Source organism: Chelonia mydas, chromosome 1 (assembly GCF_015237465.2).
Source record: "Chelonia mydas isolate rCheMyd1 chromosome 1, rCheMyd1.pri.v2, whole genome shotgun sequence".
Classification (NCBI taxonomy): domain Eukaryota; kingdom Metazoa; phylum Chordata; order Testudines; family Cheloniidae; genus Chelonia; species Chelonia mydas.
The window spans coordinates 159,792,209-159,863,980 of NC_057849.1; the positions used below are offsets into that span (position 1 = coordinate 159,792,209).

Genomic DNA, 71,772 nt, shown 5'->3' on the forward strand with positions numbered 1-71,772 from the left:
GCCCATCTTTTCATGTATTTATACCAGCTCTTGTATTTTCTACTCCATGCATCTGATGAAGTAGGTTCTAGTCCACGAAAGCTTATGCCCAAATAAATTTGTTAGTCTCCAAGGTGCCACAAGGACTCCTCTTTGTTTTTGCTGATACAGACTAACACGGCTACCACTCTGAAAAGTATTGCATGGTGGCTGAAAAGGACTTCTGGTATGGACCTAGGAAATGTTATTTTAATTGGCCTATGTGTTGTTTTACACCTAAATTTCCTGTGGTGATAAATGTAGAAAAAAAATCTATTTTGTACCAGTTTTTTTACAATTCAATTAAAGTAAAAGCAAAGTTAAAATTACAGAAGGCTTCTTTACAGGCATAGCAATCTTATAATGTGGGATTACATCCTGGTGGATTATTCCATAGGTTGTGATCCTACACCCCCTGGTTCGTACTTTGAGCCTAGTATTTATGGTGATTCAAATAATTCCACCTATTGGGAATGTGTTGCAAGGTAATAAACTTAAGAAGGCACAGAAGGACAGGAATATGATGCAAATGAAATGAATAATTATGGAGAAAAGAAAAGAAATAAAAAGAAGAAACAGTGGACTATAAAATGGCTTGACATAAGTAATTGAACATAGGGGAAGCCTCATTTTTTGGAAGACAGGATTAGGGAGGTAACTGGATCAGCAGACTGAAAATGGAATGTTTTTGCTAAAATAAGCAAATGGGTCAGTAAGCTAAAAAACAGAAAGTCTGAGCTTGCTAATATAAGCGGGGGAACACCCAGGGAACCATTTACTAAGAACAAGATACCAATGGACAAGAGAAATTGGGAGTGTAAAGATGAGGCAAAATGTAAAGTCAAACATGGATAGCACGTGGACAGAGCATGCTGTACAGAGATTGGTTCCTGCAAAGTAACCAAGCCAATCCCACATATGATGCAATGTATAGTGAATGAAATGTGAAGAGTAAATCTACATTAAGGAAGGAGGTTTGGATGTGTGGTATCCCTTGTACCCACTCCCATTCTTCATCCTGATCTACTCAAATATAGTTTGATTGTGTGCCAGTAAAGAAACCTCAGCTTCTTTAGAAAGGAATTTGCAAGTTAAGTGCCCAATCAAGAAACACTTAACGGACAATGGATCTTGGAAGGCTCCAATCCACATAAGAAGTCAACTTGAGGATGTACAAGGTAGCATGTGAACCATGGCTGCTACCTGTAAGTTCTGAGTCATGCTGGACATGTGTCTTGCCCATGTGACTCCAAAACTCCATCTTGTAGCTGGGATTCTACACAGGGAGAGGGAGGGGTGTCCAACCACAAGAGAAAGTCTATTTAAACGCCTGGGAGAGCCCTCCATTTTGTCTTCAGCTGGCTCAAGAGATAGCCTCTCCATCCCTAAAGGATACCTGAAGGAAACTGGAACAAAGGACAGTAACCACAGGGGGTGTGAGTGATTGCTGGGCCCAGACTAGAAGGAGACTAGTCTGTAAAAGGAAACTTACTGGAACACCTCTGAGGGTGAGGTTTTATCTGTATGCAGTCTTCTTATGTATTAGGCATAGGCTTGCATGTTTTATTTTATTTTGCTTGGTAATTCACTTTGTTCTGTCTGTTACTACTTGGAACCACTTAAATCCTACTTTTTGTATTTAATAAAATCACTTTTTACTTATTAATTAACCCAGAGTATGTATTAGTACCTGTGGGACAAACAGCTGTGCATATCTCTCTATCAGTGTTATAGAGGGCGAACAATTTATGAGTTTACCCTGCATAAGCTTTATACAGGGTAAAACAGATTTATTTGGGGTTTGGACCCCATTGGGAATTGGGCATCTGAGTGTTAGAGACAGGAACACTTCTTAAGCATCTTTCAGTTAAGCTTGCAGTTTGGGGGACGTGGTTCAGACTGGGGTCTGTGTTTGTGGCCGGCAAGCATGTTTGGCACAACCAGGCAGGGTTCTGGAGTCCCAAGCTGGCAGGAGAAGCAGGGGCAGAAGTAGTCTCGGCACATCAGTTGGCAGCCCCCAGGGGGTTTCTGTGATCCAACCCGTCACACAGAGTTCCTGGGAACCAAGCTGATGAGGTCTCAGGAACCACCCCAACATACTCCTGAGTGGATAAGAACATAAGAATGGCCATACTGGGTCAGACCAAAGGTCCATCCAGCCCAGTATTCTGTCTACTGACAGTGGCCAATGCCAGGTGCCCCAGAGGGAGTGAACCTAACAGGTAATGATCTAGTGATCTCTCTCCTGCCATCCATCTCCACCCTCTGACAAACAGAGGCTAGGGACACCATTCCTTACCCACCCTGGCTAATAGCCATTAATGGACTTAACCTCCATGAATTTATCCAGTTCTCTTTTAAACTCTGTTATAGACCGAGCCTTCACAACCTCCTTAGGCATTTGCCATTTTGTTGCCCATTCACTTAGTTTTGTGAGATCTTTTTGAAGTTCTTCACAGTCAGCTTTGGTCTTAACTATCCTGAGCAATTTAGTATCATCTGCAAACTTTGTCACCTCACTGTTTACCCCTTTCTCCATATCATTTATGAATAAGTTGACTAGGATTGGTCCTAGGACTGATCCTTGGGGAACACCACTAGTTACCCCTCTCCATTCTGAAAATGTACCATTTATTCCTACCCTTTGTTCCCTGTCTTTTAACTAGTTCTCAATCCATGAAAGGATCTTCTCTCTTATCCCATGACAACTTAATTTACGTAAGAGCCTTTGGTGAGGGACTTGTCAAAGGCTTTCTGGAAATCTGAGCACACTATGTCCACTGGATCCCCCTTGTCCACATGCTTCTTGCCTCCCCCAAAGAACTCTAATAGATTAGTAAGACATGATCTCCCTTTACAGAAACCATGTTGACTTTTGCTCAACAATTTATCTTCTCCTACGTGTCTGACAATTTTATTCTTTACTACTGTTTCAACTAATTTGTCCCGTACTGACATTAGACTTACCGGTCTGCAATTGCCAGGATCACCTCTAGAGCCCTTCTTAAATATTGGTGTTACATTAGCTATCTTCCAGTCATTGGGTACAGTAGCTGATTTAAAGGACAGGTTACAAACCATAGTTAATAGTTCCGCAATTTCACATTTGAGTTCTTTCAGAACTCTTGGGTGAATGCCATCTGGTCCCGGTGACTTGTTACTGTTAAGTTTCTCAATTAATTCCAAAATCTCCTCCAGTGACACTTCAACCTGTGACAATTCCTCAGGATTCGTCACCTACAAAAGACAGCTCAGGTTTGGGAATCTCCCTAACATCCTCAGCCGTGAAGACTGAAGCAAAGAATTCATTTAGTTTCTCTGCGATGACTTTATCATCTTTAAGTGCTCCTTTTGTATCTCAATCATCCAGTGGCCCCACTGGTTGTTTAGCAGGCTCCCTGCTTCTGATGTACTTAAAAAACATTTTGTTATTACCTTCTGAGTTTTTGGCTAGCTGTTCTTCAAACTCCTTTTTGGCTTTTCTTATTACATTTTTACATTTAATTTGGCAGTGTTTATGCTCCTTTCTATTTATCTCACTAGCATTTGACTTCCACTTTTTAAAAGATGCCTTTTTATCTCTCACTGCTTCCTTTACATGGTTGTTAAGCCACAGTGGCTCTTTTTTGTAGGATTCGTACAAGGTTTATGCGGTTGGCAACATTCAGGGCACACCCGGAGTGTTGTGCTGGACCTGTGCACACACAGCTCCTCTCAAGGGCATCAACCTTGGAATCTCGCCAAGATGACATGAACCGTGGGAAGCCTCTCAGGACTGGGCTCAAGGTCCGAGAGCAAGGAATGCGGTAGATAGAAATTGGTAAATAAGAATGTTAAACTAAGCCAGTGTATTCCTTTTATCTGTTGGAGAATGTAATGCGCGGGGGGAGAGAGGGAATAAAGGGGAAGGTGGAAAGCTGACAGGGAGAAGCCTGTTAGCAGAGACCAGCCGCTTGCTTGCTAAAAGCTGTGTCCTGTCTTTGTCATTGAACCGCCACACTTTTTTAGTTTTTTTACTGTGTTTTTAAATTTGGGGAATACATTTGAGCCTCTATTACGGTGTCTTTGAAAAGTGTCCATGCAGCTTGCAGAGATTTCACTCTAGTCACTGTAACTTTTAATTTCTGTTTAACTAACCTCCTCATTTTTGCAGAGTTCCCCTTTCTGAAATTAAATGCCACAGTGTTGGGCTGTTGAGGTGTTCTTCTCACCACAGGAATGTTAAATGTTATTCTAGTATGGTCACTATTTCCAAGAGGTCCTGTTATAGTTACGTCTCGGACCAGATCCTGCGCTCCATTCAGGACTGGATCGAAAGTTGCCTCTCCCCTTGTGGGTTCCTGTACCAGCTGCTCCAAGAAGCAGTCATTTAAAGTATCGAGAAATTTTGTCTCTGCATTTTGTCCTGAAGTGACATATACCCAGTCAATATGGAGATAATTGAAATCCCCCACTATTATTAAGTTCTTTATTTTGATAGCCTCTCTAATCTCCCTTAGCATTTCATCATCACTATTACTGTCCTGGTCAGGTGGTCAGTAATAGATCCCTACTGTTTTATTCTTATTAGAGCATGGAATTACTATCCATAGAGATTCTATGGAACATGTGGATTCATTTAAGATTTTTATTTCATTTGATTCTACATTTTCTCTCACATATAGTGCCACTCCCCCACCCCGCACGACCTGTTCTGTTCTTCCGATATATTTTGTACCTCGGAAAGATTGTGTCCCATTGATTGTCCTCACTCCATCGGGTTTCTGTGATGCCTATTATATCAATATCCTCCTTTAACACGAGGCACTTTAGTTCACCCATCTTATTATTTAGACTTCTAGCATTTGTGTACAAGCACTTTAAAAACTTGTCACTGTTTATTTGTCTGCCCTTTTCTTATGTTTCAGATTCTTTGTGGAAATGTTTCTCGTCTGATCTGGCCCATACTTTATCCTCTTCCATCCTCTCCTCCTGACTAAAACCTAGAGAATCTCTATCAACAGATTCTCCTCTAAGAGAAGTCTCTGTCCGATCCACGTGCTCCTCTGCAGCAATCGGCTTTCCCCCATCTTAGTTTAAAAACTGCTCTGCAACCTTTTTAATGTTAAGTGCCAGCAGTCTGGATCCACTTCGGTTTAGGTGGAACCCATCCTTCCTGTATAGGCTCCCCCATCCCAAAAGTTTCCCCAGTTCCGAATAAATCTAAACCCCTCCTCTCTATACCATCGTCTCATCCACGCATTGAGACTCTGAAGCTCTGCCTGCCTACCTGGCCCTGCGCGTGGAACTGGAAGCATTTCTGAGAATGCCACCATAGAGGTCCTGGATTTCAGTCTCTTTCCTAGCAGCCTAAATTTGGCCTCCAGGACGTCTCTCCTACCCTTCCCTACATCATTGATACCTTGGATATGGTCATTGGATAAGGTCTCAGAAGCTACCCCAACAACATAAAGCCACACTTATGGTCTTTCACTGTGCTGGAGCACTGTCCACGTGGGACACTATTGTGCAGCAAGCTGGTGCACTGTAGATTCACATCCTGGCTTGCTGCAACTTGCTGCATAGACAGGCCTTTATTAGTTTTACAATCAGTGTAGCAGTGAGCACTATCAAGTTGGTCTCATCAGGCCCTTGTGTTCAGGTTGCATTTTCCTTCATGACTATTTTTATTATTAAAATAGGTTGATTTCTTTGGGTGTAAATCAACAACTGACAGCTTGTATGCAAAGAGCATTCTGGATACTTTGACCAGTAAAAATACAAGTATTGCAGCTACACATCCTAAATATCAAGTACACACGGCATATCATAGTATCCTGACAATATTTATTTCATTTATGTTTATGGACCTGTATTCAGGATAACATGAAATTGTTACTGACTGTCTCGAATTGTGTTCTCACATTTTTTGGTGCCTGGTGAAATAGAAAGTGGCTATAATATGCAGAAATGTAGTAAAGCTCCAATAATAGGTTGCTTCCCTTCCACTATTTCATTTGGGAGCGCGCTTGTTTATGCTCAGATCGCAAACATTGGACAGGGCCAGATTGAGTGGTATTTCTGTGTTGCTGAGTATGCCTGGGAGGCAGTTTGAATTAGTTTTTCATTTGGTATTATTATTACATTATATTTATTACAGCAGCGATACTCAGATCTCAGTGGTTCAGGAGCCAAATTAGCGATCAACATTACCAAGAAGAGCCACAGTAGCGTGAATGACAGGGGAAATATTTAGTTTTATATATCTATAATATTCCCACAGCAAGTAAGTTGATAACTTAAGTGGCTGATAACATAGTAAAAGCCTCCTGATGGGCTAATGATTAAACCACACTGTGTGTTAATATCATGTGCTGCAGAGACCCGCAGGAGACACATTAAAGAGCCACTTGCGGCTCGTGAGCCCCAGTCAAAGTGTCACTGTGTTACATTTATGCCTAAGGCCCCATTGTACGAATGCATAGTAAAAGACAGTCCCTGTGCTAATGAAGTTACAATCTAAAATAATCCTGATAAATCAGGTTTACCCGCTATCCTTACATCTCAATCTGTGCATAGAAGCCTGGGGATGAAAGTTTGGAAGAAAGATTAGGGAGAAAGAATTATAAAAATACTTAAAAAAAACAAACAAAAAAAAATTTCATTGCCTCTCTTGGGCGTATTGGTCAGGGCATTCAACACAGAGCTGGAATAAATTAAAATAATTTGTTTACATGGCACTATCAAGCAGTTGAACTGTTCATGTTTTGTAGTATTAGAAGAGTGAGGTGAAAATCAGCAATAAAATGTTATCCTATTTTTTGTGTTACCAGAGGAACTAGGTTAATTTATTCTGAAGCTGTGGACAAAAGGCTAGGACTACCTGAATTTATTAATTCGCTGTGGGCATGAGAATAACACAGAATGTGAATTAATTTACAAAGGGTTAAAATTACTCTCAGGGTGAATCTGACTATAGATCTAATATCTCCAAGCTTTTACTTTGAATTATCAAACTACTCTTTAGCTTCAGAAGATTGAGTATCCCAGATGGATCCTACTCTCATTGAAGTCAATGGGATTTTGCTGCAGACTTCAGTGGGAGCAGAATGAGGCCCTATTTACTGAAGAGTTTGAGGAAGCATTCAACCAAACAGCATATACAGTTTCTTGGGGACTTCTGGGCTGAGAATATAATGGTTTGCAGGAACGGTTTAGCATTAATCTATGCCAAGTCATCCATCTTTCCCATCTCACTTAAAATGAAAGGACTTTCTATTCCAGAGGTGGGCAAAATACGGCCCACGGGCCACGTCCGGCCCGCGAGACTGTTCTGCCCGGCCCCTGAGCACCTGGCCCAGGAGGCTTGCCCCTGGCCCCTCCCTCACTATTTCCCCTCTCATGTAGTCATGCGGGCAGTGGGGCTGTGAGCTCCTCTCCTGCCGCTCTGAGTGGCATGCTAAGGGGGTGGCAGCAGCGCGGCAGTGGGGGGGTTGGGTAGAGGGTCCCGGGGGGCAGTCAGGGGACAGTTGGATGGGGCGGAGGTTCTGGGGCGGTCAGGGGCTGGGGAACAGGGGGGGTTGGATAGGGCGTGGGAGTCCTGGGAGGCCTGTCAGGGGGCGGGGATGTGGATAGGTCAGGGAAGTCAGGGGACAGGGAGCAGGGGGGTTGGATAGCAGGTGGGATCCCAGAGGGGGCGGTTTAGGGCAGGGGGTCCCAGGAGGGGGCAGTCAGGGGACAAGGAACAGGGGGAGGTTGGATGAGGTGGGGGTTCTGAGGGGGACAGGCTGTTTGGGGAGGCACAGCCTTCCCTACCTGGCCCTCCATACAGTTTCGCACCTTGATGTGGCCCTTGGGCCAAAAAGTTTGCCCACCCCTTTTCTATTCCAAACTGATATGGTTACTTTTAAGATCAAATAGTTAGACATTATAATCTCACCAGGAACAGTATGTGAAATCACTAAAAAGAAACACACCTCTTCCCCCCCCCACACTACCTGCTAAAAAGAATATAAATTTCAACAAATCCATTTTAGCTTATTAAACTACACTTTATTTAATAAGTTTTCATACTTTTAAGAACTAAATTAAGGCACAGTTTAATTCATGCATTATTCCAAACTGCAATTATTTTGTAATAGCAGAAACCTTGTGTGTATTCTATAAACCCTAATAAGATACTAGAAATGGCAAAGACATTTACAGATGCTTAATTATTATTGGTACCAACAATAAATCAGTAATATCTGATACTGTTTCTGGACTGCATCTCACATATACAGAACTCCTCGCTTAATGTCATAGTTATGCTCCTGAAAAATGCAACTTTAAGCGAAACAATGTTAAGCGAATCCAATTTCCCAAGAAGAATTAATGTAAATGGGGCGGGGGGGAGGAGGGGGGTTAGGTTCCAGGGAAATTTTTTTTCCACCAGACAAAAAACTATATTATAGTTTATTATTTTTTTATATAATTCCCCCCCCAATAAATTTGTTAGCCTAAGGTGCTACAAAGACTCCTCATTGTTGTTAATGTAGCCTCACACTCTACAAGGCAGCACGAATGGAGAGAGGGGAGAAAGCATGGCAGACAGAGACACACACACACCCTGTGTGTGTGAGAGAGATGAACATTGCCTTTAAAAAGGATCAGGAACTTGAGACAGCAGCTGTGGTCCTGTCCCCACCCTGCTCCATATGGAGAAGGGGTAAGGGGGGGCAGGAATAGGGGGGAGGGGGACACCCTGACATTAGCCTCCCTCTTCTCCCCCCTCCCCTGCACAGCAAGCAGGAGGCTCCCAGGAGCAGCTCCAAGGCAGAGGGAAGGAGCAGCACATGGCAGTGGGGGGAGGGACAACTGAACTGCTCGCAATTGGTAGCCTGCTGGGTGGCTTCTGTACAGGGAACTTATGGGAGTGGGGAGCTAATCGGGGGGCTACCAGTCCACCCTGGTTCCAAGCTCCCACCAGCTAGCTGCAACTGGCTGCTCTTCCTGCAAGTAATGGACAAAACAGGCAGCTGCCAAACAATGCTGTAAGGGAGCATTGCACAACTTTAAACAAGCATATTCCCTAATTGATCAATGTAACAATGAAACAACGTTATCCAGGACGACTTTTAATGAGGAGTTACTGTATAAATAAAAGGACCGTCAAGGCAAGTTTACCACTTTTGCACCTTCTTTTCACTAACAAACTGCCCATGAGGCCCATCAGCACCAGGGGCCAAAAGGGCTAAGTAAACTGGAGTCTCGGCTCCCTCATCCGGACTTTTAGTGGCATTGGGACCTGCCATGTCGGTTCTCACCCATCCAGGGCAACAGGCATTTAGAAGAATTTGATCAGCTTTCCTTTCTTCGTTCAACATCCGGGCCTGGATTCTGGACAAGACCGTGACTCCAATTTTGGACACACCGTAAGCAGTATTTGGCCAGCCCTCCTTCTCATGCACTCCGTTCTTGGTATCTTCCACAAACTTTGTCATGAGTTTCACTAGCTCCTCCTCAGTGATTGTGTCACTACGAAACTTCCGCTGCAGATCTTGGCTACATCTTGCCAGAGCTGATACGCTTACCATGCTAGATACATTCACTACTCTGCCTGTTAAAAGAAAATTATAAATAAATATATAAACCATGCCCATACACAATGTTAGGTCTTGATCCTGCAAAGTGCTCCACAAAGGTCTATGATTGCTTTGAAGAACCACAGTTTAAAAACCAAACCAACAGACACTGTTGGATGTAATGGAATTCCTAGCAAATATTTGACATGACCCACCGCTACAATTTTAAATAGGGATATTTCTGAATAAATAAACAAACCTGATCCTGCAAACACTCACTGCCAAACACTGTGCTTACTTCCGTGAATAATCCCATTAAAAAAAAAAAACACAACAAAAATGGGCGTATAATGTACATAAAGTGAAACTTCTCTGCAGGGAGACAGCAACAAGACTAGGGAGCTGGGTTTCTTCAGTGACTGTAGGTACAAGTCTGTACAGCACACTGAACTCAGCTTCAGTGCTCCATTTTTGTGAGCAAGTAGGACACAGAAATATCTCCATTTTCTCCTGTCTGAAGCAAGGACAGATGAGGCAGCTAGGCAGTGTGGAAAAAATATTGACAGGCCTTCATTTCTGCATAACGGCACAGATAAGCACTTCCGGAATAAACCATTAGTAAAGAAAAGGATTGGAATAGAAGCAACTTTAGATTTAAAAAGCAGAGACATTCTGTGTGTCAAGACGTGCATGCAAGCTATTCTTGTCTTTTTATCTTTGATGCAGCAGAAATGCACTGGTACTCCTGTGGGCAGCGAATTCGTAACAGAGGGTAGGGTTTGCCGCCTTGTGAGAAGCAAGAGTTGTTCTTAAATGATACTTTGATATTTCTTAGGTTATACTTACCATGAGGCTTTATGAGAGGTAGCAACTCCATGCAGACATCCCTTGTTGCAAAAAAGTTTGTCCTCATTGTAACCTCCGCTTGAGTAGCAAATGGAGTGGTATCAGCAACTGTTCATAGGGAGAAGAAAAAATATATAACACTGAAGTTTATGTTTACAGGTTAATGGGAAAAAACAGGTCTCTGAAAACTAGAGTTAATCCTAATTCCTTCTACAGTAGTCATTTCTGGTTAAATTAGGAAGCAGATGTTTAACAGAGAAAGTGCAGAAAAGTAACAGGTACATGGTGCTGCAAAGATTAACATTTTAAAATGCAAAGGCCCAAATATGCAATATTAGATTAGTAGAAGATTGAGAAGATTTTCCCCTGCTAAGAACTCTTAGTTTAGAGTTCTGTGCTCCCCCTCCACAAGAGCTGATGACATAACTGATGCCTCAAAACAGAGCAGGGAGCTGCATTCTTTATACAGATTTAGAGCTCAATCCTATGTATTAGGCAATGGCTGGGTTGTTGCTGGTTGTGTTGTCGAGTTGCAGCATGAGTTTGTGAGCCAGGATGATGAGTGCTGCACAGAGATAGGATTCCCATGCAGCAACATCAAGCTTTTGGAGAACTGCAGGAAATGGGGGCAACGAAGCCTGTTTCTTTGTGGCAGGGAAGGAAGCAACAGGGAGCAATGTCAATCTGTAGTAGGTACTCAGATTTAAAAATTTTATTAAGACGATTAAAAAAAAATTAATGGTACAGAGTTTAAGCATAGAAGTTTCTGGTTATCAGGGAACAACACAGAGATTATCAAGGGGTGCAAAGTTCGGTTTAAGATCGGGTGGCGTAAGGAATACATAATCTGCAATATCCCTGATTGGAGGCAGAAGGTTAATGGGTCAAAGTACAGACATCGAGATATGAGGGTATGTTGTTCATATAATGGCTATGTTCAGGTGTGGAGTATAATGAGTGGATATGATGATGAGGATGGATTGACCCTCATTTGGTGAGATTTAAGGTTCAGTGAGTTTATGGGTCTAGTTCCTATGGTCCAACAGAAGTACTACAAGGATGAGAGCTCTCCAAGTAGTGTAAATAGATACCAATTGTTGTAGTCCCCTTGCTAGATACAACATACCTGCAGGCAACTCTAAGGTGGAGCTGTAACTGAACACCTATTGCTTAAACTAATGGAGATATTCCTTAACGGCTTTGTTAATAACCACCTTAACTTTTCTCTTGAGCAATGTGCCAGGGCACCACTATTTGCAGAACACTGAGCAGTATATTAACACTGAGACATGAGGCCCAATTCACCACTGATTTCAATGGTTTCAGCATCAAACAGCAGTAAAGCAGTGGTGGGCCAAGATAACAGCTCCCAAATAAGAAATGTAAACTGTAACTAGGATGTAAGAGTTTTTGTTCTTTATCAACATTTGCAAGATTTACTACATTTTAAAATCTCTTTTAAGCAGATTTCCCCAGAGCTCAGGGCAGATGGCTGCGGTTTGTGAGTTGTCGCAAAAAAATATGTATTATCCACTCTGTGTGACAAATAACCTTTGCTAGAATCCTCAAGCACTATTAAAAGTTCTGTGCAGTCATTACATGGCAAGCACTTCCCACTATGCGTACACCTTACAAAGAGATGTTTCTGTTGAGACAGTGATTTATGGATGAATACGTTGAACAATAAATCAGTTTAATGCCAAATCAGGTATTTGAAGGGCAACAATATTCAGGCCACAGAGGAATTCTTTAAAATGGTACAAGAGGCAATCAGAGTAACAGGATTAAATTAAGGAAAGGACAATTTAGGCTAAACATCAAGAGAAGCCTCCCGACAAAAAGAGTCCTATAATATTTCAGTCTCCCAAAGTAAGTAGAGGAAACTACAATGGCAGGAATAGCTTCTAAGCAGTCTGTTTATTTATATAGTGCTCATCACCATGGTAATTGGCTCCCTAAGGGTATTTCTTTCCTGCAGAGTTAAATTGCATTATCTACACTCCCTGGCCTCTCATGCCTAGATAGAAAGAGAGCAGCCACTCTGCAAAGCAATCCTTCAGCTGCAGAGTGACTGGTTTAGTAACAGAGTAGCAGTATCCCCACTGCATTACTTCAGCAGCACTTGAGCATGAACCCATGATCCCAGATGGACCAGCTAGCTCAAGTTTAAAGAACCACTTCTCTCAAGCTAGAGATCTGTGTGTGGGGCCAGGAGTTGGGTTATATAATCTGAGTTATTTCTTGAGCTAACACAGCAGTGAAGACAAGATCAAAAATGTGATCTGATAAAACACCAGAAAAATGTCAGGTAGGGAACAGTTCTCTGCTGGCACGGGGATGAGCTGGGTATCATCATACTTGGTTGCCGCTCTAGCTAGCATGATACTGATGTAAGCAGTGTCAGGATGAGCTGCACCCTGACATCTGGTGGTGAGATGTGGCAAGTGTGGAAAAAAACTTCAGGGGCCGATCTCATTTGCATAGGCACACCCACCCCGCCTAGACTGAGGCCATAGCTGCCCTAATGGTCACTTTGGCTGCTGTGGGATCCCCAGTTTCTCTGTTATTGGGGTAGGAAGAATAAATTGTTATTACCCTGATTATGGGAACTGTGCTTGGAACTGTACTTGGCCTTTTGTTATGATGGAGGGACTCACCATCAACTACGTATCACTCGCTAGGCAAGGGTCATGGGTTCCAAAACTGTGTGAATACAGAGAGACTCAAGACAGGTATTAGTACCTGGTGATGTGGGCCCCTTTGTGAGGGCCTGAAGCACCAATTGCACCTCTGTCTCTCTCTACTGTGGAATGTCAGAGCTAATTTTGGGTCTATTAAGAGTCTTGCTATAGGTACTGTGCTGCATTCACTTTGGCCTTATGGTACACCAGCACTAAGGCTCCCACTACTATGAGCTGAAATCACTGAGAGCTGAAATCACTGAGCACTGTGTCAAGTAGTGGGGAGCCGGAAGATCTAGAGTGCAGTGGTGCTGTTTGTGGCTAGGCTGGCAGAGCGGTTCGTGAGACGGCGAGCTGTGCAGAGCGGAGCCGTTCGTGAGACAGCGAGCTGAGCAGAGCTGTTCGTGAGACAGCGAGCTGTGCAGAGCAGAGCCGGTTGTGGTGGAGCGGAGCCGTTCGTGAGACAGCGTAGCAGAGCAGAGCCCTGTGGGGCAGTCAGCTTCAGGACACGTAAGGTGCCCCGTACCCCTTTCCCCCACACACAGGCACATTTTAGCCAGACTGGGGAGTAACACTCTGCAGATGAACTTTTGAACTCTGGGGCTGGACTTTTTGGACTTTGGGTGATTTGTGGATTGCTGGACTCAAGAGACGTTTGGGTGCTGGGACTCAAGAACCCGAGGGAAAGGGGCATGCCCCAATTTGCTTGGGGTGGGTTTTTTTTGCTCATGGGTTGTGTTATGAATCCTGTTGGTGGTGTTTCCCCAACATAATGCCACATTGTTTCTCTCTGTTATTAAAAGGCTTTTTGCTACACTCAGACTATGTGCTTGCGAGAGGGGAAGTATTGCCTCTTGAAGGCGCCCAGCGGGGGTGGTATATATTTGTCCCAGGTCACTGGGTGGGGGCTCGAGCCGGTTTGCATTGTGTTATTGGAATGGATCCCCTAGATATTGAACCCGGCCCTTGTTGCTGCCAACTCTGATGGGCAGAAGGGTTACACTTGTAAAAACAAACAACACCTACTCATCATTCTTCATGTAATTTACAGCTCAAAGCCTTGCCAATAAGTCAGCATTGTACCTTTGAAAGCAATCCCTGCGTTGTTAACCAGCACATTCAGCCCACCATACTTCTCCTTCAGGAAGTCCCGCAGAGTCCGGATACTCTGCAGATTATCAACGTCCAGCTGGTGGAAAAGCGGGCTCAGTCCCTCCTCCTGCAGTTTTGTCACTGCAGTCTGACCCCGTCCTGGGTCCCGGGCTGTCAGGTACACATCCCCAGTGAACTGCTTACACAGAGCCCGCACAATAGCAAATCCAATCCCTTTGTTGCCCCCGGTCACCACAGCTACTGGGGTGCTGGACATCCTCCTGGACTAGTGGATGGCAAAATAAGCTCACTGCAACAGGCAAAAGAATATAGCTGTATATATTTGGTTATTGTCACTATGCACACCTTCCTGCTCACTCTCTATGCAATTTTCTGCCAAGGTACATTTCTCTCCAGTTGCCAAACCAAGAAATAATTGGGCAAAATGAGGTTGGTCTCCAGTTTTTCAAGAAAAAAGAAAAGGTGTACTTGTGGCACCTTAGAGACTAACAAATTTATTGGAGCATAAGCTTTCGTGCGCTACAGCTCACTTCATCCGTTAGTCTCTAAGGTGCCACAAGTACTCCTTTTCTTTTTGCAGATACAGACTAACACGGCTGCTATTCTGAAACCAGTTTTTCCAGGGCACTCATCCAGGAGCTTCCTTCTTCAAAGTGCTTTGCAAATGGATGCGAGGCAAAGAGCGGACTAGAGCAAGCAGGGACAGGGCTGGCCTTAGGGGTGAGCCACCCTACGATCGCCAAGGGGCACCATGGTTAAGGGGGCGCTGTGTGGCAGTGCAGAGGTATGCACTACTAGTGTTGAGTCAGAAGCTGCTCCCAGCTGGCAGGGGAGTGCCGCGTGGGAGGCACCCAGATTTCTCCCAGACCCTGCTTCGTCCTGCCAGAGGAACATGGGGGATATAAGTGACGCACAGATACTGCTCTACTCTGCCCCGTTCCTCCTTGTCCCCCTGGGAGGCTGGGCTACTGCTGTCCTGTCCTTCCCTTACGCAGTCCAGATAGGGAAAGTGCCCAGAGGTCACTCCTTGCTCCGCCCTCCCAGCCCCTTAGGGATGTGTGGAGGAGCAGCATTGGAGGGGGGAGAGTGAGTAGCAATGCCAATTGCTCCATACATCCAGCTTATTTCCCCATGTGGGCACAGGAGGGGGGTGGTGCATGGGTTAGGAGCAAAGAGGGCACAGTGCAGGGGTTAGGGGTGCAGGAGGGGGAACGGGGCAGGGATTAGGGGGAACGTGGTGTGGGGAGCCCACCGGGGCTATGAGCAATGGGGGGGGGGGGGCGGCACCACGCCCATGGGAACCAGGGGCACCAAAATACAAATTCACCCAGGGCACCATTTTCCCTAAGGCAGGACCTGCACAAGAAATGAGGTCTGATCTCCGTAACAAGTAAGGGCAGGCTGCAAGGAACGCTTTAGGCAAGCTGCCCCCCACCCCCGTAGGCGGGTGGGTGGGTGGGTTGGTTGGGGAAGGGACTGCTAGGGGGGACGAAAGCAATTTGCAAACTCACCTCTAGCAATGCGTAGCTCAGCCTCTTTAGCTGCTTCAGGCTCCTGCTCTAAGAGCCAATGGTGTTTATGCATCAGCCTGGAAGGGCTGATCGGAGAGGGCGGGGCGCTCTTTTCGCAGATAGGGACGCTGCGCCCGCCTGATTAGAGCACAGCGAGCCACGAGAGAGCTGGAGGCGGAGCGCGTGTTAGATGGATGGCTTTGCGGGCGGCCTGCAGCTCCGCGCTGGGAGGGTCACTGGGGGAGAGGCGGCAGGAAACACGTGGCTGCGCGGTGGCGGAGGGGTGGTGGGCGCAAGCAGTCTGGCCACCGGGGCCTGGCTTGGGTGTACGTGAGGCTTTTGCTTTACCATGTGCTCGCTGTGCGAGACCTGAAGCTGGAACCGGAAGGCCGTATTTTAAATAGCATTATTGACAGGCATTAGCGGGCAGGCTTTTTTTTTTTTTTAAAGCTCTTTGTCTGATTGCAGCTCGGGAACGAACCAGAAAACGTAGCCAGGGGTGCTCCAGCCAGCGATCGGAGCTGTGAACACGGTGGGTTGGTGCAGCTCTCTCCCGTGGTGCTAGAGACGTGTTCGTTATTTATTTAATCTCTTGCTCAGGGCTCTGAAAATCCAAGGTGCCGGAAGGAATACAGGGGCACAGTAGTATTTATTATGGCTACTCCATTCGGCATGCAGTTGATAATGCAACCGGGGCTCAGGGGCGGCTCTACCAATTTTGCCGCCCCCAGCAGGCGCCGCTGAATTCCCGCCGCCGCCGAATTGGCGCCGCGTTTCTTTCACTTCGAGTTAAGCTATGGTTCAGTTCCGATAATGACAGTAGGGTCACGTGGCACGGTCCACATTGCAGTAGCAACCACACGCTCACCTGTAAGATGTGCTTACAAGTAATTTAGTCAAATATATCAAAGGAATATGTGTAACTTGACTACTTGAAATTTATAAATTTGTTAGTCTCTAAGGTGCCACAAGTACTCCATAACTCTGTAGGTATATTAGGAAATATTTTATATGTTGTGGGTTAGAGTTAGGGTTGTTATTGGAATAACATGTTAATTTTTTCCATGCCAGTATTGTCATTCATTGAATAAATGGACTGCAAAGGTAGTGGAATATTTATGTAAATTATGTGTGTTATGTTCAGACTTTTAAATGCAGTGGTGGTGTAGCTGTGTCAGTCCCTGGATATTAAAGAGACCACGTGGGTGAGGTAATATTTTTTTTTATTGAACCAACTTCTGTTATAGCTTGAAGGCCTGGTTCACCCACAGAAGTTGGTCCAGTAAAAGGATACTTCCTCACTCACCTTATTTCTCTCGTACTTTTTAATTGAAGATAGTTATTTTAAGTGTTCTTGCTGTGAATTTTATCTATGGATTATATTATTCACTGTATCAACATAACTGTAAATTAATAATGTTTCTGAGTGGACACTGCCTTATTTTTAAATGTAGAAATGGGAGCACCTCTGTTTCCCATGGGTATTATGCCCAGTTCTTAGGTAAGGAGGACAGCATGGGATGGAAGCTTTTTGCTTCCCACTCCTCTCCTTGCATTGCTCATTCAAGTGCTTGTGTGTCCTGTGTTTTCTGAGATGAAAAGCTGAAGCATGTTGAATATAAAGAGCTTGAATTTCTTTTGCGTATATTTATAAAAGTTTGGAGTGAGTTATCTTCTGTATGTATGCAGGAACCGAAAGAAATATCAAAAAAGAACTTGGCTGTTTTCCCATTTTTCATTCAGGTTGTATACCTAAGGTGAAGTCTTTTCTTACCATGAGGAAAAATAAAGGTCGGACTGGTAGAAAGAGAAGAAGAAAACAATACAGCAGTTTGCCTTCAAATGGAGGTACTGTATGTTTTCATCTAGTCTTCACTTGCATTCAGGGAAGCAACAGAATAATTAGCTACTTGGCAAGGGATCTTTCTGCAGTCTGTGCATGTTAGAACTCCTACATGTCTTCATAGAATATCAGGGTTGGAAGGGACCTCAGGGAGATCATCTAGTCCAACCCCCTGCTCAAAGCAGGACCAATCCCCAGTTTTTGCCCCAGATCCCTAAATGGGCCCCCTCAAGGATTGAACTCCTAACCCTGCGTTTAGCAGGCTAATGCTCAAACCACTGAGCTTTTACAAGAGTAATCATGGATATCAGTCGTTATGTGTGAACAACCATTTTATTTTCTGGTTTTAATATGCTTTAACTTGCAGTCTTTCTTTGTCCATGTTTAGCTTTGAGAGTTCTGTTTTCTGGTTGAAGGATGATACAGTATTACTCTGAGTTTTATCTTGTAACATGCTGAGTGATTCCTGGTCATACTAAATACTCTCAATTTCCAGTGAAATCAGTGACATTAAGGGTATTCGGTACCTAACAGAACTGATGCCTCTTTTTCACTATCTTATGTTGTGTCATGTTATAAAATACCATTCTATGTATAAGGTAAAAGTCTACTACAGCAGTACTTCTCAACCAGGGGTACTCGGAAGTCTTCTGGGGGATACATCAACTAATCCTGATATTTGCCTAGTTTTACAACAGGCTATGTAAAAAGCACTAGTGAAGTCTGTACAAACTAAAATTTCCTACAGACAATGACTTGTTTGTACTGCTCTATATACTATCCCCTGAAATGTAAGTACAATATTTATAATCCAGTTGATTTATTTTAGAATTATATGGTAAAAATGAGAATGTAAGCAATTTACATTTACAATTTAGTGTGCTGTGCCACTTTTGTATTTTGATGTCTGATTTTGTAAGCAAGTAGTTTTTAAGTGAGGTGAAACTTGGGGATACGCTAGACAAATCAGACTCCTGAAAGGGGTACAGTAGTCTGGAAAGGTTGAGAGCCACTGTACTACGGTACAAGTGCACTGTGTTTTTAATTAAACTATATGCTATAAGTTAATCACTCTTCTCTTCATTTAGTAAACCAGAGTCACAAACTGGAATATATACAACTTAGGAAGTGGCTGAAAGAGAGGGGGTTTGATGACCGAAATTTAAGACCAGCACAGTTTTCAGGTAATACTTTAATTGCTTATTGATCCTAGGTTGTCCGGTTCTCACTCTGGTTTTATCCCCATCTGGCTGGTTTTCTTCAGGAATGAGTCTTCAGCGTACAGACATTACGGACCCAAATCCTTCAAACAAATGCATGCATGAGTAATTTCACGCACACAAGTAGACTCTGGCCCACATACTGTACGCTGTCCCTCATGAGGGGGTTCTTATGCTGTTGCAAATTGCTATGGAAGCCAAAGGGGCTGTGCGTGGGCAGCGGGGTACACTCACATAGTACTTCTTCTAGGATTGCTGTCATAGGCATTAAAGAAGCTAGTCACATTTGTAAAATACTGTTGCGTAAGTGTTTACCGGCTGAGGGGCTAAGCTTGTAACCATTTCCTCATTTGTTCTGGCAGACTGACTAACTAAACCTATCAGCATTTAGAGATGGAATGCAGATAGCAACGATAATAAACAGTTCAAATTTGAGTGGATTGTTTACTGTGTGTGTCTTTAATAATAATAATCTTTAAAAATCTTTAGAAAATTAAATTAGAAGGCAGCAGATAGTACGTAGTATAAATTGAGAAACAACTGCAGAGATATTGCAGGGTGACAACTAAAACACTAAAAGAAAAGGAGTACTTGTGGCACCTTAGAGATTGTTAGTCTCTAAGGTGCCACAAGTCCTCCTTTTCTTTTTGCGAATAAAGACTAGCACGGCTGCTACTCTGAAACTAAAACGCTGAGTGTAAAATAACTAGCAAGAAAAGCTAGAAGCAGGGGAGGAAAAAAAGTGGTTTTTAAGCCAAGATTTGGGAAAAAAATGAGTGAAGCTGAGGGATGCAGGAAGATTGTTCAGATGGCAGGAGTTGCAGAGCCGAAGACTTTCTTTCATAAGTGATAAGAATGTGGGAGACAGCAGAGAAGAGATTGAAGCTAGAGGAAGAAGGAGAGAGAGAGAAATAAGAGCCCATATCTTCAAAGGTAATTAGGTGCCTCTCTCTTATTTAAATCAGTAGATGTTAAGTGTCTAAATACCTTTGAGTATCTGGACCAAGATTCATACATAAGCTTCAACTAGTCCATGGGGGACTTTTAAAAATGGTTTTTATGTTATATAAGAAATATGTTCATTTTCATGACGTTTCCTTTTTCAGACCAGTTTTAATTCGTAGTGTTTTGTTGTAGTCTGATTGAGAAGTCTGAAGATTGTATACTGTATTGTAATCATTCTTTTTGTTCCTGCTATTTCAGATACGGGAAGAGGTCTAATGACCACAAAAGCCTTTCAGGTTAGTATTTTCTTTGTTATGGCTTTTATTACATGTACTGCAGGAGCAGCTGGAGATTTTCTGGGCCCTAATCAAAATTGCTTCTGGGAGAGCCTAAAAGTCTAGAGGGGAGTCTAAGATGATATAGTTTATAATCAGGAGCTGGAATCCCCCATGCTAATATAAGGCTACATGTACTCTGCACGACACTGTGGACTACGGGGGTGTGAATTGCAAAGGGCACCAAAATGTTGTGCTTTAACTGTCCTCTGTGGACACTGCAGGCATGAACTAAAAGGTACCTAGTTTGTGTTAATGTAGTCCTGTTTGAAAGGGACACAAAGGAGCCATAACCTGGGTGTAAATGCTCAGTAGAAAATTCCCCTATCAAAGGGGTCTTGCTCCAAGTATGGTGTATTCTGTTCAAGGGGAAAGGTGATGCTTCTCAGCCAGTCACCAGCCTACCCAGAGACTGTTTATCCTCTGTCAGGACATCCTACCACACACTGCACAAACTTCCTGCATTGCTGGACCACCAGAATTTTACAACTACCATGATCTCCGCTGAAGCTGTGGTCATATCTGTTTGCCTCCTGGCTCTGGTGTGCTCTGGGACATTTCTCTACACCGATGAATTGTGCGTCCATGGCTCATTTTCAATCTGACTTTTAGTCTGTTTGATTTTTCTCAAAGGCAGGGGAACTGATTATTTCGTTGCCGGAGAAATGCTTGCTCACCACTGGTACTGTCCTTAGTAGCTACCTTGGGGAAAACATTGCAAAGTAAGTGTGGAGGAGGGAAAGAAAATCTCTTAAGAAATTCCTCTGTTGGTGTTTATAGGGTGCTCACACACTGGTAGATTATTCATTTGAATTTGTGTTAGGGCCTCAATCTGTAAAGCCTAATTTACACATGTATGTGACCCAAGAAACTCTGGATGCCAAATGGCAACAGGTACAGGGATCCTCTGGGTTCACCAAATAGGGTGACCAGATAGCAAGTGTGAAAAATCGGGACGAGGGTGGGAGGTAATAGGAGCCATATTAAAAAAGCCCCAAATACAGGGACTGTCCCTATAAAATCGGGACATCTGGTCACCCTATCACCAAATAATGTCATGTAAGGTCTCTAATGGAAACTTGTGTCATAATAATTGCAAAATGGATGTATAGATACACTGAAAATTATGTCCTTAAGGTCTGTGACTAGGGACTGATAACCGGAAAGGTGAAAAGCAGGTTTTCTTTCTGGCAAGAAATGTTTGGTTCAAAATGGGCATCCATTTATAGTCTGAGCTGAGTGCTAATGAAGGATTGTGGAATCTTCAAAGACAGGAAATTTACAGGAAGAAGTATATGAGCAGAGGAGAGCTCTGTTTCCTAAGTAAGGACAATGAACTTTGGGGCAGCGTTCCCTCTAATTTTTCCCACCCATGTGCAGAATGAATTCTGTTATGTGCACCAATATGGAGGTAGTGTGTGACAGAGTGTGGGAGGGGGCTCAGGGCTGGGAAAGGAGGTTGGAGTGCGGGCCCTGAGGGGGGGCCGGGGATGAGGGGTTTGAGGTGCAGGCTGCCCTGGGGCTATGGTGGGGAGAGAGGACTCTGCCCAGCTCTCCCGCTCAGCCCAGGTGCTGCTGCGGGGAAGGAGGGGTGGCTTTCCCTGCCGGGGCTGGGACCAGGGGAGGGGCGCCTCTCCCTCTCCCACGGCTGCGGCAGGTCAGGCCTGGGCTGGGTTAGGGCCAGGGGAGGGGCGCCTCTCCCACGGCAAGTCTCGGACGGGCTGGGTTGGGGCCCGGGTGCCTCTCCTGCAGCCATGGCAGGTCCGTGGCTGGGTTGGGTCTGGGGAGAGGTATCTCTCCCCGCCAGAGCCCTGAGCTTAATGAGCTGCTGTGTGAGCATACAGCTTAGAAGGAGCTTAGTTTGGGTGTATAACTAAGGGGTTTGGAGGTACACCTTCATCCTTCATCTAGGAAGTAAATTGACAGAGGGTTTGCTTCATGAAAAAGGGATTTCTGCCAGGGTTGGTTGAAAACTCTTGAAATAAATTTGGGTAAGATGTCCTGCTTTAGACAGAAGGATTACTTGTTAAGTTAGGGTTTAGAATGCATGTTATGATTTTGTTTTATATGTAACCATTTATTCCCATTTCTCACACTGGTTTTTATTTGAATCTCCTCTTAAATAAATTTTCCTTTTGTTTATAATTGACCTCAAGTGCTGTGCATAATAGCGGGGAGCGATAGTCTAAGGTAAAACTGCTAAACCATGGTAAGAACATGAGAACAGCCATACTGGGTCAGACCAAAGGTCCATCTAGCTTGGTATCCCCTCTTCCGACAGTGGCCAATGCCAGGTGCTTCAGAAAGAATGAACAGAACAGGTAATCATCAAGTGGTCCATCCCTGTCGCCCATTCCCAGCTTCTGGCAAACAGAGGCTAGGGACACCATCCCTGTCCATCCAGGCTAATAGTAATTGATGGACCTATCCTCCATGAACTTATCTAGTTCTTTTTTGAACCCTGTTATAGTCTTGGCCTTCACAACGTCCTCTGGCAAAGAGTTCCACAGACTGACTGCGTTGTGTGAAAAAATATTTCCTTTGATTTGTTTTAAACCTGCTGCCTATTAATTTCATTTGGTGACCTCCGGCTCTTGTGTTTTGAGAAGGAGTAAATAACACTTCCTTCTTTACTTTCTCCACACCAGTCATGATTTTATAGACCTCTATCATATCCTCTCTGTCGTCTCTTTTCCAAGCTGAAAAGTCCCAGTCTTATTAATCTCTCTTCATACGGAAGCCGTTCCATACCCCTAATCAATTTTGTTGCCCTTTTCCAGTTCCAATTTATCTTTTTTGAGATGGGGCGACCACTCAAATACTGCACGCAGTACTCAAGATGTGGGCATACCATGGATTTATATAAAGGCAATATGGTATTTTCTGTCGTCTTATCTATCCCTTTCTTAATGATTCCCAGCATTCTGTTTGCTTTTTTCACTCCTGCTGCACATTGAGTGGATGTTTTCAGAGAACTATCTACAATGACTCCAAGGTGTTTCTTGAGTGGTAACAGCTAATTTAGACCCCATCGTTTTATATGTGTAGTTGGGATTATGTTTTCCAAAGTGCATTACTTTGCATTTATCAACATTGAATTTCATCTGCTATTTTGTTGCCCAGTCACCCAGTTTTGTGAGATCCTTTTGTTGCTCATCGCAGTCTGCCTGGGACTAAATTACCTTGAGTAGTTTTGTATCCTCAGCAATTTTTGCCGCCTCACTGTTTACCCCTTTTTCCAGATATTTATGAATACGTTGAAAAGGACTGGTCCCAGTACAGACCCCTCGGGGACACCACTATTTACCTTTCTCCATTCTGAAAACTAACCATTTATTCCTACCCTTTGTTTCCTATCTTTTTAACAGTTACCAGTCCATGAGAGGACCTTCCCTCTTATCCCATGATAGCTTACTTTGCTTAAGAGCCTTTGGTGAGTGACCTTGTCAAAGGCTTTCTGAAAATCTAAGTACACTATATCCACTGGATCCTCCTTGTCCACATGCTTGTTGACCCCCTCAAAGAATTCTGGTAGATTGATGAGGCATGATTTCCCTTTACAAAAACCATGTTGACTCTTCCCCAACAAATTATGTTCATCTATGTGTCAGACAATTTTGTTCTTTACTATAGTTTCATCCAGTTTGCCTGGTACTGAAGTCAGGCTTACGGGCTTGTAATTGCTGGGGTAACGTATGGAGCCCTTTTAAAAAAACATTGGCGTCACTTTAGCTATCCTCCAGTCATTTGGTACAAAAGCTGATTTAAATGATAGGTTACAGACTACAATTAGTAGTTCTGCAGTTTCATATTTGAGTTCCTGCAGAACTCTTGGGTGAATATCGTCTGGTCCTGGTGACGTATTACTGTTTAGAACACTGGTACGCTGTTTCTTTGGGAACAGAGGATCTGGTATTTCTGTGGGTGTCCAGTGATCAGGGGCTGGTTAGCACAGGGTGACACTTTGAAGGGACGCAAGGCCTGGGGTGCATCTATTGTCAACCTGCAGGGCAAAGGAAGGGCTAATATAGTCAGAGGAGAGTGCTATTATGATGGGCTGGTTGTGTTAGAAAGCTGACATCCAGTTGAGCACAGGCAGGACTCCTTCGTACTGGCGGCAGGTGATAACAAGGTGACTCATAGCTCTGGGTGACCCAGGAAGCGTCACAACATATTCCCATTGGTCTCAACAAGACTACTTGCATGCATGCGGATTGCTCAGTGAGTAAGATTTTGCAGGATGGGGCCCTTCTTAAATGGAATTGTAAATGATTTGTTTCAAATTATTAAATGTCCATGTCCTAAAAGAAAGGAATTCAAATATGAGACTACGAAGTGCTATATGAATGCACCCTTTCAGCAAATTCATAACAAAAGGTGATATAGAGTATAGAAGACTATTTTATATTTTTGTTTAAACAAAATCCAATGTTTTACTAGGTACAGTATTTTAATATCTTGTCAGTAAAATAAATTTAAAATCACTTCGAAATAACGAAAAAACATTTGCAGGTGAACTACAAAGAAGTTTAAAATATTTATTTAAAATCTCAAAGTATTAAAAGGATATGTGTGGTTGTATTTTTATCCATCTCACTTCTGTGTATCTGTTATGTTTTTGATAGGTGGAAGCCTCCCATATCTCCTTTGATAGCACTGTGCACATTTTTAATAGCAGAGAAATATGCTGGTGAGCAATCTGTGTGGAAGCCTTACCTTGATGTTTTACCAAAGACCTATATGTGCCCTGTTTGTCTGGAGCAAGAAGTAGTGAGACTTCTTCCTGAGCCCTTAAGAAGAAAGGCTGAGGAGCAAAGAACAGTGGTCCAGGAACTGTATACCTCTTCCAAGACTTTTTTCTTTTCTCTGCAGTCTTTGTTTACTGAGAATGTAGAAACTGTTTTTAACTACAATGCCCTGCAGTGGGCTTGGTGCACCATTAATACTAGAACAGTGTACATGAAGCATTCACAGAGGGAATGTTTCTCTAGAGAGCCAGATGTTTATGCACTAGCGCCTTATTTAGATCTGCTAAACCACAGTCCAAATGTTCAGGTAAGAAGCTGGAAAAACAGAACCATAGTTTTTATGATGTACAGTGCACTGACTCTGTGCAGAACCCACATTCTTGATGACTCTGATGAATTCGGAACACAGCATACCACTGAAGGGTCATGACTGGTGTGTATAGTGTATTGTTTGTAGAACAGCTATAGGCTCAGTAGATATACCACTAAAACGTATCATGTAACCCAGAGTGAATTCACAAATAGAATTGATTTTATGAATCAAGTTGCAAAATAAGGATGGGGAAAGGATTCCACACCTCTGCCGACCCCGAGTACCCTGGTGTGATGAGGTGTAGCAAACCCACACTCAACCTGAAGGGATTAATGAAAACCTGTGGGCACAATCAGCGTCACCCCACTACACTTGCATTATGTGTCAGACGTGAAGGAGAAGTTAAAAGGGCTGACCCTGGCTCAGTTAGGGGCTGACCAGGAAGGAGAGCAGATTTCTGGCTCTCAGTGAGAGAAGCCTGGCTGGAGTCAGGGAGCTGGGTAGGGTTGCTGGCAGACAAAGCCTCCCTGAAGGAAGGTACCTCTGCAGTGGAGACACTCAGGCAGTTGGGAAAGAAAGTGGCAGGAGGTGAATCCACCCAGGTTTCTCCCCAGTGGTGGAGGGTCCTGCAAGGAGCAGGAAGACTTCTGCCAAGTCAGGGATTGCCCTGCCAGGGGAGTGGAGAAAAACCCCTCTGCAACAGACCCAGCTGGGTAGCAGAAAATGCTAAGAAGGCCTGCAATGACCCTTTGGGAAGTGGCTTAGAGTGGAGCTGATATACTGGGAGCCTGGGAAGAGGCTGAGATAAAGGCCCAAGACAGGATAAGGTAAGACGTGGACCAGGAGACCGCAAGGGCCTTGACTACGTAATGAGGGTCCTTGGTCTGGACCCAGTGGAGTCGGAGGGCCTGAGTTCTACCAGCCCACCAAGGAAGAGGGGGTGTCCCCCTCTCTCCCTGAGAAGTAAGGACTGCTGAACTCCCCTGATACTAGAGAGAAGGACTGGTGAGTCCGGACTCAGACCGACTGTCCAACGTGAAGTCGAAGGACCACTAGCTGGTTTACCCTGGTAGGGGTGGGACTCTACGTGAGCTGGAAGGAGGGGGGCTGAGTTGCATGAAGAATCAGACCGCAGTAGGGGTGGAATGGCTGTCAGCAGGGGGCGCTAAAGGAGAAACGTCTTTACACCATGCCCCAGCCACCAGGGGGTATGCCGACCAATGAGTCACATGCTTATGCCTGCGCCAAATGCCATTATTTTGGCCCATGTCTCCAGAAATGGCTTGGGGAGAATTGTCCCCAGCAGAGGGGCCCTGTAAGCAGCTCTGTATTACCCCCCTCACAAGGCACAGTGCAGGGGGCATGTGGTTTCTGTAGTGCCTGGTACTAGGCTTGAAAGCAGCCTATGGCAACCTCATCAGGACTGCCTATAAAGTTACTCTGATTTATGCCAGGGACCACAGTGACTCACATGACCGCACAGAATCAGGGTAGCACAAAGGTGGCTTAAAGCTAGCTTTGTTCCCGCTTCCCCTGAGCTGGACCTTCTATGCTCTGCCTCCTGGAGGCAGCACAGCCTTGAACCCAAGGATTTTATGTTTGTTCTGTTTTAGTATTTTAGAGAATTTTTCCTCTTTCTTCAGATAAGATCCTAAGTGCAACAAAGACAATCCCCAGTCTTCAAAATCACTTCAAATATTTCATCATTGAGTTCTAGATGTTTATAGCCTTTTGTCACAGTAAGAAAATATTACTGGTCTTTATCAGTCTAGGTCTGATGGGTTTTTTTTCCCCTCACTGCTATAGAGGAAATGTCGTCTTTTTAAAATTTCTCAAAGGTAAAAGCTGCATTTAATGAGCAGACGAGATGTTATGAAATCAGGACAGATTCACATTGCAGAAGACATGAAGAACTGTTTATCTCTTACGGCCCTCATGATAATCAGCGACTTCTGCTAGAATATGGATTCGTTGCCATCAACAACCCACAGAGTGGGGTTTATGTCTCAACAGGTTGGTAGCTTGATCTTGATATTAAAATGTGAAGTACTAGTGAGCCAGGCAGCTTTATCTCTTCATCTGGATAAATGTGGTAATTGAGGGGCAGTGAGGAAGCTTACATAGTTTCACTCTGCATTAGGCTGTAGCCAGTATGATCAATTTTGGGATTGTTAGCAGCATTAAAGTGAAATATAGGGTTGGGTTGGTTCCATTTTTGTCTTTTTGAACTACACCTAATAGGAATTTTTAACTAAAAGAGTGTGACTGTGTGTTTGTGTTAAGTGGCCATTTTTGTGGATTTGCTCAGGTTTTATTTGTTACGCTATGAAACTTAGTTAGCTTTATTCTGAAAACTCTTATGTGTTTGGTTAACCTTAAGCACAGGAGTAGCAACACTAGCTTCAATGGGACTGCTTATGCGAGTAAAAGTTAGGCACGTGCTTAAGTGTTTGCAGAATTGTGGCTTTAGAGAATAATTTAAGGATAGAACTGGAAATGCTGGGAGATTTTTGCAAACTACCCTCAAGTGTGTGCGTGCATGCATCTGTATCACATTAAATATTGATAGAGCCTTTTCATAGGATGCTCGCATGTCTTAGAAGCCCCAATTCTGCAAAACTTAGTTTTAAGAATGTGCTTAAGTGCTTTGCTGAACTGAGACCACAGTAAGAGAAACCCATGCTGTTAGGCAGCCAAGTCATTGTTATAGAAAATTAATAATTATGTGGTGACGACTTAGTTATGAGTTGGCCAACAAGCTGATTGGAGAGCCAAAAAATAGCTTGGGAAGTGAATTTTTTTGTTTATTTTTTGTCAGTAAGCCTTGGTTGCTTATGTAGGCATGTGAAGAGAGAGAGAGAGAGAGAGACAGCTGTTTGGAATTGAGTATGCAGTAGACAAGTTACATTTTTATTATAAAGCATTGAGGTTGTTTAAAGTAAGATTTGCAGCTTGTATAAATTAGCTCCATTTATTTCAGTGGAGTTATGTGAATTTACCAGCTGAGCATCTGGCTCTTGGTGCTTTAGAACTGACTATATGTCAAAAATTGTGTTAAAAGAACATTATTAAGGTTGCCAGGTCAAGTACTCAAAAGTTAGGAAATGCCAGAATTAACTCTCTCTCTGGGTTCAATCCTGCAAGTTTCTGAGTGCTCTTCAGAGGTGTTCTTCAACTCAAGGTAAAATTCATTAAAGTTTTGACATTATCTGAGTTGGTTTTTGTGTACTGTTCAGTTGGAAGATTGATTATAGTTAAAATATAAGAAAATACTTTACAGTTCAAGTTAGCTTGTTTTCAATGTTAACTGGTTGCTTAAGGATCTTTAAATATATATTTTGCAGATATCCTTCTTAAACATCTCCTTTCAGCAGACAAGCAGAGAAATATGAAGCTTTCCATTCTAAAGGATCATAACTTGTTAGAGTAGGTATCTCTTTAAAACCCTGGTTTCCATTTGAGAAAATAGTTACAACAAAACTGAAATAAAAATTCAGATGCTTTTTTTTTTGAACTTGCAAAAAAATTGGTTTATAAAAATATATAGGTTTTCTGTTTCACTCCTTGATAGTGGAAGAGAATTTAAGTGGATAAAAGACAATATGAAAGCTAAAGATCAAGGTTAGGGGTCAGCACAAGACAATCTGTACCATCCTGTTCCAAGGCTGTGGGAAGCACCAGAGGAAAGGGAGCTGGGGAGTTTCCTTTTGCCCTGGATGCTAGAGTGTAGTTCCCATATGGACTGTGGATCGGCTTCTCCTTAACTATGTTCTAGGGTGGGAGGAGGCTGCCACTAGGCAGACGTTTTGTTGCCACAGTTACTGTTAGTGTGAAGATCACAAACTGTGTAATGAACTCCTGCTTTCTACCTTTTGGTAATTTTTGACACTTTTAGAAATTTGACGTTTGGAAGGGATGGGCCATCATGGAGACTCCTCACGGCTCTCAAGTTGTTATGTCTTGGAGCAGATGAATTGTAAGTTTCAAATACACTTACAGAAATGTGATCATTTATTTAGAGGGCTAGGAGAGGCATTATTTTCTAATCTGTGTCTTCTCACACTAACTAACTGAGGTGCAAGAAGGATTTGGAACAATCTATAATTTAAAAGTTGTTGTCTGCTTGTGCATCTATGATAACTGTATTCAGTTAAACACCAAGCATTCTGTTGTTCCCTTCCTACTCCAAGAACTGGATATTGCTTTAATGTTCGGTTTCTGTTTCTTACATTTGTCACTTTGATGGGTCCCATGAACTCAGACGTCAGTTTGATTTCTCTGAAAAGTATATTTCAGGGACTACTTTTGAAATTTCAGGGCCAAGTTCATCACTGAAGTACAAAGGTTCAGCACCAATGTCACAAAATTAATCTTGCTTATTTCAGCAGTGAATTTGGCCTTCAAAATCTTGGTATTGTTTGCAGATGGGTAGGTGAGCTTTGTCAGTTATCAAATATGTTTTAAAATTAAAAGGAAAAATATTTACACTCCTCTACACTGTGTGGGTTTAGTCCTCGATAGAACATGTTAAAGTAGCTGAAAGATACTGAGACCCATCTGTCTTTCATACCATGCAATATGTGTTCTGTTCTACTCAGCGGCTTAAACCGTGCACATCATTGTGGTATCTGAATGCGGTGGGTCTAACTTTGACTTAGTTATCTATCTGGGTTTTTATTTATTTATTTTGGGGTATAACTTCAGTTTAACTTCTGGCTCGGGAATGCAACAAATAATCACTTGTCAAACATATTTTTTGCTTTAGTACCTACTGGAAGAAAGTGCTGCTTGGTGATAAAATTTCAGCCAGAAATGAAGAGAGCAGTTTGAACATAGCGGCAAAAATATGCTTTTCTTTAATAGAGGAGACACAGCACATCCTTCACCAGGTAACTTGGCTAGAAGAATACAATGGGGCAGACGCCACCAAGGGGCTTGCCTATGTGGTGCTGTAGTCTGGAACAGGGGGGTATACATTTTAGTCCCCACTAGCATGTTGCGCACTAACAGGCCCATGTGAACTTTGCTGGTGTGCAATAAAAGTTTCTTTGTATGTTAACATACTGCTGTTTGAAACAGGACTACATTAATGCGTGCTAGGGAACTATTAGTGTGCAACAGCACATATCAGTTAGTTTGCAACACGCTAGTGTGGACTAAAATTTGCACCCCTCTACTGCAGACTACAGTATTGTGTAGACAACCTAGCATAAATTGGTAGTAACACCATTGACTTCAGTGATGTAAATGAGGGTAGCATCTGGCTCTGTGTGTTTTACAGGCAATGGTTTGACCTACAATTATCAGTTTATTTCTGGCGTTAGCTAAGTGCTTATTTTGGTGGGCAAGGTGCCTTTGTTTTTCTATTCAAAGTGTGCTTCAGGCATAATATACTCCAGATTTACACCAATATAACTGAGATTGGCTTCTGGTACAGTAAGGGTGCCTTAGTTTAGGATTTACCCTGCTTTGGGGGAGTTGAAGGGGACTGTCACTCTTTTTGGAATATCTTGGTGTATATTATGCATATGGACCTTAAATCAATGGGATTATTTCCATTTAATTCAAGTGGGTTTTTGATTAGGAACACTTGGTAAAGCATAAAAAGGTGGCAAATGTAAAAGGCCCCTTGCTATTGACTGCACTGAAGTGATTCTGGATTTACATCAGTATAACTGAGATCAGAAAATGGTCCAACGGTTACAATGATTTTCTTTAAAAATGCATGCAGTAATCTTATTGCAGTGGTGATAGGCTTTAACTCAGGAGCAGTGTAGTGGCCATCATATCCCTTTATCTGGTGTTGTGTGCCTCATGGCCATCTGATGTGAAGAGAGAAAACCAAGTAGGTGTACTTTTTATGAATTAAGTAAGAAAATAAATAAGCAAATACAAAGCTAGTTAACGTAGTGCATTTCCCTAAAACAATGCGATAATAAAATTGAGGTTACACTGGAGATCAGATGAATTAATCAAGGGATTAACAATAGCGTAAATTGACATTAATAACTTGACAAGAAAATAAATTGAGAATCAGAGGCCCCCCCCCCCCCCCCCAAAAAAAAAAGAAAAAAAAGACAGGGACTGTTCAGCTTGGAGAAGAGATGACTAAGGGGGGGATATGGGAGAGGTCTATAAAATTATGAGTTGTGTGGAGAAAGTGAATAAGGAAGTGTTATTTAATCCTTCACGTAACACAAGAACCAGGGTCACACAATGAAATTAACAGGCAGCAGATTTAAAACAAACATAAGGAAGTATTTCTTCACACAACGTCCTGTCAACCTGTGGAACTCTTTGTCAGGGGATGTTGTGGAGGCCAAAATTATAACTGGATTAAAAAAAGAACTAGATAAATTCATGGAGGACAGGTGCATCAATGGCTATTAGTCAGGATGGTCAGGGATGCAACTCCATGCTCTGGCTGGCAGAAGCTGGGATTGAACAACGGGATGCATCACTCGATGATTGCCCTGTTCTGTTCATTCCCTCTGAAGACAGGATGGCAGGCTAGCAGGACCATTGGTCTCACCAAGTATGGCCGTTCTTATGTTTAACTGATCAGATCATTGTAGGAACATGATCTGTAGTCAAATCATGAAACCAATATAACAGAGTGAATCCTTACACCCCCCCCCTGCCGTTTCCCTTTCCCCAGCTCCTTCTTAGCCCTACAGGTATTAATACATCCTTTTGGAGAGCCCGTCATTGAATGGCTTATTCAGGACTGGTCTACACTTAAAAATTAGATTGATTGTCACTCAGGGCTGTGAAAAATGTTTGCATCTTGAGCCACGTAATTTGGTCAACCTAATCTCTGATGTACATGTGGCTAGGCCAATGGAAGAATTCTGTCGAGCTAGCTACCGCTTCTTGGAGAGGATGGTTACCTAATCCGCAGAAAAAACCCTCCTGTTGCTGCAGGAAGTGGCTACGGTATGGTGGTACAGCTGCGGTGCTGTGCCACTGTCGCGGAGACATGTCTGTGCCCCTTCCCAACCCCATTCCCACCTCTCTACCTTCAGTACACTGGAATCAGGAGTTCAAGATTCCTCTCTCCAGCAGAACGGTTTATGCTAACACTTCTACAGACCCAGGATGACCCCTTTCGATCTAGGGTAGGATTTGCTAAGAATTTAGGTTAGTCTGAGTCCAGTTATTGTTTTCTTATATGGATTTACCAGTATGTGATTCTACTGTTACTACTACCTCCTCCCAAACAAATGGTTAGGAAAAGTCTATTAGTTGCAGGCATCCCCGCAGTTATCTTAGAAAAGAATTCAAAAGAGAAAAATACTTAAAGGATCTACTCTTCGGCTTGCTTAGTCCCGTGGAGCCTCAGAGTCAGTCGGGAACTGTAGTTCGGGGAACCAGATGATGTCTTTTGGCTCAGATATCTTACGCTAATATGTGTCATCCTCTGGTCAGCTGGCTGGTCTAAGAGAATCTCTCTCCTCTTTCCTGGGGACTGGCCCAGGAAAAGTAGGGTATCAGCCATCTGGGTGTCTTTGTGGTGACACATGAAGCAGCACACTTGGCTTTTTAAGGTTGTAATAAGAGTTGGTAATTCTCCCAGTACCGCCCAGAGATTTTTCCAAGAAATGAGAGATCACAGGTTCCATATCTCTTGTAGTAGGAAGAGAGCTTGAGACAAAAGCTCTTGTATTAGAGGCCTGGTATGAGGCGGGACCTGCTTACAGCATCTGGCAAGAACAGGGCTAATATTGCAAAAAATACACATTTCTAAGAAGTGCTAAGCCCAGACTACTCACACAAACACATCCCGATATTAAGTGGTACCAGAACATTCCCATATCAGGGATGGTACAAAAACATCCCCCAAGAACAACAGCAACGCATCCTAAAAGATAAGGTCAGGATGACAGTATGTAATAGAGATATTTTGATTGAACCAACATATACAAGGTGATAACTAGCCACGTCAAGGGGCAGTAACTAACTATGGGACAGTACTAACTTGTTTGTATCAGGGTATAAAGATGTATCTCAGAGGGAATATCTTTGGCCTAGGGAGGAACAGAAAGTCCCACCATTCACTGAGCTGGTCCATTGTTACGGGCATATGTGTATTCGTGGTCCGGTAGAGTCTGCGGGATACTAGTACCGAGCTTTGTCGACAATAAACCTGGCCTGGTGCCTTCGTACCTAACAGATCTTGTGGTCATTGGGCAGTTCGCTCGAGGTCTGCTGTGCCACTGTCTGCACAGAGCTGGGGCAACACACAGAAAACACACACATATGCAGCCCAACATTTAACCACACTGGTGACCCTGACTACTGTGTTGTCCAATCCTTGTTGAGGGTGGTCAGGCTTAACCTTTGGTTCACTTTTGGGGCTTTCCTTCCTGCAAGCAGTTTTATCACCACATCTATCTTAAACTGCAAGTCCACGTACTTCCCCCAAAAACCTTATCTGGGTTAACAGTCAGTGGGTCACAGAGGTTCTCAGGCAGTTAAGGCCCAGCCACTTCCCTGGATATGACTGGTAGCCCATTGCCCTTTGACTGATAACATTGTCAGTGCCCAGACTCATTCATGCATCTCATGTGCGCACTTCCTCAGCGTTGCTTAGGGCCTCACAACACACCGAAAGAAATGACCGAACTGTCACCCTGTGGCTAGACTGGGCAAATGTATGAAAGGGTGTCTTGCACTACCAATGTCCTGTGGACAAAGCTGCTTTTGAGCTCTTGTTAATATAAATGTCATTTAAAAATACAACAGATCAAAACACCTACTCAGTGTCGACTCTACTATAGACCAATGTGCCATATATAATTGCCTACAGTAAAATTAAATTACTATTTCCCTGAGAACAAAATGCACCTCTGTTAAGAATGTTATAAAAAGACATTCTCAGCAAAGAAAACATGTATGCACACAGTTCAAGCAGCTCATGGCCCTCAGAGCCTAGATACAGCTTCTTTAGGCCTGAACTGGAGGAGCAGAGACAGAATCGTTTATAGATGTGGCATATAGGGACATTGTAGAGCAAGCCCACCTCAGAGCTGACTTCCCTGGTCTTCCAGTTGAGGAAGCCAATCTTATGATGGAAGTGTACCTAGCTGAAATGGAAGGATACACCTTCTTAGATGGGATTTCCTTCCCACTGCAATAATGGAGATGAACAATTCCTCAGACACCAAAGAGGTTGTTTCAGGGGATGGAATTACAGGCAGCGGCATGGGATTAGATCATCAGGAATAGACAGCTAGGTATGTGGTTACTGAGAGAACAGCGTAGTGACTTGCCTGCCCGTTGCAAAGGTGGTGGATATTACAAGACCCTAGATGGACTTCTGGTGAATGCTGGGGAGGAGCCTATGATGGTGGTACATGTTGGTACCAATGACATCGGGAGCTGTAGGAGAGAAGTCCAGGAAGCTAAATTTAGACTGCTAGGTAGAAGGCTTAGGTCCAGATCTGGGGGAGGGGAGCATTCCCTGAAGTCCTTCCAGTATCCGTGGGGGGTTGAGAACATGGTGCATAGAAGAGGGGTTTCATCTTAGTTTCTGGGGAACATTTTTGGGAAGGGGGAACCTGTACAGAGGGATGCATAATTTTAAAAACAAAAAGAGTGAACTAGAGTGCCTGGCAGTGGAAGAGGATCTTGATGTAGTAGGCATTATTAAAAACCAATCGGATATGGTTACAAACTATGCAGGAAGGACAGACTAGACTGAAGAAGTGGGGGAATAGCGCTGTATATAAAGGATTCCATTGAACCTAGCTAGAAAAAATTAAGAGAGGAGAGGACTACATAGTTGAATCTATATGGATACAAATTCCAAATTGTAAGAATGTAAATGTATTAGTAGGGCTATGCTACTGTCCTCTGGATCAGGAAAAGGAAACTGAATACACAATGTTGAGAGAAATCCGAGGCAGACAAGTATAATGAAATGATGACAGTGGAGATTTCAGTTCTATAAGTTCAGATATAAACTGTTCAGAAGGCACAATGGGACAGTGTTGAGTAATTGTGTCAAAACTTTGATCCGTTAAGAGTTTGCTTCTAACAAAAGCTAGTTCTAGAGGCTATTCTTGATTTTGTCTTAACTCAAGCATGGGAGCTAATTCACGAAGTAACTAGCCGAGTCCATTATTGAAGTTGATTGTGGTGTCCAGAAAGTAGATGCTGGTGTGGCAGTGTTCTAGAGAGCGTTCAATGGATGCGGGGTGGTTATGGAAGTTGTGGTGGAAATTATGAGTAGCTTGAGTAGTATTGGTGACTACAATATAACTAGGCTTACCATCTCTGACCAACTGTAGGGGGCAGATTGCTGAACATCCGCTTACCGTCTGTAAGGTTCTTCTGAACCTTCCGGTGCTGGCCACCAGTGCGAACAGAATACTGGACTAGATGGACCTTAGGTCTCATCCAGTCTGGCAACTCCTATGTTCCTATGAACACTGGGCTACTTAATGAGGAACTTGATATTTTCTTAACTTTGGGTTTAGTCTGTGTTTTCTGTCTGTGTTGTGGATTTTGAATGAACGCTTTTTCATTTTGCCACTAATTCTGTTTTCTTGATAAGTCATAAAATGTAACTAGTACACATTTTGATGTCACTTACCTCTGGCACAAATTAACTAGTCGTAAATGTCTGTTTATGGGCTACATCTATTTTTATTACTCAGTTTAAATATCCTCTTGGTTTTTATACACTTCAGATTTCCCAAATGAAAAAGGACAAGGTGAACCTTGAAAACCAGCTGGCTTTGGTAGAAGTACTGCGCCTGGAAGATCTGACAATCCTGCAAACATCAGCAGCGATTCTGTACAACTTGCACACTGCAATAACTTGACCTGTTCAGAAAGCAGACCATGACTGTCACAGCACAGTGGCGTTTACTTACCAGGAGCTAGAGGCCTGCTTGACCCAAACATTTTTGATGACCAGTAGCATCAAGGAATAACGTAAAATTATGGTGGAAAAGCTGTCCAGTTTCATTTATGGTTGTTGGCATCAGCCATAGGGTCATATTCTGCGCCTCCTCTCCTGAGAGGCACAGCCTAGAAAATGCAGGGGGCAAGAGTAGCTTTGTCACCTTTTGTGTCATCTGGATTCTGGGCTGCTGTTGGGACCAAAACAGCTCCTGGCATAATCAGAGCAGTCCCAGGGGCTGCAGTCCAGAATCTCCATAGTGCCAAGCAGCTACTCCCTGGTATGTCCCTACTTTTGTGGCTTACAAGGGAGGGCAGTGCAGAGCTACTTGCCTCACCCGATGTTATTTGTGTGCCAGTGCCATCCTCTGCTGACCCTTTTCTATCTCATTTATGGTCCCTGGACTTGGCCTATGCTCCAGACCTTATATAATCATCCCAGCCATGTCAGCCCCAGAATGACTGAAAAACAGTCATCCAATGCCCAACCCAAATGCATGTATAGTACACTGATGCTGGAGGCTCGGGTGGTGGCCATCATGCAGAAGTTTGGATTTCCCTCCTCCATTTTAAAAATCTCCTCCAGATTGTTGCTAATCTATGTGATTATTGCTCCTCCTCTGAACAACAAACGGATGTGCTTGAGTTATTTTGAGCTGTGGTGTTGTAACAGTTTGCATGTTGGCTGTTCAGGAAATCCACTCTGATACTTTCCACCAGTCCTGATTGTCACATGGAGAAACTTCCTTCGCCTGTCCCCTTTTTGCCTTTCCTGATCAATCTGGCTGGATAGTTGTTGGAGGGTTAGGGTAACTGTTGACATTAGGACCATACCTGTGTGAATGGTCTTGTATCTTACTACTTTTTTGTGTGCTTTCCTGCAGGCCCTTGGTCTCTCACTTTTGTGTTTTCTAGTATGGATCTTCTGCATGTCATCCATTTACTGATACCCTGGTAGCTGTGGAAAAGCTAATGTGGGATAAAGTCTTGGTCAAGGGAGATATGTGCAGGTGATGGGCAAAGCTTGAAGAGGGAAGGAAAGGGGATATCTTAGGTTCCACGGCTATGGGCTTGGTATAAGGACGTAGATAAATGGCTACAAAGTCGGTTGAAAACTGTCAAGTGCACAGGGCCTGTACAGCTGGGGAGCTGGCTGACTTACAGAGTTAGAGGCAAAAAGGGACACTTAGAGTATCTAGTCTGACCTACTGTATATCACAGGCCCCTAAATTTCACCTGTATTGAGCCTAATAACTTGTTTGACTAAAGCCTATCTTCCACTTTGGCATCCAGTCTTGACTTGAAATCAGTAAAGATGGAGAATCCACCACTTCTCATGGTTCCAGTGGTTAACCACCGTCACTGCTAGAGATTTGTGCCTTATTTCCAGTTTGAATTTGTCTGGCTTCTGCTTCACGCCATTGGTTCTTGCTCTGCCTTTCTCTTCTAGTTTAAAGACCCTTTTAGTACCCAGTCTTTTCTCCCCAGGAAAGAACTTGTGCGCTGTAATCAAGTCACCTCTCAATGTTTTTGATATTGAGCTCTTTAAGTATCTCATTGTGAGGCATTTTCTCCAGCCCTTGAATCATTTTAGGGAGCTCTTTTCTGCACCCTCTCCAAATTTTCTACATTGTTTTTAAATTTTGGATACCAGGACCGTAGGGGCAGAATTCTAGTATCGGTTTCACTAATGCTGTGTACAGAGGTAATATCCTCCCCCTATTCCTACTAGTAACTTTGTATTTGTCTGGATTAAAATTCATTTTGTCTGAATGGGGCCAGCTTTACCAAGCAATCCAGATCACTTTGAATGACTGCCCTGTCCTCATTATTATTTATCACTGTGCCAATTTTTTTGTGTCCTGTGCAAATTTTATCAGCAGTGATTTTTTTTTTTATATTTATTTACTTCCAGATCATTGATGAAAATGATGACTAGCTTTGGGACTAGTAGCAATCTCTGCAAAACCCCACTAGAAACACTGCCTGACAGATTGCCTCTCAAAGGACGTGTCTGCGGCCTGTGGAGTACAGGCACTACACGTGTAGCTACAGTCTGCAGTGAAAGGCAGGCTGTATATGCACTTGTTACTATGGTGTGTAGCTACAGGCTGCAGTGAAAGTCTCCAGCCGCAGGGAATGGGAAAAGGCTGTGGCAATGGAGAAGCTGCTGGAATCTTTCCTTGGTGCCGGAGCCTCTCACTGTGGAGGGAAAAGGCTCGGGCAGTGGGACGCGACACTGTTAATAATAGAAGCATAGATGTGGGTGTGTAGAGAGCCTGTGCTGGGTGTATATACCACGTGGTTCAAGTGTGTAGGATATGCTACTCGCCTAAGCAGTTCCTCCTCATTTACACTGCTGTTTATATGTGTGCTAGCTGGGCGTGCGGTGTCTCTACATTCATGGCAGCATGTAGACAGACCTTAAGCGTTACGCTGCCACAGTTCAGATCAGCGGAGGTACCGGAGCTAGAGCTCTTTCATTTTAAGCAGGAGGACTTTCTCATAGCAGGTCTCTCGCCTCTGTAATTTCCCCCTACCCACCCTTGGTCCACCAGTGCCTGAATTTATTAACCTTTCCATCATGCTGCAAGACTCTTCTGTTCACTTGGGCGTTTGGAAAGATGGGTGGAGGGAGAATTTTATTTTTGTCAGATAATTACTGAAATGGGATGAAAAGCCTAGATGATGTGAATAGAAGAGACTACTCTCTGGGAAGGGAGCTGATTGCTACTTTATTGCTCTTTTTACGGTACCCAATTGCTCTTTGCCTGCTATGTTACGGCAGCTCGTGGCCTCACACTGCATCTTGTAAGGAAGTCTTACTATAATGTTAGTCATACGTAAAATGAACTATAGTATACAAAAATAACATAAGGCTGTATTTTTTATTGTGTGTTTGAACAGCTCCTAGCACACCTAATAGGAGCCTGGGCCATGACTAGGGCTCCTATATGTTATGGTAATACAAATAATAAGGTAATAAAAAACTGAACATACATACATACATTTTAGTTACATCCGCAAAGCCCATCTATTAAACACTTCTAAAATAACTTAATCTCTTTGAAGTGGTGGCAAGAGTCTCTACAAATCACTCCCAGCATTTTACACTCTCAGTTGTACCGTCGTGTAACATGTCCTAGGGGCCCTTGCAGCAGCTGGGGAAGGGCCAGAGTGTTGCGAGTTCCAGCCATGCTTGTGCCTGCTCTGACGTGACCGCTGTCCCCGGAGTGTTGAGAAGGGGTGGTGTGAAGCTGGCTATGCCAACTCTGCTCCAGCTGAAAATTCTCCTAGGTCAGGGGAATTCTCAATAGCTCATGTGGATCCTTTTTGTATCACTGAGGCGGTTCAAAGGGAACTTCAGTGCTGAGGAGCTGGCCTGAGGACTTCAGGCCGTTAGCTGTGACTAATGCCAGGAACTGATTTTCTGCTTAGTTTCATTTAATAAAATTATCCCTAGAGAACGTAGGTGTGACCCTGAGTTGCTATCAATCTGCATATTTCTATGTAGTTAATGGAACTAGGCCAGTGTATACCAGCTGAAGATCTGGCCTTGCGTATGTTGAATAGTTAATAGCAGTGTTTTACAGAGTTAGACAGAGGGGTTTAGAAATTATTTTGAGGTGATATGGGGCTATAATTAAGATTTTTTTTGGGGGGGTGGAGATTGCTGTGCTAAGAGCTATTTCCATTTCTCTAGGTATGCTAGGTGGCCTTGGACTTGCAAGAATATACTACAGTTTGATGTTAGTAGACTAACGTCAAAGGCAAAATCCTGCCCCACCCTTAAGTATGAAGTCACAATCAGTGCCTGTGTAGTACGCTTCAACATCAGCTTTGCTGAATTGCAGCCTTAGGCACATGTGTAAGACTTCAGTGGGGCTTAAGTGGTTTGCTGAATCAGGGTGTAAAATACATCTGAGCTAAGGCATCCTAAGATGGTTTACCTAACCACTTTTGCACATTCTTAGCTTCTCTAGCTCTCATTCTAGATGCTCAAAAGGACTCTTGTTATCTTAGTAGTTTAGTTTTAGTAACTTGCTGTTAGTTAACATTTGGCTCAAAGAGTTTAATCGGTCTGTCATTTAAGTGTAGCTCTATTATGAAAAGAGACACTGTAAAAATAGGCCATTCTCATTCATTCCACAGATCTACTCCCTGTGGGTGTCCAAGGCAGATCTGCAAACTTCAGTACCACCACTATGGTTTTTACTACATTTTACTCTTGTCAGTGATGCAGCACCACTATAGATTTGGGGGAAGCAAGTTATATTCAGTTCTGACTTGGCATCAGCAGCAGAACAGTTAGAGTCCCAAATACAGAGCTATGCCTTCAGTTATACTTGTGCAACTACAGAGAAGACAATAGGACTACATAGGTGTAACAGCAGCAGGAGCAAAATTTTCATGGCTGGTGACAATACTTAAGGCAAGAAATAACTCAGCTTGACTCTCAGATCCTAAGGTGCGCTGCTGGCATTTAGCGGGGGAAAGGTGGTCTTTTTGTTTGTGTGTGTGTGTGTGTGTGTGTGTGTGTGTATGAGAGCTGAACAAATGAAATCTGGAGTCACTGAAAAATTATAAACATGGCACCCTACAATGCTATCTTCCCTGAGTCGCTTTTTAGAATAGAACCTCACTTTAAAGTGAACATCCTGTGGATTTTCTTTGATCTCTTCTGGCGAGCGGCTTCTGGTTTTCACATTTCTTTAGCGATAGGGTGGAGATCATTCATAATTTCTTAATGTTTTTAGATCTAACTGTTCAGAACAAGATAAGATAGCATCAGCTCTCAAGCCCTGTTAATTAAAGCTTTACGTACACGATGAAAATGTTTAAAAAATGACACTCCCTAAGGAAGAAATCTTTAAGTGAAGGATACATTGCCCCTCTGAGGTTGAACGCTCCCTGCAAATATAAAATCTTTTTGAAGACGGTCCTTGGGAATTATCTGAAGTGGTTGCAAGCACTTAGTGCATCTATAATTATAGATGAACGTGATAAAGAGAATGCTGGGAAAGGTTTGCTGCACCATCTGCCTGGTTTGTTTAATTATACAGTACACCTGGATTAAGTTTGCTGAACACTTTGCAAACCTGCCCTTGTGTTCATTTTTGCAGCAAAATCATGTGGAATTCATAGTGTTTCATCATTTCAACATGAAACCAAGAGAATCTTGGCATTCGTGACTGGTTTTAGTCATATCTAAAACCCAAGCTCATACGATGTTAATTCACACACTGAAATGGAAAGAAATCACATAATTCCCATGAGTTTTATATTTTAATATTCTTTAGGATGTCTAAAACGCTGCAATGAAGTTCTGTATTATTATTATTCATTTATATTATATATTGCCATAACGCCTAGGAGCCCCAGTCACAGACCAGGACCCCATTGTGCTAGATGCTGCACACAGAACAAAGAGACAGTCCCTACCCCAAGGACCTTACAATCTGCATATAGAACATGAGCTGACAGATACCAGCAGATGAGGTAATACAAGGAAACTGAGGCAATACTGTGCAAATAGACAACATAGTCATGGTGGGGGAAGAGGTAGAACACACAAGCAGAGTGAACAGTGTGATGGCAACAAATGGCATATGTTAGTTATTTCCATAAGTTTTTGGAGGGAGACAGGTTGGTGGATTTACTTTGGAGGGGATCAGCTAAATGGAAAGAGAAGGAAAGGAGAGAGTAGAAGGGGCAGGTGTTGAGAGGCTGAGGTGAAGAGACCTGCAGAGGGGAAGGGGAGGGTTAGAGTGAACAGCCAATCAGCACAGGACATAGAATTAGAGAACAGTCTCATTTTGGCTGGAATGCCCAGAGGTTTCTACTTTGCCATTAGTCATAATATACCAGTAAGCAAAGAATTAATGTGAAACAGTTTCTCATTTATTGTTTCTGCTAACCACACAATGTGCTAAGTTCAGAACAAACACAAAGGTGTTTGAAAACAAAATACTGATCAAACTGCATGAAATTAGTGTAATTTCTGTAGATGTCCACTAGATGATGCAAATGTACTGCAGAAAGAGAGGAAACTACATTCTATCAAGAAATAATTTATATTTGCTGTAATATTAATATTAGGGGGAGAGTATCATTTTTTCAGTGGGCTGTTACTTGATTTCCATAGTCAAGAAAAATACCCATTTGTTTAGTTGCTGTTAGGATCAAGTTACAAAGCTTATATTCTAGTCTGCTTCAATTTTGGTTCCAGGATACTAAGAAACATGGATGCGAGAAGAAGCTTGTGTCTTGCACCAATAGAAGTTGTCACCTCAACCACCTTGTCATTTTAGTCCTCTGCATTTAGGACACAACAGAAGCAAAATGTCTTGAAGGAACATTCTCTTATTCGTCATGCTTCCATCTTTTTATGTTTTATCTATCTTTTTTGTAGTAGCCTCCCCAAATTTAGAGCATGTCTGAAACTCCAGTCCAAGACACGGACACAGACCTTGGGTGAATTCTGGTCTGATGCTGTTCTAGTTCAATCCCATTGACTGAGGTCTAGTCTACGCTACAGAATTCGCTCAACACAGTGCAGCAAAAGTTGACCTAATTCTGTGTCTATACTAACATTTCACTCCTGCCAACATAACTGCCCTGCTATGATAATAACTCCACCTCCATGAGAGGCATAGAGTCAATGTCGATGTAGTTAGGTCAACACAATGTCAGTGTAGACTCTGTTGCTTACATTGACTTTCAGAAGGCATCCCAGAATGCCCTACACTGACAATATAATTGGGACAAGCACTCCTAGTGAGGATGTGCACTTCTGACACAAGAAGTGTAGTATGGACACGCGAAAGTGATTTAATTATTGCAGTGGCTGTATGCCGACCTGACTGAGGTTGCCATAATTTTGTAGTATAGACATGCCCTTAATGAGGTTGCCCTGGTGTAATTGAGTACTGTCCACTCTTCTTTTTCACAGATTTGGGTCCTGAATTCTCCTCTCATTTACACTGATGTAGCTCCATTGTCACCGATTGGACATGTACATACTTGGGGCTGCCAGCCTCATGTCACCTGCAGCTACATTCCATTTTTAGTGCACTACCTCAATCAGAGCTACCTCAATCAGAGCTAGCTAGTATGTCTCCTCAAATTGGGAATTATACCTCCAGCTCAAAGTGTAGCCGTACCATTAGATATAGAGAGAAGTGCAGTGCCACAAACACTGCAACTTTTGGTCTGCAAAATGCCAAAGAAAGTTCTAATACCTGGCTGTTTTTAATCATTGTTAAAATCAAAATGCTGAAAACCCACTGTGACACTAGCAGGCCAGGTGCCAGCTCTCGCCAAGGCTGCAGGCATTAGCTAAGAACTGACAAACTCATAGCTGGAGACCAGACCAGTTTACTTTTGTGTTAGTTTTGCTCAAAATAGGTATTAGTCTTACAAGAATGTATTTAGTGTTCAGACTCTATAGAGTGTCTATTTGTGCTGCATGCATTAATTGTATTTGTAACGTCTGTATTCCATGCTATAAAGAAATATGTAACTTTTGCTTTATAACTTTGAAAATGTTTGCTCTAAACTTGTGAACTCAGATGGGAAGAGTGTTTCTCCCCAGCCATCCAGAAAAACTATCAAAATCAGATGGATCATCAAGGAACGTTGCAATACAAAGGATTGGTGAATGGCCCTGTTGCATCTTGGAAATGATACGTGCAAGGAAGCTTGTCCTATGGACTTGGAGGCTGAATCTAGGAAATAAAACAAAGATACAAAAAAATTTTCCATCTCTTTGCTGTTTGAACATCTCACAGGGACAGAAATGCTAAACTGAGGCCAAGATCCCCAGGGTTTACCCGCTGGGACTGCCCTGAAAGACCTCTTGAATTGACAGATCATCACATCTCTGTCATTTTTAGGAACCATAGAGGGTAACTCATTTGTGTGTATATATTTGCTTGCTTTAACCTGTATATAACTCTCTTGTTTCTTTTTCCTAGTTAATACATAATTTATTACAGGATTGGCTACAGGCATTGTTTTTGGTGTAAGATCTAGGGTACCAACTGATCTGGGGTAAGTGACTGGTCTCTTGGGACTGGAAACAACCTGAATATTTTGTGATTTTTTTTTTTGGTGTAAGTGACCATTTATCATTAAGGCCAGCTTGCCTGGGTGGCAAGATATACTGGAGAGTCTAAGGGTACTGTCTATGACTCCATTGTAAGACTGTTACAGTGATCCAGGAGTTCACATTTGTTACTGTGTTGGTGAAACCTAATTGTAGAACACAGTCTGCCCTGAGGCAGGCACTCATGGTCGTGAGCCACTCCAGACAGTGTGACACCCACCTCCCATCAATTTATGTTCCTTGAATACTTTTAACCTATCCTTAAGGGTCCCCATGAGTGACAAACATTTTAAAACAAATGCCGATATTCTATAGTTGTTACCAGTTGCAGGTTACAACTTGGATGACCATCAAGAGTCTGTGAGAGAAAGATCCTCTGTACACGCTACATGCATTTTGACCATTTTAATTTTAAGGAATAATTTTCTCCATTAGACCACTTACATTGTAAAGAATGATGTAGAACAGAGGTATTCGCAGATCTCTCTTTGTTTATAACTAAAAAAGAAAACTCTGGCTGCTTTAAAAGACATGAGAATGAGTTTTGTCTTCCTTTCCTATTACTGTCAAACAAACTTTACCTCAGCCCTGAATATCACATGGAATTTGTCACTGGCAGGAAGCATAAACTTTATCTTGTGAATGTATAACTTACAGTCACTTCTTAAGAAGAAAAAAAAATCCTTTCATCATGTACAGTTTTCTTCACTGTTTTATTTCACTTAAAACATCATTCAGTGCCAAATGGTATTTGTCAGAAGTAATTGTCAAATGCTGGAGGCAGTTTTCAAGGCTGTCTGAATGGAAAATCTCAAGGCAGTTGTCTGCGTTGAAAGAAAATATTACATTTGATCTTTTTATGATTCTCACAGACGATGTATGTCTGCATTCTTTAGCTTGAAGAATTCTTGTTCTTTTTAACTGACAGGAAGTAAAACTTCACTATTAATTGACAGTATTGTCTGAGAAATAACTACACTATACAATAATGTAAATTTTTTTTTTTTTACTCTTCACAAAGATTCATTTTTATTAGCCATTTACTGTGGTTTTGCTTGTTGGCAAGTTGTAATACTTTGAATGACGACTCTGACTACATTTCATCTACACTTGTATTTGGAAAAATATTTCTTCCAATGTGTTTCCTCTGAGTAATGAGTCTCACTTAAAGATTGTCTTGCAGTAAATCACCTTTTCCTTAATGGAGTCATATAGATATATTATTGCTTTTCTCAATTCTGCCTCAGTGCTTTCCAGTGATAATGACAAAGGGTAGATAACATGGTAGATTAACACCGCAGTATGAATTCAGAAGGCTAGATCCTCTTTTGGGCTGACAGAAGATCAGTGCAGGGCGGGATGGTGGGAGCTTGGGTTCTAGATCTCTGATTCTCAGAGCAAGGCCCAGCCTGAATGCAATTTAAAGCTGCTTTAAGTTGTGCCACTGGTGCCCCCTCTCCCTGTCCCCTACACTACGGGAGGAGGCATGAAAGGGCAGGGCCCAACAGGGGTGTTCTCAGCTGGGCATTTGTGACTGGGTTGTGGCTCCTTTGAGTCACTCAGGTGGCACAAAGGAGCTGTAAACACAACTTGTGGACCTGGTCCAAAATGATTTATCAGTGTTGGAATATGAATGGAGTTCCACTAATGTTCTCAGCCATTTTAAATCATCATAATATTAAAATGTGTGGTAACTCTGCTTACTGTCCAGTGTTAGACAAGTTTCAGTAATCATTGTGAGTTGGGTGTTATGCACCATGAAATACCAATTACTTTTTTGATGTTTATTTTCATTTTGGCTGGGGATCTTCTCCATTTCCTTCTTTCTGCCAACTTCTGTAGCTGAGGATGTGGGGATGGGGTCCTAACTTCCTACAGAGCCTGATAACCCCACTGCTGGCATTGGCTGAAAGAAGGGGTCTGCAGGTTAGTGGATCTTCCCATTTTAGGGAAAAACCTCAAGTGCTGAGATTTGGGTCTGTGTGGTCAGGTAAGGCTTCAGCTAGGAGGAGGAGACTGACAGGAGAGAGACCGCTACTGATTGGAAGCTCATGGACTAGGGGAATATAGCACCGATTTCAGCCAGCCATAACAAAGACAAGCTTTCTGCAAAGTTCTTTAAAGAGCAGTATTGCCAACACCCAGGAGTCACAAGTCTTGAAAATAATGAGATTTCTTGTTTCTGAGTCACTGGGCTTCACTCAGTTCACATTATCTCTGCAAGCATCAGTACCAGAAACTTACTTCTAAAAAAATAAATGAAAATGAGATTCTCATGTAATTGCTTAACTCCAGAGCTGGGGCTTTAAGAAACATATTGTGAGACTTGCAATACAATAGTGGGAGTTGGCATCACTGAGACAGTTCTGCAGACTTACCTCAGTTATTATGACACATCAAATATTAAAATGTTGCTGGTCTCGTGAGAGAAAATTGCCAATTGTGTCAGTACATTTGCCATAATTATACTAAATCCCTCCATTCAGTTGAAAAATACACTGAGAAACAATATTGCTAATGATTGTTTGTTCTTTCTTCAACACACACTCACAAGCAATGTGTAATCCCTAGGGAGGGAAGGGTGAGGTTATCTGGAAACAATGCTGTGTTTGTTTTGTTCTTTATAGAAAATTGGTTGACATGAGTAATTTTACACCTTTCTAAAGGGTTGAAGGTTTTGCCACCGACTCACTGTGTGACCAGGAGCCAAGTCGTGTACGTCAAAAATGTCTAAAAAAGCCTGCAGGCCTACAACTGGCAGTTTGGTCAGTTCAAAAGGTGTTTGCGTTGCTTCTGGGTGCGCGCACAGCATTTCCAGAAAGGGGGCTAGGGCCTGTCTTCACTGCAGCAGCTAGCTTGAGTTAGCACACTGAAATTACTCAAGCTAGCCTAACTTGAGTGAGAGCTACCACCGTGCAAAACAACTCTGGAGTTACACAGAATGTTTGGATTAGCCGTTGATTAACTGTTGTATATCACCACTGCATTATTAGTTTGAGCATCAGCATCACGTGAGCTCCAGCCACCACCCCTCCTCCTGCCAGGTTATCTAGCTTGAGCTCTTAAAGCACCCACTTAACTTAAGCTAGAGACTTTTGCACCCAGTACTGAGACAAAAGTGGATGTGGTTTTGTCCAATATCAAGAGTGTGCCACTCTGCCTGCGCTGGGTGACCTTATGTGCACCGGGCATGCGAGGTCACACCGTGGGGGGGCACTCGCTAAAATATCATCCTCCAGGTGGCATGACCTTATGTGCACTATGTGGTGCAAGCTCATGCCAGTGGGGGTGGGGTGATGCAGGCGGGGATGGGCCCACGCTGTTCCCAGAAATACCGGAATGGCCAGCATTCTGGAGATGCATCTGTGGCTACCCTGCCCCCAGACCCCCTCACACACAGATTAGATGACTACTAACAGTCTAAAGGGAAAGTATTTTCAAACTTCTGAGAGGGTACGGTGAGTATCACAAGCAAGTAAAAGCTCTAAATAAATAAAAAGTTAGAAGCTATCAGAATAATTGAAAGTTTGCTTTTAAGTGGCAGTTTGCTAAGATCTACATTAAGTCTCAGCAAAGCTTCTAGCTGTCAATGCACTTCTAACCAGTGGTGCCCAGACTTTTTCTGTCACGCCCCCCTTCTTACCAATAACGGAATCTGTCTGCGCCCCTCCCTCCACTACAGCACAGTTGACTCAGCAGAGGAGCTTGGGCTGATGGCAGAGCTGGGGGCAGAGCTGGGGATGGAGGAGGAGCTGGGGCTAGAAGTAGAGCTGGCCTGGGGGCAGAAAGGGAATGAGGACAGAGCTGGGCTGGGGGCAGGGCAGAGGGCAGAGTTAGGGTTGCCAACTTTTGTAATCCCACAAAACTGAACACCCTAGTCCCGCCCCTTCCCCGAGGCCCTGGCCCCCGCTCACTATGGCTCCCCTCCCTCTGTGGCTCGCTCTCCCCCAACCTCACTTGCTTTCACTATGCTTGGACGGGGGGGTTGGGGTGTGGGAGGGGGTTAGGGCTCTAACTGGGGGTGCAGGCTCCAGGGTGGGGCCAGAAATGAGGGGTTCACGGTGTGGGAGGGGGTGCCAGGCTGGGGCAGAGGGTGGGGTGTGGGAAGGAGTGAGGGCTTCGGCTGGGGATGCAGGCTCTGGGGTGGGGCCAGGGATGAGGGGCTTGGGGTGCAGGAGGGGGCTCCAGGTTGGGAGGTGGGGCAGAGGGGTTCAGAGTGTGGGAGAGGGCTCTGGGCTGGGGCAGGTGGGGTCAGGGCACCATCTGGGGGTGCAGGCTCTGGGGTGGGGTCAGGGATGAGGGGTTTGGGATGCAGGAGGGGGCTCTGGGTTTGGAGGGGGGGTTCAGGACTGGGACAGGGGGTTGGGTCTTACCTTAGGTGGCTCCTGGTCAGAGGCACAGTGGGTGGGGGCGGGTGGCTAAGGCAGGCTTCCTGCCTGTCCTGGTTCCACACTGTGCCTTGGAAGAAGCCAGCAGGTCCAGTTCTTAGGTGGAGGTGCGCAGGCGGCTCTGGGCACTGCTATTGCCTGCAGGCACCGCCCCTGCAGCTTCCATTGGCTGTGGTTCCCTTTTCAACCGGGTGTTCCAGTTGAAAACCGGACACCTGGTCACCCTAGGCTGCAGAGTGGAGTTGCAGCTCAGGATGGAGCTGGGCTGGGGGCAGAGCAGGGGATGGAGTGGAGCGGAGCTGGGTGGTGTTCCCTCAGTGCCCCTGGGGGGGCTGGCCTAGGCCCCGCCACACACTCCCCCGAACTTTTCTCCACGCCCCTTTAGGGGGATGTGCCCCACAGTTTGGGGACCACTGCTCTAACCCCAGAGCAGAGACTGTCCAGTAGCAAATTCAAACTGGTCTTGCTTGATTTTATTTATTTTGCAACTGCATTGCCCCTTTTCTTGTTCACAGGGTCTTTTGCACTTATTTTTAGTCATTTTTATGGATGCTGTTATAGAAGGCTAGCTCTCTTCCCTTGTTTAGTGTTCAAAGCAATAGCTCTGGGGAGAACAGCACTTAAACTGTTTTTGCTTTTTTGTTTGTTTAAGTCCCAAATGGAAGTCTCAGCCTACTATGTGGAGTTTTGCTGGAACATGGACACCTGTATTAAAGACACAGAGCAACAATTAAACACACAAGACTTGGCATTTTTTATAATTCACCTGTGAGATCTAATTCTTGAAAGCATTCTCCCGTGGAAAAATCCTGTATGTTTCTGAGCAGGGATCACTAAAATATTCCCACACTTGTTTTGTCAAGTTCAATAGGAAACTTGATTTGAGGCTTGTGTCTTTAACTATTCAGCAACATTTACTGTGTTTAATAGTGGAGTTATGATTGTTACACCATTACTATTCCCATTGAGGGCTATCAATTTTGAGTTAATACAAATTGCAGAACATCTTGGGCAAAACTAAACCCGATCTTTGATGTCCTTATGTCACTAAAATTTTTGGAAGCCTTATTTAGTAGTTATTCTCAGTGTATGAGCACTTTCAGCTTGTTTTGTATGTTACTCGTGTCACCAATCAACAGATCAATAAATGCAGAAAGAACCATTTACTCTTTTTCTTAGCCAGGTCATATGCTCCCATGTGCTGTGTGATGTGGCACAAAGAAAATTACCATAATCTTTTACAAAAAGTGCCAAGCAAGGTTTTCCATCATAAAGATAGTCCTAAATGGCATGACGCCAGACCCAGTGAAAAAGAACTGCATTGCACAAATTTTGTGTTATAGGACTGGAAGGGACCTCAAGAGGTCATCTAGTTCAGTCCCCTGCACTCATGGCAGGACTAAGTATTATCTAGACCATCGTTGACAGGTGTTTGTCTAACCTGCTCTTAAAATCTCCAATGATGGAGATTCCACAACCTCCCTGGGCAATTTATTTCGGTGCTTAATGTACAACATCGTCTGTTTTCACGCCCAATATGCACATGGGGATGTGATTTGTGGAAAGATGAGAGGAATCAAATGAAAAAACACAAGTATTTTAGAATATCCTTTAAAACAGTTGAAAATAGTAGGGCTGGATCCATACTAGAACACTGGATCTAAAATCTTTCAAATCTTGGGAAGCTTCAAGTCAGGCTGGATCAGAATTTTGTGGTTCCGGGCCATCTCTAGAAGAGGAGGCAAGTTTGCATGTTTAGACTGATGTAAGTAGACAAAACTTGAAATGGCAACATACATATTAGATGGCCCCACCAATGAGCACAGAAATGTTGATAGACACTTCTGGTATGTTACAGGAAGTAGCAATAGAAGAAAAAGAACTATGGGACAATTGCACTGACAGTCTCTCTGTAACAGGGGTTGGCAACCTTTCAGAAGTGGTGTGCCGCGTCTCCATTTATTCACTCTAATTTAAGGTTTCGTGTACCAGTTATAATAATCCATGCGATCCATGCTGAGCTGAGCCCCCTTTTGGCCCTGTCTGCACCCCTCACTGCCCCAGGCTGGGGACGACTGCAGAGCCCCGGGCTGAGGCCAGGAGCAGAGCCCCGGGCCGGCGGCCAGGACCCCAGGCCGGCAGCAGAGCCCCCCCAGACTGGTGGCTGGGACCTGGGGCTGGCAGCGGGCTGAGCGGGGCCAGCGGCCGGAAGCCCAGGCCAGCAGCAGAGCCCCCCAGACAGGTGGCCAGGACCTGGGCCCGCCAGCGGACTGAGCGGGGCCAGTGGATGGAACCCCGGATGGCAGAGGGCTGGCAGATGGTACCCCAGGCCAGCAGCGGAGCCCCCGGGACTGGTGGCCAGGACCCAGGCAGTGTGAGTGCCGCTGAAAATCAGCTCGTGTGCCGCCTTTGGCACGCGTGCCATAGGTTGCCTACCCCTGCTCTATAATAAGACCACAAAAGAGGCATATGTGACTAGAAGACATACAGGAAGGTGCATGTTATAGTCACAGGAGTTTACTTTTGACTGTTGTGTTGGATTTCTGGAGAATATGATCCTTTTTGAGTATGCCCACTGTTTTTTAGGACAAACTTTTTGGGGCAGATGTGATAGGATGCTATGGCGCAACTTACTATAAGTGTTTGGCATCCAGTATAATGCCTTGAGTATGTTTTTATACAGAAGGCTAGCTTACATACCTACAGCATAGATGGGATCTGTTATTTTTTATTATTCACATTACAACAATGCATAAAGGCTCCAATCAGGATCAGGGCTCCATTGTGCTAGGACATGAACAATCAGATAGTAAGAGATGCCCCTGTTCTGAAGAGGTTACATTCTAAATAGACAAGATAGATAAATGGTGGGTGAAAGACATACAGTATAGAATCAGAGTGGTGGATGGCAAATGTCATGTTAATTCCATGTTTTTGTCAGTGGAATTGGTGAAAAGATTAATGTCCAGAAACAGTATTGCATTTTTTGATTGAATGAAACTTACACAAATGGTTTCTAAGCCTAGAAATTCTAGGAATATGTATTTGCAATTATTCTGCTTTAATAATTAATTACCAACATGTTTTAATCACTGAGAATATTGTTTTCATCATTAAGAATTTACAATGTAAAGATTGTTTCAAGGTCAAATCTCAAATGTTAATCATCCTAACATAATGCATGTAAATCTCTGCTGAATAAGAAAAAGAAATCATTAATTCCACCTAGCGTGCTTACTGGAAATTATCTTTTATGGTTCTGTGATATGGTTCAGGGTCATTTCTCTAGTCAAGAATCTCTTAAGATCTACAAAGTCAGCAGGAGGAACAACAGCATTGAAAATGTACAGTATTCCCTCCCCACCTAAAAGTGTTTGTTTATTGTCAGAATAAACAAAAAAGCACTTAAATCTGCCATGTGTGCATTGTGTTTCTCACGTTTTAACCAAAAATACAAGAAGAGAGCCTCTCACTCTTATGGTTGCCAACCCTCCAGGATTATCCTGGAGTCTCCAGGAATTAAAGCTCAATCTTTAATTAAAGATGTGTTATATGATGGAATATGTCCAACTGAAATTGGCCGCCCTAAAGTGATGCCAAATAGGTGTTCCTCAATTCTAACCATCTTGGGTGAAGTTCATCCCTCTGTGGAGGGTTTGCACTGTGCCTATTTACCACTTCAGTCCCACCTACAATTTATTTAAAGGGATTTACGTGGGACTTAAGTGGTGCATAAGACTCGTGCTGGCCTTGTGCATGGGAGGGAATTTCACCCCTTGTATATTTAGGGGTCTATTTGGTGGTCAGTGTGCATGTAAAAATCTATTTCACTTCAAAGTCTATGCTGTATTTAACCTGAATACAGACTGTAGGATTTGATTCTCTTCATTGTACTGGTACCAGTTTGTAACTGATGAGTTGCAGATCCTCCAACACTTGACAGGCAGCAGCTTCACTAATCAGCACCAGTAGATGTTCTGTTGCCATCTCTCTTCCAAGTCCATAAATTGAAAAGTAGTAGGTGAGTGTGACATGCCTCTGGACTACCAATTGGGTCCACAAGCTGCTTTCTAACTTCTACACAAATATTTAAGTGCTCAAATCATACTCAAAACAGATAAAAATCTAAGTGTGCAGCTGCATGTGACTATATTTCACCAGCCAATCACTTGATTCACCTAGATGAGTTGCTAAAAGATGTTCAGTGAATTGGACAAGCAGAATGCTGGGGGTGGGGAGCATATTGACCAAGAGGAGTACATTAGCAAGATCGTTTCTGATCCTACAAAGGCTCAGCTCTAGAGAAAAGCCTTAGAAGCAGTCTATGGGTTGGATTATTAAGGACAGAGAGTGTGCTGGCATTTGCTCAGGAAACCTAACAAAACCAAAATCCATGAACAAGCTCTTAATGACAAGGAAGTCATAACATTTTAACTTGTCCAAAATCTATTAAATAGTAGTGCTGCATAAAAAGGCCATTAAAACAAAAGAAGGATCTGACATAGGACTGCAAAAGCTTTTAGAAGACCCAGTTCACAATGTAGTCTCGACATACATTAGCATGTGACACAAGTGTATTATGGAATCTTGCAGTACCTACCAGATTCTTCTTTAAATAGCCCATTGTACTTGTTGAGATGTGCACGTCTCGTTCCTTTGTGTAAACGATACTGAATTTTGTGATTTAAGAATAGATTTAAGAAATATTTGACATGTTTATTATTTTAAATCTTAAAGAGCCATCCTTTACTGAATCCTCCCTGAATGATACATTCATTTTAGTCAGGACATGCTTTTAAGGGAAAAGGATTAGCTATATAACATCATCTTCTTTCTTAAATTGCATATAATTTAACATAGTGTAACCTTTAAAGTAGAAATATGACCTGCTTTAGTGTATTCCAGTGGCATTTGAGCAGCCTGTATGCCTGAAAGCCCATCTTAAAATAGACAGGCATTTAGTTTCAACCTCATAGTCTTCTTGGAGATATTTTGACATCTAAATAATAGTCCTGGCATTTCTTTCAGAGTTCAGGTCAATAACATTGACTCAGTGCATTCCTTGCTCTATTTTCATCTCTCCAGCTAGAATTATTTAGAATAGTAAATATTAATAATTGTTTTTAAGATTCCCCAGGCGTATGTTTAGGTTTGGTATTTTGTCGTTTAGCTGCAGACAGTCATCATTTTGAGAGCCTCTCCTACTAACTGTAACACTGGCTACTAGTTATGCAGGATTTAAATGACTGTGCTCTAGAGTTGAAAGCTACGTGTAACTGTTTTTAGTATTTGACTTGCATGATTGTTATAATGATGTGAACATATCTTGCTTCTTTTTTTTTTTTCTGCCCAGGATGCCTTTGCAAATGAAATCCTTCATCAAAATAAGATCTTCCTGTTTGCATAATTTTAAATAAAGAAATACATTTCCAAAATTGTGCATTGGTAACTCTGCACTGACAATGAAAATGAAAATGGGCCCAGGAAACATAAGGCAAGGAACCAAATCTGACTAATACTGTATGTGTATAGGGCAGGTAGCGTGATCCATTAGACAGGGAATCAGTGGAGCTGGCATCTACTCCCAGTTCTGCCACTGACTCACTGTTTGCCCTGGGGTAAGTCACTTAACTTCTATGTGTGCCAGTTTTGCCATTTGTGAAAATCGGAAATGATGATGATTATCCACATTTTGAGATTTATGTACCAAACTAACACTATACGAATGGCAGGTATTATTTATATTAATGTAAAATAGGGAGAATTATTCAATGGAGAAAGTTTTGTTGTTGATCTCAGCATAAAACTACTTTCTGAGTGAAGGTAGATAGCATTTTGTTTATCGAATTGACAACAGTAAAGTAAGAGTTTACTGATAACCCACGGGGCAAGATTCTCCAACCCTGTGGGGGCTCTGTCCTGCGCAGCAGAGGCATCTCCTACACCAGTTGCCCTCCTCATCCTGGTTTGGTGAGAGCACGTCATGTGTGCGCTGGGAGCATGATGGAGCAGATCTCCATGATGCCAATACCCCGCTGCTCGAAGGTCTCACGCCCAGGGATTCCCTTCTGCACAAGTAATCCCAGCTGGCCAGTTAAACAAGTTTTTCATCCTTTCAAGGGTAGCAAAGGAGAGGACAAGGGAAAAAAGTGGAAAAAATTGAATGTGAATGGCAGGGGAACAACATTTTTGTTTTGTTTTTTGGCTGGTTTGTGTATCTTTGCACACTTTTTTCTTTAACATAAAACACTTCTGAGACCCAAGATTTTTTTCCCTTTCATTTGTTTTAGCTTTCATCCTCCATAAAACTATCTCAGCTGACAAAGAGGGAGATTTGGAATATTTGTGTGGTGTTCTTTCACTTTCAGTCCTACTTATTATTATTCATTTTGGGGAGGAATAAAAGAGCTACAATACCTGTTCTAAATAAGGGATTCTTCAGCTCAGCATTCTATGGTTAGATGAGAATCACAGCTTTACACAGTACTGTTTGCTTTTATAAAATATACATGATGCAAGGGGGTCAAATAAGATAGGAGGGTATTTGCTTATCTTTGGGCTTGTTTGAAGACCAAACCACAGCCATGTTGGGATAAAACAACTGAGGTTAGATAGTGCTAGTATAATTCAAGAACACCTCTCCTGGCTTACCACGAAAACCTCAGTAGTGATATAGTGATCTGTATACACTGCAAAAGGGCAGTAATACGTAGAAAATAATTGAATGCATCATCAATATTGACTATAACTGAATGTATTAAATGCATCTGTGAGTGTGTAAATGCAAAGTGAAACAGGTGTAAGCGCCTGTTCTATGCTAGCGTATTTCCCAGCAAGTTTACCCTCTGGCAAATGTAATGCTCAGCAAAGCATGAAGGCTGGAATTTTCAAAGGAGTCTAAGGTCTCATGGACGGTCAATAGGAGGGTCATTACTCCTTTAAGCTCCTTTAATAGTCCTAGCCAAAGGCAAACACTAGGGTTTATTCTTTTAACATACATGTTGGAGCAACAAGAGTTAAGGGCTACAACTTTACAGTGTTTCTGAGTGTAATAATTGTTTTTAAGTTTTATGATGGACAGACTACTGTACCTCAGGGAAACAAGGCACTCTGTGCTGCACTACTGAGAGACTCTGGGCATGATTCTGCACCTTCTATTACCACTTACATCTCTGCAAAGAGGCAGGTATAGAACTACTTATTGAGGATGGGAGTGTTTTCCACTCACTTTGCACAGGACTACTTGACTACACAAGCAACAAAACTGGTGAGGATAGTTTCTACCTTAGTCTGTGATGGGAATGAAAGAACTGACATGGATGCAAAAATTTTCCTTGATTTTTGTCTCTCAAAACGACACTTGTTTGTCTGCCTACCATCCCCTGTTGTGGGAAGTCAGCACAGTGAAAAATCAACTCTCTTTTAATTTTCTTTCATATTTCTGGGCGTGAAATTTTTAGTAGCGTAGCTAATAACACTATAGGCTTTTGTGTAAGTGACTTATTGCAGAATGGTGGGAGAGGGTTTCAATATAAACAGGAGGCACTTTAAGTAATTAGTTGATAGGAAAGGCAGCACCATGGGACTCTTTGTCTTTAGGCCAAGCCCTGCTTATATGCAGGATCCGTTGGATTCGTTATTCTTTAGCCACTTCTCTCTCAGTGATATGAACAATCCATCCAAAACAGGACAGCAAAAGCTTGTATATAAATGACAGAACAATGATCAGTTGCACTCTGACAATAGTAAGCAATTCATGTTTTTTACAGGACAAATTGGAGAGAAAAGGTCTGCTATTCAGAAGTAGTTATCCATTAAAGGGAATTTCTATGTGTGGAATTACAAATACAACATTTGGAGGGGAGGGAGGGATTTCTATTGCATGTAGGGTGAATCCCATAGAAAGGTATAGAAGATACAGTTTATCTTGTTGGTTCTAAGGACATTTTTATTGTGTATTAATAACTACATCATTTCAAACCCCACATAACTTCATCTGTGATTCTCTGATTATCTCCTGTTCCCCCTAATTTATACAACTGCAAGGGATAGATTGGCACTCTCCTTGCATGCATTATATTTTGAACCTGCCTCAGTCTCCCCACCCTGTAAAGTGGGGATAATACTTACAATTGCCTACTTCACAGGTCTGTAGTGAGGATTAACTAATGTCTGTGAAATGCTTTGTAAACTTAGAGTGTTGTAGCATGGGAGGGAACCAATTTGCAGCCCCATATCCAGGACTGGTAGCAAAGTTATCAGCCACATTGTTTTGGTCATTTAAAAAAAAAAACATGTTTCCTTCCAAGTTTTGCTCTTAGAAGTGATGCTGGGCAGGACTGCCCATATAGAAGATAGTAATAGGGCATTGCTAGATACTTGAGACGTAACAAGGGAATACATGCCAAACTCCCTGATTTGAAAGACCATAACATGAAATAATAATAAACCCGCTCTTCTGTGGGTGTGTTTGCAGAGGGGGCTAAACCTGCTGCTGCAAGAGACCCCAGGATGTGTGCATATGTGGCATCCATCCTAATCAGGTTTCTTTGTTTTTGAAGCTTCAAGGGTCCTCTGTTACCAGTTCAGCCAGTGCTAGTTCCCTCTGTAACTCTAGGATGCTGCACCTCGCAGAGAGTTATTAACAGCAGGGATCACAGTTCTTTGCAAAGTAGGTGACTACATGAGCAAATTTTGTGCATAGCATCACAACCTGTCTCTGTCCCACTCATGGGACAAACCCCAGTCTGTTGTGATTGGATCCAACCATTGGATCCCACATGCTTGTAAGCCCCCTGGTGCACACAGTGACAGGGCAATGCTCCTAGCTCTACAACTCAGGTGCTCTCCCCCATGGGCACAACCCATGTCTGACACCCTTTTCGTGGGCAGTGGGACCCCAAGTCCAACTGCCTGGATCTCAGAACCAGTGCCTCAGCTTTCCTGAGTCCCAAATGCTTAGACATGTTCTCCCAGAGCACACCTGGCTGTGGGAGCTTTGGTTTTCCGAGTGACACCATTCAGAGACAACATGGCAATAAAGCAAGAAACACAGACACTTTTAAACACCACTACAGTTAACAAATCTTAGGAAAACAACAAACTCCTGAACGCAATCCCTCTCAGTCTGAAATCACCACCTGTGAGAGTCCTAGGTTTGCTCCTGCCTGCTTGGGTGGTCTTCTACATGTGGTGATGGAATGGCCCTCCTTCTCAGAAAGCATTCCTCTTTTAAAACTAGACGGTCATCTTTTCTGCCCATTGCTTCCTTGGGGGAATTTCTAGGCTTCAGCCCCTCCATCCCTGGCTTCTGTATACAGAGTCATTCAAAGTCTACCTGCTGGTAGAAAACCCATTGTACCAATAAGGTAGAGCCATTCAATGCTGATGGTTCTGTCACAACTTCCCAGACATTGTCTGTCTACTTGGTGTCAAGTCCTTGCTAGAAAATGGATGCTTTAAGCCACACTGAATGTTATCTTCAAAATGGAGATTGAAATACAATAGGGTATTCCAAAATAAATGTCACACATAGAAATGGCATAGTTATTCTATGCATCCAACTGACTTATTGGAGATCAGACCCTTAATACTACCAGAGCAAGTGCGAGAACAACTGACCACAGGTACAGTTTTGTGTCTGGTCAACTTCTAACATTTATCTGGTTCTTCTGCAAAACATCCTTCAGACCACAATACATTACTTGGGTTTCAAAAGGCTGTTCTGACAAGCCACACAGAAGAGTTCAAATGGACAGAGTTCATTAGCACTTTTCAGCTACATGATCTGATTGGAAACCCCAGTGCTTAAAGGAAAGGAAGAAAACAATTAGATTTATTTTCACTGTTAAGCATGAGTCGTGGTATCTCAGCAACGAAAGCTGGAAACATAAAAGAGAGGAGAACTGCACACCCGCTTTGTAAACTCAGTGCAGGTGGCTGAAAATAATACCTGAACAAATATCACCAGTCACTTATGAAACTTTCATTGTATCAACATTTGCTGTTGGCGGTTCACACGTCTATTGGTTTTTTCCAAGAAAACAGCTTGATTCAGGACAAACAGAAAAAAAAAAGAGGCTTGCAAGGAATGATTATGCATTAGTTAACCTTACAGATAGTATTATCAGTATTACTGTTTCAACTGTTATGAACTATTAATGTTTGTTCTACAGCTTCAACCTCAAATAAGATTCTTTCTGAGTAATGTTGGCGTTTGAAGGTGTTGAATTTTGTCTGCATATTTTGAAGACTCCTTAGTGACCCCCATTTATTGTCCTTTTGTGGCCAACAAATATCAAATATTTCAAATTATACACTCTAGGCCCAATTCAGCAAGGTAGGAAAGGTAATCTATAAGGCAATGATTGAAGACTAAGGAGACTTGGCTTCCATTCCTGTCTCAGCCGCAGCCTTCCTGCGTGACCATAGGCAAGTCTCACAGGCCACGTCTACGCTACTGGCCTTACAGCAGCACAGCTACGGCACCGTGCCTACGCCATTGTAGCACTGTAGTATAGATGCTTTCAACAGTGATAGAAGGGGTTTTCCATTGACGGAAGCTTTCTTCCATTGACCTAGCCATGTCTACACCAGGGGGTGAGGTCAGCTTAATTATGGTCTTCAGGGATGTGAATTTTCCATACCTTCTGAGAGAAGTAGCTGTGTTGATCTAAATATTAAGTGTAGACCAGGCCTTAGTCTCTCTGTGCCTCATTTTCCATGGGGTGATTACATTACTGTTCATAGTCTGTGAAGCAACTTGAAATGTCTTGGCACAACAAAATGCTTGGTGAGTCAAGCAACTTTTGAGTCCTGAACGCTACAGAATTGATTTTCAAAAATGGGGCTGTCACAGGGTGGCTTACCCCCTAGGGTTGGGGCTAGCCAATCCTGAGTACAGAATGAGTCACACCCAGGATAGATCAAAGTGATTGCCCTAAAAAGAGCCATAGGAAGGGGCAAAGCTCAGGAAACGGCCACAGAGACTGCAGAGAGTGAGGGAAGGCTCATGCTGGGAAGACCCTGAGATCAGCGGATTTGCTCCAGGCAGGGAGGCCTGGGATAGGCCCTGACCAAGCAGGGGAGAGACTGCAAAGGGCCCAGGCAGGGAGGTCTGGGAAAGACTGCAAAGCTCCCCAGGCAGGAAGGTCTGGGAGAAGAAAGAGAAACCTTGTGTTGTGTGAACCTCTGAATGGACTTTGTTTGGGATTTTGAGTTTATTTTATATGAATAAACCCAATCCCAAGGAGAGGTATTTTTGACCAAGAAAAAGCCAGACTGAACTTTTTATTTGAACACTCCAAGAGGGAAAGCTGAGGCAGGTGGCTTGTATCAGACCCTAGGCCACGAGGCGGTGCATGGGAGGCAGCCGGACTATTACAAGGGATAATAGCGCTAGTCTACCTCACAGGGGTCTAGTGAGGATAAAATCTATTAATACTTGTGAGGTGCTCAGATACAGGGCTAACTAATTGCCTAGGTAGATGAGAAAGTGCTGAGAAATCTGTCCTTCATCCAGCTAATCTTAAACTTTAAACATGTGAGTAGTCCAATTGATTTACAGGGCCCAACTGTGCTCTCAGTAAAGTCAATGGCAAAACTCCCATTCACTTCAGTTATAGAAAGGAATGAATGAATCACATAATAGGCTGTAAATTCCCAATAACTGCCTTCCTAATGGTATCCCAAAACATGTCAGAGTGATTAAAAACAATTACTTCTCTGTGCTCACCTAGAGAGAAAGGAATAACCATTTACAGAGGCTTACAAAGATTCTGATCCATGATAATGCAACAGTCCTTTGTCTTTGCACAATATATGCAAAAGACAAGACCAGGAACTTAAATTCATAACTCTGCTGGACATTTAAAATCGTGGACTTAACAGAGATACTGGTTTTATGGCTTATTACAATGTACAAGGGCTGGTAGCCATGCTAAGTGTGGAAGCTTTGCTAGGATGGAGGCACATGACTTGGGTTGGCCACGTCATACATATGGATAATAATTGACTGCCTAAGAGTTCTGTACAGCGAATTCGAAAAAGGCAGTAACAAGGTTAGCCATCCCCAAACTCTGCTACAAGGATTTATCAAGCGGCACATACAGTCGGCCGTGCTGGACTTAGTGATCTGGGAGGATACGGCCCACGACAGGTGAGCATGGCACTCTGAAGGAAGCAGAACATGCAACAGAATATTGTCGCGCCGCCTTGGCCAGGAGTAGGAGGGAATGTGGACACCAACTTGCCTTGGCACATTTCCTGAGCCCTACATGTGGACACTGATTTCCAGTCATAGTCCTACTCGAATCCAAGTGACAGTCATTATTATTATTATTATTATTATTTTATTACAACGATTTGTAACCCACTCTGCTGCCTGCTATCCCTCCTTTGTCCCTAATACTGCAGAGATGTTAAGTGCCCACTTCATTTTAAGTAGTCTCCTACAACCTGTACAAACCCCTTATGATTAACAATCTGTCCCAGCTTGTATTTAGCTCTGTTTACCTCCTCCAGATCTGAGGAAGAACTCTGTTAAATTCAAAAGTTTGTCACCTCCAGCAACAGAAGTTGGTCCAATAAAAGATATTAACTCACCCACCTTGTCTCTCTGTTATGTATCTGACTATAGCCAGAACTTCATGCTAATACATGTGAAAAGAAGATTTTTGAATTAGAGAAATGTAGATCCTATGAAGATAGTTTCATCTGTATGTTGATTGGAGCAGTGGTTCTCCACCTTTTTTTCTTTGCGGACCCCTAAAACATTTCAGATGCAGGTGTGAGCCCCTTTGGAAATCTATTGTCTGTATATATAATTGAATTCTGTTCAGTCAGTTTTCAGTCTAAGTCTTTTGTGGACCCCCAGGGTTGGAGAACTTGGAGAACTAATATTCAAAATTTCTCTCTCTCTCTTTTTTAGACTGCAAAAGTCTACTTCTTCTAGGCAGTCCAGGCTGAAAGCCCTCAGGACTGTAGCGGGTCTTCAAGTCCAGCTGATAAATATTTTAAATGAGCCTGGGTTGAAGCTCCTTTCAAGATAAGGCCCAATATCCCTGGCAATGAGGATTTCCGCGTACAATCTAATGGAATTCTGATGCCTCAACAGCTTCTGTGCTATTTTCTGCCTTTTTCTACTCGCTTTTCATTCTCACATCACATAAGTCCACTATGTATTATTATTACAGTAGCTCCCAGAGGTCTCAATCAAGATTTGATCACCGTTGTACTGGCGGCTGAACAAACACACAGCAAGAGATAGTCCCTTCTCTGAAGAGTTTATAATTTTTTTTACTCCATAGTTAAATATCCTTTGTAGCCATTAGTTATTAGTTATTGCTGTCTTGGTGATTAGATGTATACATGTATCATTAGTGTTAATATTGCTGTGTATAGACACAGTGACCATGAGCACTTACCTATTTTATCTTTGACAATGTTGAGTCCTGTAGATGATGGGGACATGAGGTTCTATCAGAAAAAGGAATTCCACATAGGTTCTGAGGTGAATTTGTAACTGCCACTAGTGAATGGTCCCAAGTCTATCTTCTTCAGATGCCAAGTATAGGCATAGAACTATTACAGATTTTGCTTCTTTCTTTAGCTTTTACCTGAAAAACATGCTTCTATTCATCACTGCAGCCACAATAGTGGTTTATTGAGGGATTTTCTTTATAAATCTTTTTTTGGTATGTGCACTAGTCACAAGGGGCTTCTTGACTTCTACCATCTTGTGCATTTCAGATGCCAAACTGCTTTGGGCCTGATCAGTACTTGGACTGGAGAATTCTAGACTTGGGCACTTCAGGAAGTGGTGTTAGTAATACAGTGGGTGGTATTCTTTGCTCTAAGTTAATAATAAACCAGTGTCCCAGGATGGAGTTGTTGTTCAAAGGAGACACAAATAAGGTGCCCCCATGTTCATTAATGATCCCATGACTTTTTTTTTTTTTTTTTTTGGCAAGTGATATTAACCCTAGTGTCCTGTCTAAATTGTAACCTGGGCAATCACATTCCCCGTACAAGAATACCTACAATTCACAGCAGCAGCATTTGGATATGGGAACGTTTACTTCCTGTTTTAAGATAGGCTTTGTTGTACTGTATTCCACAGGCAGCTGCATTTCTGCAGTGAATGCAGGTGATCCCTGTGTATGATTTAAAGCTGTAAAATACTTTGGGATGGATCAGTATTATTTATATTGCAATAGCACCTTGGAGCCCCACTCAGGGACCAGGACCACATTGTGCTAGATGCTGTACAAACACAGAAGAAAAAAGATGTCTCAAAGAGCTTCCAATCTGAAGATGTAAGGTTTCAAGTAAGGATGACAGGATAAATTAGTATTATAATATTTTAAACCAATTGCAGCTCTAAGGTAGTACAGGGATTAGGGAATCTTAGATTAAAACTCATGACAAAGTAATCTGTTTCACTATAAATCATTGCTTGACACTATTGTTGTGCCTATCTGCTCCATGGCAGTCACTGTTGGGTGCAGACTGAATTTTGTCAAACATATGTTGAAATAGAGATGAAATAGACATTACACAGAATAATACAGTCACCACAGCAGACTCCGTGTAGCTTCTAGATCGAGTACACTCCATGCTTCTTTTCAGAAATGAAAGTATAAACTTCTAAGGACCCTCTATATTTCTTTTCCAGACACTCCTCGGTGAAACTGATTTACTGGGTCTGTAGGCGTGGTCTGTGACATTGCATCTTTCAGAAATTCACTGGAACTATTTACCCAGCTGTTGTCAGTTCAGAATGCTATTTAGATTGCTCTATAGAAAGATTTGCCTGAAAGGTTTGCATATTCCAAGAAACCACAATGATTAAGTACACATGAAAGAAAGCATTATGATGAATAATCAGAACATAATCAATTATACCCTTCTTGCATTATAAATGATGAAGTTTATATTCAACAGCTTTTAGGCAGAGTGTGGGTGTGACAGTTTGAAAAACACTATAAAGCATGATATGAGACCTGTCAGTTTCTAAATGAAGTATTTAATGACCTGCTTAGCATGTAAATTTTATATCCGCCAATACATTTTAAAATTTTTTTGGAGAGAACAAAAAGAGAGGGTGTTTTGCCATTACTTATTCCTATTAGCTGAGATTCAAAATCGGTTCTGTGCACAATATAAAATAACATCAGATCTTATAAGGGGTAGGAGAGAATTGTTTCCAGAATCTCCAAGAGGCCCCTCCAGGACATCACCAGCTTTAGAAGTAGATTAACATTTCCAAAGACAGGAAAATGGGAGTTGCCATACTGGATCACACCTGTGGTCTCTTTAGTCCATTATCGTGTCTTGACAGTGGCCAGCTCCAGATGTTTCAGAGGAATCATAGACTCATAGAATATCAGGGTTGGAAGGGACCTCAGGAGGTCATCTAGTCCAACCCCCTGCTCAAAGCAGGACCAATCTCCAATTTTTGCCCCAGATCCCTAAATGGCCCCCTCAAGGATTGAACTCACAACCCTGGGTTTAGCAGGCCAATGCTCAAACCACTGAGCTATCGCCATAGGAAGAGTGTTCAAAGCAGGTAGATGATTGATAATCTTCCCCCCATGTAGGTCTCACCCTAGTCAGAGATTGGTTTAAAAACTCTTAAGCATGAGGTTCTATATCTTTTCCCAGATTTGGTAGCATTTATGATTATAACTCTGGATACTCATAACATACCACATGCAGATGTATTGTCTATTTCATTTGAACAGATATTCAGGGGATCTGTGATATTTGTTTAACTGGATTATAAAAGAGACTCATGTTCCATGCTGGGGATGCTCACTTACCTTTCCTTATTTTGGAAGCCTGTAAAGTTGAAAGCTGATTAATAACTAGATCCATAATAAATACATAAATAATAATATAACAGCTAAATTACTTGATCAGAAATGGCATAAATATGAACTCCTAACAAAACCATTTTTTGCCTGTATTGCTACAGATACACTTTAATTTTCTACCCTGGATCAATATGCCCACTCACTAAAATGGCCACTTATTTGACCTTGTCTTACTCAGTGCTGCTGGCTCCTTTTCTCTCCTTAATTTTCTGTAACTGGGATGTTCCACTCTGATCACAACTTCATTTCCTTCAGCATCACCCACCTACCCCTTTTGCATTGTCCCTTCACTTGACTCTTCCATGATCTTCAGTCTATCAGTGCCCATAGCTTCTCAGCTCCTCTGTTCCTGGCTCTCTCTTTCTTCTCTCAAGCCAAACTAAGGCCCTCTTGAAGCCTGACCCTCTTCCAGCCCAGCTCTACTCATCATACTCCAATCCTCTTCTGCCTCATGACCTCCCTTGTCTGTATTCTCACCCCTTGCCTCATCCTTCTCTTCAGCCTCTCTGGTAGAAAGGGAGCAAGAGAAAGTTGAAAGATCTGAAAATGATGTGTGTGTGTGTGTATGTGTGTGTGTATGTGTGAAAGGGGAGCACAAGAAGAGAACCACATTGGGCTCTAGAGTGGAAGGGGAGATGTGTGTGTCTGGTACAGAGAACACCAGTGATAATGGCAAAGTATTTTAAAAGCAGGCTGCCTTCCTCAAAAAGTGAGGAAAATTCAATAATTCTTTAATGATTTAAACACAGCCCTATTTGGATTAGCTGCAGCCAAGTAAATGGTTGGGCATTGCATCACCACAAGTGACAAAGTCAACTTTTAGGGGTTAGCTGTGGCCAAGAGGCCCTTTGTGTATTTTCTCCTCTCAAATGATTTGAAGTCCACGCTCAGAGGCTTAGTAATAGGTGAGCAGACCTATCAGTATTGTTCCCCCTCCCTGAAAATACTATAAACAATTTTCTTGTATATTAATGCCCCTTTCCAGCACTTTGACAGTACAAAGGGGCCTTAATGTGGGAGTAGACTGTATAAAGGGGCCTTCTTTCCAATTTGTGGTCAATGTTGACTTGGATATCTGATTCAAGGGAGACAGTACTACAGGCTGCCGGCTCATCAGGAAGGGTGTGCACATGTACATGGATTAAACATCCTGACACGTAGTGCACATAAACAGGAGAACCATAAGAATGATTTGTAATGACTGATTTCTAGTTTGAATTTTAGTTTCAGCTTCCAGCCAGGAATCTTGTTATGCCTTTGTCTGCTACGTTAGAGAGTCCTCTGCTATCAGAGATCTCCTCCCTGTGTAGGTACTTAACCGGGATCAAGATGCCTCTTAACCTTCTCTTTGAGAAGTAAAATAAATTGAGCTCCTTAAATCCCTCACTATAAGGCAGGTTTTCCAGACCTCAAATAATTCTTGTGGTACTTCCCTGAACCCGCTCCAATTTTTTAATATCCCTTTTGAAGTGTGGACACTGGAACTGGAAACATGGTTCAGTAATGCTCTCACTAGTGCAATTTACAGGCTTTACTATCACCTCCCTACTTCTATTTCATATATCTCTATTTCCAAGTATCGTATTAGCCCTTTTTGGCCACAGCATCACACTGGTGACTCACGTTCAGTTGGTTATCCACCATGACCCTCAAGCCCTGTTCTAAGCCACCGCTTTTCAGCATACAGTCCCTGTAGCAGAGCTGCTACACCAGCATGCCCCTTCCTAGTTGGATTGGCCTTGCAGCAACCTTTTGCCTCAGTCCCCTCGCCGCCCATCTTCTTTTGGCCTGCTCTGGCCACAGGAGTGATCTGGCCTTTCAGCCAGACCACTTTACATTTTCTGACTCTGAGGCCCTGGAAGGACTTTTACCAATGTTTAACAAAAACATGAACACAACCAAACCATCAGCCCAGCCAGGCTTAGCAGGCTGTCTTTTCCCCACAGGCACACCTCACTTCTGAAGTCTTTCCCTCAGACTTAGGGTGACCAAATGTCCTGTTTTTAAAGGAACTGTCCCATATTTAAGCCCTCCTGTGGGTATCCTGACTTTTTCTTAAAAATGGGCAAATTGTCCCATATTTTCTGTCTCCCCCCCATCAGTACTGGTGGCCAGATCCCTGCTCGCCAGCTGCGCGTCCACCAGCGGTGAGTGGGGGGAGTCCAGGGGCTGACGATGGGGAGGTTATGCAAGGCTGGTGGTGGGGTGAAGATGCAGTGCGTGGGGCTGGCCGCTCCCCCTGCTGGTCCATCAGCGCAGCCCCTACTGCATGCCGGCTCTCGGCCAGCAGGGCCCCGTCCCCTGTCCATGTCTGGTTGGCTTTGGCTTCGTGCTGCCATGGCTGGTGAGTGCTGGTAGGTGCCAGGCAGTGGCTGGTTACGTGTCGCCTTTGCTGCCCACCCATTGGCCCTTTATGTGCTCCTCTGTCCTCTCCCTGCTTTGCCCCTTCACCTTCCCCGCCAGCCCTGCTGCTCCTCCATATCCCCCCGGCAAGGTGCAACCCACTCCCAGCGCTATGTGGAGAAGCAGCCCCTGGTCGTAGCACTCAGCTCACCAACAGCCTGGCCAGCAGGTTCCTTCCTTCCCCCACTGCCTCTGGCTGGGCCAGTGCCCCGGGAAAGCCCAAGACCCTCTGGCCCAGGGTGCTGGCCAGAAGGAGCTGAGCCCTGCATGTGCCAAATCCCCACACAGTGCTGGCATGGGGAAGCCTCTCTGCCCCTCAGCTAAGTTCTGGAGTGTGTGTGTCGGGGGAAGTGATTTCCTGCCTGTTCACGCCCCAAATCTGCAAGCTCCACAGCAGCCCCCAGGGCAGGGGGTTAGCACCATCTTCACCCCTGCATCCACCCTGGGTCCTGCCCCCCAGGAGCATGCTGCTGCTCCATCTCTAGGCACCCTCCCCTGCTGAGCTACCTCTCTGGCTGGGTTCACTGAAGCCCCTGCAGTCAGGTTCCCTGGGTCCTGGTGCACAATGCATCCTTAGGGCTGAACTCCTTCCTGCCCACCCTGTAGCTGGGGGACAGGAGGCATCTGTGTTATGCTGGTGGCCAGCAGCAGCCTGGAGGTGGTAGCTGCCTTTCAACACTATACAGGCAGGAAGGGACAAGCTGCTTCCAGCCACAGGGGAGGAGATGGGGAGAAGAAGAGATGAGCTCTGCAAATACACGGGACAGATCATCCCTCCCCCCTGCTACGCGCCCTGTGGCTAGAAGCAGCTCCCATCCCTTCCCTCCCACACAGTGTCGAAAGGCTGCTGCTGGCCACATTGTGGTGTGAACCCTGGCAGAAGTCTGGGGAGGAGGGGCATGAGATCCCGTGTGCCCCTCCCACGTGTTGCTGTGGGAAGACATGGCGCCAGGTACCAGGAGAGGCAGGTCCGTCCTGGGGGCCCAGCCAAGCATGGGGGGCTGAGAGCGCTGGACAGGGAGGGTCGTGTTGGTTGGTCACCCTTCCTGTGTGAGAGAGGTGTATGGTAATGTGTGTGTCACCTCTCCTCGTGTGTGTGTGTGGGGGGGGTAGGGGTGTGTGAGTCACGCCTCCAAGTGTGACCCCCAAAGCCTTAAAGATAAGAAGGTAAATAAAAAGAATCCAACTATGGAGTATTTCTTTTTAACGGGGGCTCAGTCAACTTGATGTTTGTTTGTAATGCAGAGTTCTGATTGATTGCCGTTAAAGTCGCTTGAATATGAGTAATTTTACCAGGTGTCCCGTATTCAGCATAGGGAAATATGGTCACCTTACTCAGACCTCACCCCAGATTCTAGTGCCTCCAGCTTCCCTTCTGGCTAGGGGCTGTCACACGCCTCCCCCCACTCAGATGTTCACAGGCTTCAGCTCCTCAAGTTTCCAGCCTCCAGCTCACCCTGGGAGTAACCTATGTGATTTTCTCTTTCTGCTTCTCAGCCTTCCTTTAAACTGCTTTCCAGAGAAAGCGCACTCCTTGTTTCCTCTTTCCAAATGAGCTCATGCAGCCCATTGGAAGGAGTGGGGGAAAAAACAAAATCCCCAGCTCTGTCCCAGCTGGGCTTTATCTCTAAATAGGCCTGGCCCACCTCCAGGTGTGCTCAGGGGGGTTAATTGTCCTCTCTGGCTAATATTGATCCTTTCAGGGCATGTGTCGGGTAAACACCCCATCACAGTCCCCAATCCTGTAAGCAGGACCTATATGTTTTATTGCTAGATGTAAGACCTTGTATTTTGTCATTGTTTACAAGCCATTGAGGGGGGAATCATTGATAGGATTGAATTCATAGGATTCAGACTTTACCGCAGGTCTAAATTAGCTGGCTACCAGATGAACTGTATCCGATCAGTAATTCTTGTCAAATTAATTTGAAGAGTCACCTAATGGCTGAAATAAATGTTTGACATATTTCCAGATTAGGGTTAATGTAGTAGCAGCAGAGTATACAGGGACTTTCATTGTGCTCCTTGGAACTATTCTATGTGTTTTTGTTTCAGTACTGTAAATCTTACCGTTGATATGCTTTTGAAATCCTGAAAGATTAAAATAAACAAGGCACAGCAAGTCATGCTGCCTAAAGACAGCTGGATCATATGGTAAATCTCATGAGATTATAACTAAACAAAGGCCATTACCTAAGTGCCATCATAATGTAATATCTGCCCTGAACGTGTATTAAGATGAAATCCCACTTAGATGTATAGTGTACTGAATGAAAGACAGAAGAACAAGTATGATAATATGACACTGTCTGGGGCACTTTGTACCAGGGAAGCTTTATAATCACAGAAAATTCACCGTAATACTAGTTAAAATCAAAATGTAAATGCATTTTCCATTTTGGTATTGATGTGTCTGATACCAGTGGCTTTGCCTCTTTGCGCTAACTCCTAGATTTCAGTGAAGATTTATGTCCATTTATTGTATGGCTGAATGGATATTTTTTGCTTAGGACAGAATGAACAGAGCAGGTGTGTAAATTAAATGTTCTATACGAAGTATTGTGTGTGTATTGACTTGAGCTGTCAAATGAATGGGCAAATAAAAAACCTCATACCCTGAACTACAATAATTATTATGGGGTTCAGGTCACCTTGTTTGAAGGCTGAATTGTTTCATTTTAGTTTCAAGCAGGTTTTCCAAACTGCACTGGTACACTTTAAATGCAGATTTCTTATAATATTTACTGTGTTTTAAAATGTAAATAAATATAAATGTAATATAAAAATGTTAACACATTTTGACCGAAACATTTACCAGATTCATACACTGTACCTCTACAAATTATGTCCTGAGCCCTCCTGCATCATAGAAAAGACAATGCCATGCTCACACCTGGGCATTATTATTGTTATCTGTACTACAGTAGTGCTCAGTGGTCTCAACTGAGATTGAGTCCCCATTGTGCTAGGTGTTATGCAGACACACTGAGAGAGACAGTACTTGCCCTGATGAGTTTACAGTTTGAACAGAGAAGACAGACAAAGGGTAGCAGGTGAAAAAGAGGCACAGAAAGGTGCAGTATTTGCCCACGGTCATGCAGCAGGTCAGTTGCAGAACCAGGAACAGAACCCAGGCTTCCTGACTCTGAGCTCAGTGCCCTATCAAGGATCAAATAATCGATTGAGGGCCAAAATTCCGAGTCCTTAACTGAGCAAAATTCCCATTGATTTAGATGGTAATTTTGCTCTTTTAAGGATCATGGAATTTGGCTCTAAAATATTAATAGACAGTGACCTGGTGCTAGATGGCACAGTGAGTTCATATGCTGGCCTTTATCCTCTGGATATTTGAGTTTGTCTGCTGATTTGGGGTCAGAAGTGAAAACAAACTACTACAACAAAAAGCAAAGAGACCACTGTTTTATCAGATAAACGTACTTTATGGGCCAAATTCTGGCTTCCTGTTGTGAAAGCATGTGAATCGTCAAATATGATTCAGGCATACGCCACAGCTCAAACTCTCACCCACAGCAGACTGGGACTGATTCAAAGCTCACTGAAGTCAACGGGAGCCTTTCTATAGACTCCAACGAGTTTTTTATAAGGCCCTACGTGGTCGGTGCATAAGTAAGTGGTGGTGTAGCCACACACAGCATGTAAGATTACCTCAGTATGTAATTTATTCCATCCCTAGATGAAGTAATTCCTTTGAGTGTCGTGAGAAGGGCTATGCTAGCCTCATGAAATGAGAGCCAGAAGGCCATTATATAAAGCTATTGTAACACAATTGACTCCTAAAACTCCCTCTAGCGAAACATTGAGGTTCACATTACATATTAGCATTTGTTAATGTCTTTTAAGCTGGTGCTGTGGGCCTCAGAGGTGGTATGGAAAAAGTTCCTTAATTTTTAAGTATGATATTCTTCACTGCTGACCCCAGCAGTGTAAACTCCTACATCAACAGCCCATGTGAAGCTGGTGGAGGTCTCTAACCAACTTCATTAAAAAAAAAATGTCTGTTTCTATTTCTATTTATTACCAGACACAATCGGGTGTCAGGGGCTGACTCTGTTTTATTTTGGTTGAAACATCTTTTGGGGATGTAATGGTAAATGAATAATTTAAACAAGCATATTGTGGTCTTTAAAATGAAAACAAAAGACAATCAAACAACCCCCCTCAAACAAAACCAAGTTCCCAAACCTATAATGCCATAACAATAATTTTAGTTTGGTGCATTTTACAAGTGTTATACATTACATACTGTGTCTGAATAAATGGATCATGTAGGGCATGATCTTGCACCTACTGAATCAGTGGCAAAACTCCTGTGACTTCACTATACTAGGTCAGGCCCATGACATTATAAAGGGGCCTGATAGATTTTGGTACTTAGCCTATGACTTCAGTGGGCTGTAGGTCAGGCCCAAAGTCACTGTCATGTCCTTTCAATGTTGCTCTTTCATGATGGGATCAATTTTCTAATACCTTGTAAATAATATCATTTGTCTACTAGTGATGTCACAACTAAAGATTAAAATGACCTGAAGCCTTCCTCTTGGAATATGGTATTGCACTGATTCTTTACTGTTCAGAAAAGCCAGAGTACTTTCCATAGCTACAAAATTATTGGCATCACTACATACAGCTATTGGCATGAATGTCTGTATTTATATTAATGCCACATTAGCTCATGCCAAAATGCATTACTTGATAATCCATTTTATTTAGCACTTTTCACAATCACATGCCTTATCTTTCAGTAAGATGGAGTTTTACTGAATCATTCTCCACCCTCTATTCAACATGAATTTGCCATGGCTTCTCTCAACCATGCAGTTCCAAGTTTGTTTTCTCATGCTCTACTACAGACATGTAAACAACAAAGTCCTCTTTACTATCCTGGTTCTCTCTGGGAAGGCTTAGCTGTTAATCTGCCCTCATGTTTTATATTACATTTGGATTTGTAAGGGCCA

At 43.1% G+C, this 71,772-nt stretch overlaps 2 protein-coding genes across 4 annotated transcripts; one reads left to right on the forward strand and one right to left on the reverse strand.

The window, feature by feature from the left end:
* Positions 1-8,027: 8,027 nt before the first annotated feature.
* LOC102941881 (carbonyl reductase [NADPH] 1) lies at positions 8,028-15,841 on the reverse strand. The gene is made up of 4 exons (XM_037904360.2): positions 15,712-15,841; positions 14,171-14,489; positions 10,407-10,514; positions 8,028-9,595 (listed from the first exon to the last, which is right to left on the reverse strand). Exons 2-4 carry the CDS (start codon positions 14,454-14,456, stop codon positions 9,159-9,161), a joined length of 831 nt encoding a protein of 276 aa, XP_037760288.1. The 5' UTR covers positions 14,457-14,489; positions 15,712-15,841; the 3' UTR covers positions 8,028-9,158.
* A 140-nt stretch (positions 15,842-15,981) lies between these two features.
* SETD4 (SET domain containing 4) lies at positions 15,982-44,020 on the forward strand. Of its 3 annotated transcripts, XM_007054620.4 has the most exons (11): positions 15,982-16,243; positions 17,455-17,559; positions 18,643-18,738; positions 19,978-20,015; positions 20,688-20,776; positions 24,680-25,109; positions 26,954-27,128; positions 28,460-28,541; positions 29,011-29,091; positions 29,881-30,004; positions 35,810-44,020. In XM_007054620.4, exons 2-11 carry the CDS (start codon positions 17,487-17,489, stop codon positions 35,942-35,944), a joined length of 1,323 nt encoding a protein of 440 aa, XP_007054682.3. In that variant the 5' UTR covers positions 15,982-16,243; positions 17,455-17,486; the 3' UTR covers positions 35,945-44,020. The 3 variants fall into 3 exon arrangements, with proteins under 3 accessions (XP_007054682.3, XP_037760271.1, XP_037760276.1); XM_037904343.2 differs by lacking the exon at positions 29,881-30,004; XM_037904348.2 differs by lacking the exons at positions 28,460-28,541; positions 29,011-29,091; positions 29,881-30,004.
* The last annotated feature ends 27,752 nt before the right edge of the window (positions 44,021-71,772 follow it).

Excerpts from the sequence above, each read along its gene's own strand:
- SETD4 (XM_007054620.4), top strand. The coding sequence starts at position 17,487 with ATGAGGAAAAATAAAGGTCGGACTGGTAGAAAGAGAAGAAGAAAACAA. Across the intron at positions 20,016-20,687 it reads TGACCACAAAAGCCTTTCAG|GCAGGGGAACTGATTATTTC; the intron begins GTTAGTATTTTC and ends TTTTTCTCAAAG. Across the intron at positions 28,542-29,010 it reads AAGGATCATAACTTGTTAGA|AAATTTGACGTTTGGAAGGG; the intron begins GTAGGTATCTCT and ends TGACACTTTTAG.
- LOC102941881 (XM_037904360.2), bottom strand. The coding sequence starts at position 14,456 with ATGTCCAGCACCCCAGTAGCTGTGGTGACCGGGGGCAACAAAGGGATT. Across the intron at positions 10,515-14,170 it reads CGCAGGGATTGCTTTCAAAG|TTGCTGATACCACTCCATTT; the intron begins GTACAATGCTGA and ends CCCTATGAACAG. Across the intron at positions 9,596-10,406 it reads ACCTCTCATAAAGCCTCATG|GCAGAGTAGTGAATGTATCT; the intron begins GTAAGTATAACC and ends TTCTTTTAACAG.